Below are 72,089 nucleotides of genomic sequence, written 5' to 3'. Positions count from 1 at the left end.
TCTGAAACCCCCCCCCCTCCCTCCGTCTGATCCACCTTTTCCAGCTGTGGAAACTCTCTCAACTCTCCTCTTGTCCGGCCAACGTAAGCGTGCTCAACGTAAGCTCTTAAGGCATGATTCGCTGCTCCCCGATCAGGAGGCGGGAGAATCAGTGCCTCTTTTGCATATGAAAGTGTTCGCTTGTTAACTCCGCCTTAACTTTTAAAAGGCGAACAATTCCTTAGGCAAAAGAGGCTCCGAGTTCTCTCGCCTCCTCCCATAGTTAACACTGAGAGCAGACACCAAGCCACTGTGACTTTGAATCTGGTAGCAACTACCCTGGCTTTAATTATTTTAAAAAAAATATTTAAAATTCTTTGTTTTCCTCAGGAGACTGGTGAGGCCCCGCCTCCCCTGCCTCTAGTGACTGCACATCCCTGGGAAGAGGGAATGTATTTTTATGTAAATATGGAACCTGGTTTGCTTGAATCCCACCCTGAAAATCCATTAGAGTAAAGATAAAAATAAATACAACAATGGAAGGAGGGAGAAAGAAGAGGGGGAAAAAAGGGAAAAGGAGAGGAAGTAAGGGGGAAAAGTAAGAGTAGGAGAGGGTAGGAAGGGGAAGACGAGAGGAGGAGTGTGGGAGAGGGAGGGGAAGAAGAAAAGAAAAAGGAGAGAAGGAAAGAAGAAGATAAAGAAGGGAGGTTGGGATGATTGGAGAAGAACTTGTAAAATAAAATGGATGTATGGGGTATCACAATGAATTGTGATAAATGTTAAAAGACAACATATAAATATTAACAGTACTTATATGAGAAATTAAACCAAAATTGATATTGAATGCCCTATAAAAATATATTGCTAAACACAAAGTTGGGTCAACCTTTATATATTCACTTTGGAGAATACTCATTTTGTTGAAAAATATAGCACTTTACAAAATACAACAAAAATATAGCAATGTATGGTAGTATTACAAGTATAATCATGTTTTAAGTAAAGGTTGAACAGTATAACCTTCAAGGCTCATGTGTTCCTAGCACCAGTTTGACAAGTCTAACCATACTATTCCATGTATTTAGCAATTCTTTCTCTGAAGTAATCAATGAAATGTTACTTCTGAACAACATGTACTACCCCCATTAATACTCTAGCCCATTGAAATGATAAAAAACGATAACAATGAAGACCTTATGGCATAATCAAACTACTGAACCATTCACTTGCAGCCTTCAGAACCCTACATTTTTTGAAATGACACCTTTCAATCACAACATTTTCCCCCCATGAACAATTCTGTAGAGAAGCAACAATGGATTTTTATACCATATAACTGATATCACCGGAAACAACATACCTGTGGCATCTTGAAGAGGGAAAGGATGTTAGTCATGTTTAGATAGATATCAGAGGAAGGTCCTCCAATGACTGCTATTGGTCTGTTTTGAGCATCACAGTTGTAGTGCGCCCGTTGGAGGACGACGAGACGAAGAGAGGCGGGGACGTAAAGCTTAGCCCCAATCCACGGTAAATCGTCCCTCATCGTGCATTCACCCTGATGCTGCTGGAACCAGTCATCCAGGGGAAGGGCCCGTTTGAGGTCAGAAAGGAAATCTTGAGGCACTTCAACTTTCGAGCGCGCCTGTTGCCGAGTGACAACCGGAGCAGCAAGGCTGGATGCGGGGATTACAGGTTGAACAATACTCAGCTTAGAGCAGTTGTACTGAGGGAGTCTGGACAAAGCATCAGCCATGAAATTCTTCCCTCCCGGGATGTATTTGTTTGTGAAATTGAAACGATTGAAATGCTGAGCCCAGCGCATCTGCTTAGGAGAGAGGCGTCTTGGAGTCCTCAAAGTCTCTAAGTTTTTATGGTCAGTCCACACCTCAAACGGGTGCTTAGCGCCCTCTAGAAAATGGCGCCACGTGGCCAAGGCCCAGCGTACTGCAAATGCTTCTTTCTCCCAGATTGCCCAACGCCCTTCTGTGTCCGTGAGCTTACGGGAGGTGTAAGCGCATGGTTGCAGATTACCTTGGTCGTTGGTCTGAAGCAAGACGGCCCCAACAGCTACGTCGCTGGCATCAGCTTGGACGACGAAAGGCTTGTCCATGTCCGGATGCTTCAGAACTGGTTCCGCCGCAAAGAGGCGTTTCAACTTCTCAAAAGCAGCCTGACACTCCATGGTCCAATCCAGTGGCTTGCTAGGCTTAGGTTTAGGCCCACCTTTGGACTTCAACAAGTTAGTGATAGGAAGCGCAATTTTGGCAAAAGAAGGGATGAACTGGCGGTAGAAATTGGCAAAACCCAAAAATTTCTGCAACTGTCTGCATGTACGGGGCGCCTCCCACTCAGTGACTGCGTTCACCTTAGCGGGGTCCATCTCAATACCAGCGGGGGAGATACGATACCCCAGGTAGTCAATCTTCTCCTTGTGAAATTCACACTTGGACAACTTGGCGTACAGTTCAGCGGCCCGGAGCTTTTTCAAGACAGTGCGGACCAACATGACGTGTTCGTCATAAGTCTGAGTGTAAATAAGGATATCATCCAAATATACGATAACGCCTTTGTAAAGATGGTCATGCAAGATCTCATTAATTAATTGCATGAAAACTGCAGGCGCCCCCTGCAGGCCAAAGGGCATCACTCGGAACTGGAAGCAACCGAGGGGGCAGTTGAAAGCAGTCTTCCACTCATCCCCCTCCTTTATGCGGACTCTTTATGCGGACTCTTCTCTGAGGTCCAATTTAGTGAAAATGCGGCCCTTTCCCAATTGGGCTAACATGTCCTTCATCAGTGGTAACGGGTACAGGTTTTGAGCAGAGATACAGTTCAGGTTTTTGAAATTAACACATAATCTCAGGGAGCCATCTTTCTTCTCTCTGAACAATACGGGTGCAGCTACCTTGGGTCGTGCTGGCTCGATGAAACCCCTTTCCAAGTTTTTATCAATGAATGTTCTCATTTCCTCCATCTCTCTAGGGGACATTGAATATATTTGGGGCTTTGGAAGCTTAACCCCGGGCAAAATATCGATGGAGCAATCAGTAGGTCTGTGGGGCGGAAGCTTATCTGAAGATTTTTCACTAAAAACTCCTCGTAGGTCCCAATACACTTTTGGAATCTTTTCTTCCCCCTCAATTCTCTCCTGGCCCCTGGCGGCCAAAGCGGGGCTGCAGCCAGCAGGCTCTGGGGAAACGCCCTCCCCGTCTGGAGCTGTGCTTGTGCAAATGCGCAGCCATCCCTCCCTCCAATTAATGCGAGGGTTCCATTTACGAAGCCAGGGGAGGCCCAAAATCAGGGGTCTGTCCATTCCAGGAGCCACAATAAAAGAGATCAATTCTACGTGGGTGCCCATTTTCATCTCTAGAGGTTCAGTATAGAAATGGGCCGGGCCACCCCCTGCAATGGACCCATCGATTTGGCAAAACACAATAGGGGTTTTCAAAGTCCTTAATTTGAGGCCTAGTTTCTCCACCATTGCAGGGTTGATCATACATCTGGAACAGCCCGAGTCAAGGAGGGCGGGGAGCTGTTCTGACACCCCATCGGGCGGTACCCTTAATTCTATTGGGATCAACATGGGGCCTTTATTTGAACTCACCCAGCGAGGCGAGGCGTCATCATCGGAGTCATCAGAGGAGCTGGCGGTGGCATCAGCTTCTTCCCCCACCTCCTGCCTGAAGCGCGGGGGGGGGGGGGTGATATTAGCAGCGAAAGCAGCCTCTTTCTTCTTCTTCTCTGGGGCCTTGCCCATCTTCCCTTCCCTCTTGGCAGGGGGCGGGGTGGTTGTGGGAAGTTTAGTGCGGCAATCTGGGGCGCGGTGGCCTCCCCTCCCGCAACGGAAGCATTTGAGCAGCTTGCCCTTGCTGGTGGAGCTTCCCTTTCCTTCACTCCTGATTCGGAAAGGGGGCTTCTGAGTTGGGGGGGTGATTTTCCTGCTTTCTCTTCCCTCGCACGTTGAAGTCTAATCAAATCGAGCTCAACGTCTGCTGCATTTTCATACCAAGCTGTAACGCGCTTGGGAAGGTGTCTGTTAACACATTGTTGATAAATGTCCTCATTTAATCCTAATGCAAACTGTTAAAACGAACAGAACTGGAAGAGGAAATTAAGAGAAAAGAGCTGGAGTTAACAATGAACCCAGACGATACAAAGGTTAAGGAAGCTATTAACATATTAAAATCTCAATTTGACATGTTGATCTCTGACCAGGTGGCTACTAATCTATTATATGCAAAACACAATACTTTTTGTAATGCAAACAAACCTGGCAGATGGTTAGCTTATCAGATTAGGAAAAAAAGGAAAACTCGAAATATATCTAAACTGATTTATAGAGGGAAGGAGGTGTTTCAACAGGAAGAGATTCAAAAGGCTTTCTGGGAATTTTTTACAGAACTGTATAAAGGGGATAAAATTAATGGTTTAGACATAGACAAATATTTAGACAAAGAGAAAATACCTTCAGTTAGAGAAGAACACAGGCAAAAATTGAATCAACCAATAACCTCGGGGGAAATCCTGCAGGTAATTAAGCAATTAAAGTCAGGGAAAGCACCAGGTACAGATGGCTTGACAGCGGTTTACTATAAAAACTTACAGTTAGAAATGGTAGAACCTCTTAGAGAATTATTTAATATGATTCAAACGGAAGGTAAAGTCCCTCCATCTTGGAAGACAGCGTTTATATCTTTGATACCCAAAGAAGATCAAGATACTACTCAACCCAAAAATTATAGACCTATTTCATTACTGAATGTAGATTATAAAATTTTTACTAAAATATTAGCAAACAGGTTAATGTTGGTCATTCAACAATTGATACATACGGACCAAACAGGTTTTATACAAGGGAGACAGATGAAAAGTAATGTTAGATTAATTATTAATGCATTAGAATATTTGGGAAAGAACAACCAGATCCCTGCTGCGTTTATATTTTTGGATGCTGAGAAGGCCTTTGATCGAGTTAACTGGCAATTTCTGTTGATGATACTCCAAAAAATGCAGATAGGAGATAATTTTTTACAGTCAATTAAAGCAATATACCAACAGCAAACAGCACAAATCATAGTCAATGGAAGTCTAACAGACTCTTTTCAAATTGGAAAAGGTACAAGACAGGGCTGTCCTTTGTCCCCATTATTGTTTATTATAACTTTGGAAGTATTGTTGAATAAAATACGGGGCTTGGATGGTTTAAAAGGGATCAAGATTAGGCAGCAAGAATATAGAGTCCGCGCTTTTGCAGATGATTTGGTTATAATATTGGAACAACCGCAGGAATCCAGTATGGTTTTAATGAATATGATTAATCAATATGGTCAAGTGTCGGGCTTTAAAATAAACTTAGGAAAAACCAAAATATTAGCTATAAATATGAATATTAAACAAAAGGAAGAATTAGGAGTGATGCTAGGATGTGAGGTAGTTAAAAAAGTCAAATATCTTGGAGTTAACATTTTAACTTCAAATGGGAAATTATATAAGCATAATTATGAACCACTTTGGCATAGCATACAGACAGAGATGAAAAAATGGGAGAAATTGCACCTATCTTTGCTGGGTAGGATAGCGGCAGTGAAAATGAACATTCTACCAAAATTTTTATTTCTCTTCCAAATGTTACCTATACTAAAAAAAGATGCGAACCTTTTAGAATGGCAGAAGGGTATTAACAAATTTGTGTGGGCAGGAAAGAAGCCGAGGGTAAAGATGAAAATAATGCAAGATGCACGTGAGAGAGGAGGATTGAAACTACCTAATTTAAAACTATATTATGATGCAGTGGCATTATCTGTAATTAGTGATTGGATTCACTTAACCAATGATAGAATATTGAACATAGAGGGACACGATCTGCTATTTGGTTGGCATGCTTACCTGTTATTCAACAAAAAATTGGATAAGAACTTTAAAAGTCATATTTTAAGAAATGCTTTATTGCGGGTCTGGAAGAAATACCAATATAAATTAAATGACAAGATACCCATGTGGGCAATTCCTAGACACGCAATTGAAAATATGAATACAGCACAAAAACAGGACAGAATTACTTACAGACAGCTTCTTACCTCGGAAAGGGGGGTATTACAATTAAAATCTTTAGAGGTATTAAAGAGGACAAGGTAGTTCAAACATGGTTCCAGTATGGGCAATTACAGGCTAGGTGGAAAATAGATCAAAAAATTGGTTTTATTCAAGTTGAGGATAATCTGTTTAAACAAATAAGAGATCAAAGCTTAATGCATATAAAGAGGATATATAATGTATTAATACAGATGGATTCAGAAACAGAATTAGTTAAAGATTGTATGATAAAATGGGCTCAAAATATTGAGGAACCAATAATGTTGGATACATGGGAAAGAATCTGGGTAAGAAATGTGAAATTTACACAAGCTCAAAATCTGAGAGAAAATTTTTACAAGATGTTCTATAGATGGCATTTAGATCCTAAAAAGTTGGCTTCTATGTATCCGAATGTACAGCCTAAATGTTGGAGGTGTGGTTCTCTCGATGCTACATATTATCATATATGGTGGACTTGCCAAAAGGTTAAGGCATTTTGGATAAAAATATGGTGGGTCATGCAAAATGTTTTTAAAAGAAGGATAAAGTTTAGTCCTTAGTTATTTTTACTAGGTATATGTACTGACTTTACAGTGGTAGAGACCAATTTGACTTTGCACCTGATAACTGCAGCAAGACTGTTGGTGGCGCAATATTGGAAGAAGGAAGACTTGCTTACAATCCAAGAATGGACATTGAAAGTAACAAACTTAGCGGAAATGGCTAAAATATCGGCATATCTCAAAGATCATTCAAATGAGAGATATAAACGAGACTGGAAAAAATGGATTGACTATATACAAAATAAATACGGGACTAAGAAATTCCAGTTAGCCTATGCTTAAGATCAGAAATGATTTAAACTGTTAAAAGTTAGTTCAGTAAGAAGAAGCTAAGGTCAATCTAGAATGTCATTAATTTCTTTATTTCTTTTTTCTCAATAGATTTTAGACTGTGTTAGTTAAAAATCCATACCGGGTACGGGTTCTGGGAAGTCGGGGGGGGGGGGGGAAGGAGGAGGGGGGGTGGGGGGGTGGAGGGAGGGAGGGGTACACACAACAACAAAAAAATTGTACTTCAATGTTTTAATGATTGACAAATGACATATTTGTGTTTTTTTTTTCAAAGAAAAAAATAAAAAAGTTCTGTTCAAAAAAAAATCCTAATGCAAACTGGTTCAAAAGGGCATCCTGAGACCAGCCTTTCATATAACAAGAAAGTTGTTGAAACTCTTGAATATACTGAGTCACCGGTCTATCTCCCTGCCTGAGGGTCATAAATTTCAACTTTCCCCGTTTCTCAATTAGAGGGTCATCAAATCTTCTTTTAAACGCAGTCATAAAAGCGTCAAAATTCCTCAGGAGGGGGGAATTGCTTTGGTGCAGGCTGATCATCCATTCGGCCGCCTCTTCCTCCAAAGCAAGTAACACCATTCACACTTTCATTTCATCTGATTCTAAATCGGGCCCACAAATTTCCATATAGTTATAAATTTGTATAACGAAGTGACCCAGTTTTTTGGGATTCCCGTCATATTTTACAGTTAAGGGAGGGACTTTTGCCATTCTGCGTCTTCTGGGGGGCCCCCATGCTCTGGCAACTGACCTGGCTGGGGGGGGGGGAGAAGCTGTTTCTGGGTTAGTTTGCTCCCATCCTCCCTCGGCCTCTTCACCCTCCCTAAATTTTTGCATAGAGTACCTTTGTTCAAAGTCTTCCGTTTGGTCTCTTTCTCGGGGGTTTCGTTCGGGCAAGATTTCTTCCAATTCGGCTGGCTTCGCCCTTTGTTTTCTCCTAGTAACTCCAGCATCCCAACTTTTGCTGTCCTCTTTTTGCCCCACATTTAGGGACCATCGAGGGGGAATTGCAGGGTCCGCTATTCCTAGTCCAGCCATTCTTCCAGGTAATGATGGGTCTGCGGTTTCCCTTTCAATCTCTTCATCGCTTGCTCGCAAAGACATCTCCCTCGTTTCTTCTTGTAAGTACACCCCCCACGGAAGGTTGAAATCTCCTGGTGGGGTGTGAGTGAGACTTCGCTTACTGTCAGATCCTCTCCATTGGATAATTAGGAAAGAAGACCACAAGACTCCATGAATAGAAATCAAGTGTACTTTTACTAATTAATAATGATTAAAGGCATAGCGAAGCGAAATCTGATTATTTAGGCGCGAAAGCGATTGATATATAGAATAGCCCATTCCCCACCCCTTGGCATCACAGTTACAGTCCAATCATAATTCTCCCAAGTGTCAGGTGTGAGATAACTTCAAAAGGCATCACGAAGATGGAATGTCGGTGCCGTTAGTCCTGGCGGGAATCTCCTACGCACGCGTAGTCCGACAGGCAGCTGAACTCCAGAACCTTCCTCCAGCACAATGAGTAACCCCTCCCAAATATCATGCCCTCCCTCCCGGTTTCATGGCAGTCGAAGCAACAGCAAAGCAGAGGCTGACAGGTATGAATTGGCCCTTTGTAAAGAAGAGCTCCAACGAGACACGGTATGTCCAACTTGGATCAAAATAGCTATTATAAATATGGAAGCCCAAGGTATGGTTTGGTAAAATAGAGGGATCTCTATTGATCTCCATGATGGCAAATTCTAAAGCCAGGATGTGTTGATAAGTTGGAGTCATGACTCTAAAATAAGCATTATATATCTTGTTGGTATACACTCTGCTGAAACTTTGATGTATAGTATATATCAATTCAGTCTAATGTTCTCCACAATTGTCTGCATTTTTCTCTGTCTGTCTTTCTATCTATCTATCTCTATCTGTCTGTCTACAGTATCTATCTATCTATCTATCTATCTATCTGAGAGAGACAGACAGACAGTTTGATACAACTGTAGATAGAAAGATAAAGATTAGATTATTACTGCATTTTACATTTGCCCGCATATAAATAATACTTTTTGATATGTCAATCAATTCACCCATCCAACAATCAAATTATTTTGAAAACTAATATTATTGCCTTTTGAAAACTACTATGAGAATATTTTCACTACAATGACAATTTTTACCTCCAAATTATATTTAAAGAAATGTACTTTCCCTTCAAAAAACATATATTAATGTATTCATTATTGGTCTCCAAATAAACATAAAAGTTTCTTTGAGATAAAACATGTATTCCAGTGGTGGGTTGCAGGGAATATGCACCGGTAAAGGCATACTGGATCCTGCCCGGAGCACCGGATACCATTCTGGTACGGTGCTCCGAAGGGCCCACCCACCCATCCAGGCTCCTTACCATTCCTTTATGCTGTTGGCACTTCTGCGCACACCCATGGTGCGTACTGCGTTTGTGCAACACTCTGTGGAGCAGCTGGAGTGTCACAGAGGCTTGCAAAAGTGTCATTTGATGCTAGCATGCATGTGTGTGCTGTGCGCATATGCGCACACACCACATGTGTGCATGTGGGTAACTCCGGGGCCGTTCCAACCGGCCGTTCCGGAATCCGGAACCCACCACTGATGTATTCTCTTTCTTTAAAAATAATCTCTGTATTACATTATGAACATAAAAATAATTCATAAGTAAAGGAACTACTCTATTCTTTCTTTTTCTCTTTATCTCCCTGTCTTATTGTATTATAAATTTATCCCTGTGAATTTACAGACATTTCTTTGACAGCAATAGCGCTTAGACTTAGATGCCACTTTACAGTGCTCTACAGCCCCCTCTAAGCAGGTTACAGATTCAGTATATTAGCTCTAACAATCTGGGTCCTCATTTTACTGACCTCAGAAGGGTGGCAGGTTGAGTCATCCTTGAGCCTGTTAAGTGAGTTAACTCTGCAGTACTGTGTTCTAACCATTGCACCACCAAATCTCTTTTTTGGTGCTGAAATAAACTAGGCATTTGTCTTATTGATTGGACTATGTTTATTTTTCTTAATGAAAGGAAGAAAAATACCTTAACTATAACAAAATTAAATGATAGAAATATGTTAAGCATTTTTCCCCCTAGAAATAGTGACCACTTCCTTGTCATTGCTTCAACTTCCTTGAAGTTCTTTGCCATTGCTTGCTTCTTAGAACTGAGACAGAGGGATTGGATCAAGATCACCCAACTGTCTTCATGTTTAATATGCAACTAGGCAACATGGTCTCAACCTTTCCAGCCTGAACATTACACAAAACTGCCTCTGTTATAAAATATTAACCCTATGATATTTCAGGGCTACTGATTGGTTGTAATTTAAGCATTCTCTACTATAAACTTTTGTTGCTTATATTACTTATCTCTTGTCCCTTACTATATTTTTATATTCTTTAAATGTCTGTTATATCACTAATATTTCTTTTCTTGAAAATATAATGAGGAGGAAGGAAGGAGGGAAGGAGGGAAGGAGGGAAGGAAGGAAGGAAGGAAGGAAGGAAGGAAGGAAGGAAGGAAGGAAGGAAGGATGGAAGATCATAGAAGGTCAAAGAACAAGAGATAAAGAAAAGAAAAAAAGCCCTCATCAAAGAACAAAATAAACACAGTTAAAATAAAGACTTTCTTTCTCTTTCTCTCTTTTTATATATATTTAAAAAAACCTTATGCAATTTCCTCAAAGAGTTATTTAGAAGGAAGTTTTCTGAAGTCTATCATTGTATAGAAGATGTAAATCAGAGAGACAATGTCCACAACAACGAAGTCTCCTGACTGATATTGCTTATGAACAAAAGGCAAAGGGTCACCAGTCCGACATTTAGCACTGGGAATCATGTTAATCATTTCAGGCAAAAGCACTAAGACCAAGGCTGCAAATATCACCATCATGAATAAAGTGTTTTATCTGTGAGCCAATGTATGTTTCCCAAAGCTGTGCCTCATTAAGGGCATTTCTGCTTGCCCTGGTATGCAAACAATCCCTTGGCCACTAAGAAATGAAATTGAAAACAATGACATGGGGGATTGCTAAAAACAATGGAAAGATCAACAATTAGGCAACAATTAAAGCATTAGGAAACCATGAAGAGTAAACATGTTTTTTTGTTCTCAGTAAACATCAGTGCTCCTTTAGTGGGATGGTAAGAGATCCAATTGTCTATAATTCCTGAGGGTAATGAGGATTTAAGAAAGAAAAATAACCTTGCTGCTATTGTGCAAAGATAGGAAAAAGCTAGTTGGTTTTCAAAGCAAAATGGTTTATGTTAATTCACAGGATATCACTAATTTCTTGGTTTGACATCCCACCATGTCTCAAAGCTGTTGTGAATGCACAAAATAGGAAAAAAATAAAATTTAAAAATGTAAAAACTATAAAATATACATATATATATATATATATATATATATATATATATATATATATATATATATATATATATGTGTGTGTGTGTGTGTGTGTGTTTTTTTAATTTGTGCTGATAAATAAATAAAGGGAGACTAGTATAGATCTATTTCAAGCTATTTAGCTCTCATCAGCTAGCCATACCCTTACTGGGATTTGAACCTGGGCTATATGGCATACTAGGCACACTAGGCAGAGATCTTAGCCATTAGGCCACAGGCTCTTATCCATTATCAGCGAAGCCAGGGTGAAAGGTATCTATTAGATTTTTATCTAATGGAAGCAGTTAGCTTCCTCCCATAATTGGGGCTTACCAGGGGTTGTAAAAATCTTATATATATATATATATATATATATATATATATATATATATATATATATATATATATATATGTAGATGTATATGTATATGTATATGTATATGTATATGTATATGTATATGTATATGTATATGTATATGTATATGTATATGTATATGTATATGTATATGTATATGTATATGTATATGTATATGTATATGTATATGTATATGTATATGTATATGTATATATTTTATAGTATATTTATATACTATAAATATATATATATATATATATATATATATATATATTATGATATAGTATATATATTTATCAGCACAAATACAACATGTGTGTGTGTGTGTGTGTGTGTGTTTGTGTATGTGTGTGTTGTATTTGTGCTGATAAATAGATAAAGGGAGACAAGTATAGATCTATTTCAAGCTATTTAGCTCTCATCAGCTAGCCATACCCTTACTGGGATTCGACCTGGGCTGTATTACATATTAGGCAGATGTGTTAACCACTAAGCCACAGGCTCTCCTCCATTATCCGCTGAGCCAGGGAGAAAGGTATATATTTAAAGTCACAACCCCTGGTATGCCCAAATATGGGAGGAAGTTTGGATTTGGATTTGGATTTTATTCAATTTGTAGGCCGCCCTATTCCCCGAAGGGACTAAGGGTGGCTGAACAAAGCCAAGGGAGGGGAAATTACAAAAAGGAAGACAAAGACAATCAGACAATACAAACAGTTTAAAAGCACAACAGACACAGCAAATTGGAGTGGGGGGGGGGGACTCAACCTCAGGCTTGCTGGGACAGCCAGGTCTTCACGGCCGTCCGGAAGGCCTGAAGGGTGGAGAGGGTCCGAATCTCCATGGGGAGCTCGTTCCAAAGGGCCGGGGCAGCCACAGAGAAGGCCCTCCTCCGAGTAGTCGCCAGCCGACATTGGCTGGCAGATGGGATACAGAGGAGGCCTAATCTGTGGGATCGAATGGGTCTGTGGGAGGTAATTGACAGAAGGCGGTCTCTCAAGTACCCAGGTCCAATACCATGTAGGGCTTTATAAGTAATAACTAGCACCCTGAAGCGTATCCGGAGACCAATAGGTAGCCAGTGCAGCTCGCGGAGGATAGGTGTAACCTGTGTGTACCAGGGTGCACCCACAATCGCTCGCGCGGCTGCATTCTGGACCAGCTGGAGTCTCCGAACACTCTTCAAGGGCTGCCCCATGTAGAGCTCATTGCAGTAGTCCAGTCTTGAGGTCACGAGGGCATGAGTGACTGTTGTAAAATCCTCCCGGTTCAGGTAGGGACACAATTGGTGCACCAGGCGGACCTGGGCAAACGCCCCCCTGGTCACAGCCGACAAATGGTGATCTAAAGTCAGCTGTGGGTCCAGGAGGACTCCCAAATTGCGAACCCTGTCTGAGGGGCGTATAATTTCACCCCCAGCCTGAGAGATGGAATACTAAGCCAATTTGTGGGAGGAAAAAACACAAGCCACTCAGTCTTGTCAGGATTGAGAGCCAGTCTGTTCACCCCCATCCAGACCCTCACATCCTCCAGGCACTGGCACATCACGTCAACTGCTTCACTGAGTTGGCACGGGGCGGACAGATACAATTGAGTATCGTCCGCATATTGGTGGTATCCTATCCCGTGCCGTCGGATGATCTCTCCCAGCGGCTTCATGTAAATGTTGAACAGGAGGGGGGACAGGACTGACCCCTGCAGCACCCCATAATTAAGGGGCCTAGGGGTCGACCTCTGTCCTCCAACCAACACCAACTGCGACCTGCCCGAGAGGTAGGAGGAGAACCACCGAAATACGGTGCCTCCCACCCCCACCTCTCGCAACCGCCGCAGCAGGATACCATGGTCGATGGTATCGAAGGCTGCTGAGAGGTCCAGGAGAACCAGAACGGAGGCACGGCCCCCATCTCTGGCTCTCCAGAGATCATTGGTCAGTGCGACCAAAGCAGTTTCCGTGCTGTAGCCAGGCCTGAAACCAGATTGGAAGGCATCTAGATAATCGGTTTCCTCCAAGGACCGACGGAGCTGAGAGGCCACCACTTTCTCAACAACCTTCCCAACAAAGGGGAGGTTGGAGACTGGACGATAGTCATTTAAAACGGCTGGATCCAGGGACGGTCTCTTCAGTAGGGGCCTCACCACCGCCTCCTTTAAAGGGGGGGGGAAGACCCTTCCCGGAGAGATGCGGTCACAATCGCCTGGATCCAGCCCCGTGTCACCTCCCTGCTGTTTGCGACCAGCCAGGGGGGACACGGGTCCAGTACACAAGTGGAGGCACTCACTGCTCCGATGGCCTTGTCCACTTCCTCAGGGGTAACAGACTGAAAATCAATCCAACGATGGTGCTCAAGACCCTCCCTCGGTACCTCGGCTGGCTCTGCACAATTGGAGTCCAGGTTTGCCCGAAGCCGAGCCACTTTATCCACGAGGAATTGACTGAACTCCTCAGCCTTACCTTGCAAGGGAGTGCCCGTATCCCTCCCTTTAAGGAGTGAACGGGCTATCCCAAACAAGGCGGCTGGGCGTGACTCAGCGGAAGCTATCAGAGCAGCAATATGGGTTCTTTTTGATGTCCGGATAGCCCGGAGGTAGGCTCTGTTGCAAGATTTTAATGACGCTCAGTCTGACACGGACTTACTGGCTCTCCAGCGGCGCTCTAGGTGTCTCTTTTGGCGCTTCACCTCCCGGAGTTCCTCAGTAAACCAAGGAGCCCTCCTGGATCCACTGCCGCGGATCGGCCATAGAGGCGCAATCCGGTTAAGGGCCCCTGCCGCCGCCGATTTCCAAGCAGCGACAAGAGTCCCAACTGAATCGCGGGCGACAGTATCAGGTATAACACCAAGCGCCGTCTGAAAGCCCATAGGGTCCATAAGGCGCCTGGGGTGGAACCACTTAATCGGTTTCTCCTCCCTACAGTGGGGGATTGGCCTCCGAAAGTCGAGCCTCAGTAGGCAGTGGTCCGACCACGACAGGGGCAGGATCTCAATGCCCCTCAGACCAAGATCACAACTCCACTGCTCCGAGAGGAATACGAGGTCAAGTGTGTGACCCGCTGAGTGGGTCGGGTCCCGAATTACTTGGGTCAAGCCCATGGCTGTCATGGTAGCCATGAACTCCTGCGCCCCATCAGAGTGCTCACCAAGTGAAGGCAAGTTGAAATCCCCCAGCACCATAAACCTGGGAAACTCAACTGCCAGCTCGGCTACTGACTCAAGGATCGAGGGGAGGGCTGCTGCAATGCTGTTGGGAGGCAGGTACGTTAGCAGCATGCCCACTTGACCCCCAGGATCCAACCTCACCAGCAAGGACTCGCACCCAACAAGCTCTGGAGCAGGGGTCCTACAAGGAACTAACGACTCTCGGATAACAACAGCCACTCCCCCACCCCTTTTCCTGGGGTCACGGCTGGTGAAGCACCTGAAAACCCTCTGGGCACATTTCGGTGAGGGGGACTCCTCCCTCCGGGCCCAGCCAGGTTTCAGTAATACATGCCAGGTCTGCCCCCTCATCTAAAATTAAGTCCCGGACGAGGGGAGCCTTGTGAACCACAGACCTGGCATTTAGCAACAGCACCCTGAGACCAGGGCCCTGACTACTCGCGCCATCTGGCCTTGGAGTGGGACTAATAGGGCCGGAAGGAAGGATCTCTGTAACATAGCGAACCCTCCTTCCCCGGTAATGGCTCGCCCTAAAGTCCCCGTCATATCTGCCCCTCCCAGTTAGGACCGGAATGCTCCGGGCCACTCCCGTGTCCATAAGGCCCCCACCCTCCCCTTCAGCGATCGACATCCCTGGCAAGTCCTTCGAACCAAACATTCTAAGGCTGGGAGTTGAACCAGGCCCCCTAACACTTCTGCAGAGCACTCAGTGTAGGAGGTACCCGGTTATGGTCCCAGCCCTCTCAGACGTGCACAATCTTACAACAGACACTCCCCCCCAAAAAATTAAAAAACACAAAAAGAACTATATAATAAAAAGTGGGCACATACATACAACACAGTCATACCCCAAGCACTCACCATACATTAAAAATGTACGGAGCACTGCGCAAGTGCGTTAGCAAGCAATAATATAAAAAAGGAGAGAGAACTGCTCCCTTCCTCTCTCTCCTCTATGTCCCAGAGAGATGTCCTCGGCCACCAGATCAAAAGTCAGTGGTGTATAAGGCTGCCGTACGTAGGCAAGGATAAGATGTAAAAGTCTAGTGTTCATAAGCGGCAACCGTTCAGTCTCACCCTTCCAAAGAAGGTCAGCGGGCCGTGTGCATAAAAGTCTCCTTCCTGGGGCTGAGTAAGGCCCCCAATCTGGGGGGCCAAAGTCTGAAACTGGCCTGACCCACTCTAGTAGAGGAGGAGAGCACTGATGTTTTCGAAACCCAGTCCTCGACACTGCGGCCACCATCCTCTATCGCTCCTACTCCCAACCCAACCCCAACCTTACTCCTAACCTAATCACTAATCTAAGCTAATCTAACTCTAACCTTCACCCTACACCCTAATAACCCTAATAACCCAACACCAACCTAATCTAATCCTACATTAGCCCAGCCCTAGCCCAGCCCTAACTCCACCTCAAGCCCCGACCCTAGCCCTACTTCCTGCCACTATCAATCTCTTCCGCACCCCTGGGTGCAAACCAACCACTGCCCTCGTAACTATTTCTAAATATCTAACTAAAACTACTTATTCCTATAACTAACTATATCTAACTATAGCTATCTTACCTAAATCTATAACTAACCAGAGCAACGGCAGGCAGCAGACAGGAGGGGGAGAGCAGATGTTACAGGCAGGACATCAGGCCCAGGACAAGGCAGAGGGGAGTCAAAGCGGCCAGGGAGATGGCAAAGGCTTCCTAATGGCTGGGGTGGGAGGCAAGGAGCAATGTCCGGAGGAGGCTACAATAACACAGGCCTCGGAATCTGGGGCGCAGGCTTATACTGCTCAGGGCGCCATCCTCTTCCTCGCCCGAGCAACCACACCAGTCAGCTAAAAATGGCCAGGTCTTTTCCCAGGGGCCACAGGAGCAAGGCAACAGATAGCAAGGCGAGCAGAAATAGAACCGAGGGGGGGGGCATCTGGGGCGGCTATGGCGGCGGCAGACACAGCCAGCCGTCCGGTCCGCCGCCCACGATCTCAGTACTGCTGCTGACGACCCCCTTCTTCAAGGTTGAAATTAAGTCCCTCAGGGCTCACCAGTCATTCGGCTCAGTCAAGCTGGCCAGAGGGGAGGAGGCATTCAAGATGTAAAAAGACGCTGCGAATCAGAGTTGAAATTCAATCCCTCAGGGCTCACCAGTCATTCGGCTCGGTCAAGCTGGCCAGAGGGGAGGAGGCATTCAAGATGTAAAAAGATGCTGCGAATCAGAGTTGAAATTCAATCCCTCAGGGCTCACCAGTCATTCGGCTCAGTCAAGCTGGCCAGAGGGGAGGAGGCATTCAAGATGTAAAAAGACGCTGCGAATCAGAGTTGAAATTCAATCCCTCAGGGCTCACCAGTCATTCGGCTCGGTCAAGCTGGCCAGGGGGGAGGAGGCATTCAAGATGTAAAAAGATGCTGCGAATCAGAGTTGAAATTCAATCCCTCAGGGCTCACCATTCATTCGGCTCGGTCAAGCTGGCCAGGGGGGAGGAGGCATTCAAGATGTAAAAAGACGCTGCGAATCAGAGTTGAAATTCAATCCCTCAGGACTCACCACTCATTCGGCTCAGTCAAGCTGGCCAGGGGAGAGGAGGCGCTCAGGATGTAAAAACGCTGAGAATCAGCTGTGCGGCACCGCCATCTTTCCCTCCACGCCGCAGTTGCCGATTTCAAGCCGCTGCCGTTCCGCTGCTCGGGAGACGACCGCCGGGAGCCAACAGATGAAAACCAGATCTTGCCCGAATCCTGGAATAAAGCTCCACCGGGGAGAATTGCAATAGGTGTAAAAGGACACTGGAGGCACTCAGGGTGTTCTATCTTTGGCACTGGCTTCTTTAGAGTGAGAAGCCAGGCAGCCATCCGAGTCCGCACATGTGCAGGTTCACTGCTTCCATTCTCTGTCCATCGGCTTGTCACAAGAGACCATTCAGACAGAAACCCAATATTTTTACTGTCTGGGACCAAAAAGGCGCTCTTTTGGCCAGGAAGGAGTCAGCTTTGGATGTGGAACCATGGAGTCTTTTCAAGTGCTTAAGCTGAGCAAAAGGAATGGCCCTTCCCCAAAATGGTCTCACCCACTTTAGACCAACTTGTGTAAGGCAAGACCGGCAGGCAGGCGGGAGCGTGATTCAGCCCAGGAAAATGTAGAAGTTTTGGAGCTTCCCAACCCACCTGCCTCAGCTGACCAAGATCGGCAGAATATGCCTGAGGGTGCTTCACTTCACTGTGATACAAGAAATGTTGTTGCTTTTGTTTTGTTTTTTCATCTCATTCTAAAATGATAGAGACAATCCATGTTAAATATCGCATAGTACTTCATCTACTATTTTTATTTTGTACTGCAAAAATTGTTTTAAGTATCAAGATGTGTAGAAAATGCAGATGCCCCTTATTTAATATAACAACAATAGGCACTTTTCTCAAAGTGTGACCTAACAGAATAAAAGAGGTGGAAGGGACCTTGGAGGACTTCCAGTGTTGGAGGATCCACAACCTCTGGAGGAAAGTTGTTTTATTGATAAATCGTTATAATTATTAGGAAATTTCTCCTAAATTCAAGTTGCTTTTCAACCAAACTTGTATACAGATTACTTACTCTCTAGAAACAAATACTGTGGGAGTAAGACACTCGTAACACCCCTTGGGGTTTATGTTCTGTTAAGATACAGTCTGTTGTGCCTTAAAATGCCTTCTACTGTACTGTCATGAAATGGCTTCTACTGTACAGTGAAAGGGAATTGCCATGGTAATGTTGTCACTGTACTCCACAAGGGGCTCCCTCTGGTAAAGGGGAAAATCCAACATTAGAGATTACTTTTGGTCCGGAAATTTCCCCCTATAAATAAATACCCTGGCAACACTGGGTTTTCAGCTACTACTTGAATAAAAGTGTGAATGTATGAAACTAGAATTGTGCAGAGCTTCAGATTCAAAGGTAAAAAGGTATTTTGGAGCATATGGGATACCTGTTGGCAACTCCTTAAGCCTAACACTTCTCTAACTGCGATATGAGTATTATTGAGGAGAAGAGCTATATGATCTAGGAAAAAGAGAGAAATGATTTAAGGAACTGCAGGAAGGGACTCCATTCCAACCCCTAAATTTCACAAAGCATTGCTTGACCTTTGCACTCTAAGGCCCATGCACCCTGATGTATACATCCTGTTGCTGTTGAACCAAAATTTCAAACTGTCAGTTGTAGAGATTAGTGGAAGGTGTAATTCTGAGAATTATACATTCGTATAAATACCTTAAACAGAAGTCTCTCTGATCATTAAAGATATTTGAATGGCTGCATTTTCTAAGGTGATCGCTTTCACCCTAACATTTGTTACATTATTATCTTGTTTAAGACACATCCAAACGATTATTTCAGGATCTACTATTTCAGGATCTTCTTTAACAAACTAAAATGGTGTTTATGGAATTAAGAGTCAAGTTAATCTTTGAAAGTTGAGATGATTATTTCTCCAATAGTAGTGGTGCAATCACCTGTTTCATTAATTATGCCTTTTTAGTGAATTGTGGGAGAAAGTGTTAAGCATGATTTATGTACATGTTACGCTTTTCTCTACAGATAAGATATTTGTGCAATGAAAAGTAAACAATATCTGTTTCCACTTAAATAAATTAATTGTAAATGAACTGCAAGAAATTCTCTTCTTTTCTATTATGAATAGTATAACACCAGAGACCATTTCATGATTTAACTATATCTGCATAGAATTGTGGCCTAGCAAGTTTTTTTAATCAGGCCATCATATTTTATATTAATATGTTGTTTTGCTTTTTAAAAATTCCTTGTTGTTCAGATCAGGTCTCCGCACAATGATGTAGCATTTGGGAGAAAAGATACAAAGCAGTAATCCAGCACTGGAAGCTATAATGGAGAAGATTTCCACAGCAACCATGTATTTTCCATTTGAACTCAGGTATGCTGGAATAAAAGACAACCAAACACTGCAGAAGACCAACATACTGAAGGTGATAAATTTGGCTTCATTGAAAGCATCAGGCAATTTCCTTGCTAGGAAAGCCAGTGTGAAACTGACAACAGCAAGGAAGCCCATATAACCCAAGACAGCATAGAACATGAAGGAAGATCCTTTGTTACATTCCAGAATGATTTCTTCTGCTACTGACTTAATATCAGCATCTGGGAATGGAGGAGAGATGATCACCCATATAATGCATATATTAATTTGAATAAAAGAGCTGAAGGATACTATAAACATGACTTTTTCCCATGCACTTGGTCATCTTGGACCCTGGCTTGGTAGCCATGAAAGCCAGAACCACAATAATGGTTTTGGCCAAAACACAAGATATGGCCACTGAGAAGATGATGCCAAAGGCAATTTGGTGAAGGATACATGTCACCTTGTGAGGTTTTCCAAGGAATAGCAAGATACAAAGAAATGATAACAAGAGAGCAACAAGGAGTACATATGTGAGGTTCCGGTTGTTGGCTTTGACAATGGGAGAGTCCTGATGCTTAATAAAGATCCAAAGGACTCCAACTGTGACCAAAGAAAAGAAAAGAGCAGAAGTGGCCAAAACAGCTCCCAAAGTTTCTTTGTACTTCAAAAATGTTATAACTTTGGGGAGACAGAAATTGTTCTTCTCATTGGGATAGTGATCTTCTGGGCACTGAAAGCATTCATCCATATCTACAAAAGAAAGCATTAAAGTTGCAGTTGCAGTGAAGGATTAAAAACCAATTGTACAATTTTCAAAACAAGGACTGCCACTTAATATTTCAAAAGTATATGCATTAGGATAGGTAAAGGTAAAGGTTCCCCTCACACTTCCTGTATGTGCTAGTCATTCCCAATTCTAGGAGGCAGTGCTCATCTCTGTTTCAAAGCCTAAGAGCCAGCATTGTCTGAAAATGTCTCCATGGTCATGTGGCCGGCATGACTAAATGCCGAAGGCACACAGAACACTGTTACCTTCCCACCAAAGGTTGTTCCTATTTTTTCTACTTGCATTTTTCCAAGCTTTCAAACTGCTCGGTTGTCAGAACCTGAGACAAGCTCACTCCGTTACATGACACTAGGGATTCAAACCTCTGAACTACCAACCTTTCTGATTGATAAGCTCAGTGTCTTAGCCACCGAATCATTAGGATAGTTGCTGTCAATTTACTTTCCATAAATCTTTGCTCTGAAATGTATTACCTGCTAAATACAATGGACATTATGTAATTCAGTACCTTAAAACTATTTTGTCTAATCTGTTTGCTACATTTTCTATGATATCCTTGTCTCTCAGATTCAATGAGTGCTATTTTAAGTGAGGTAGATTTACAAGGTCTCTTACCCTCCCTGTTAGAAATCTTCTCTTCCGGACACCGAAGACAGTCATAGCAGCAAAATAGTTTTCCTTCTATCTTGATCTTACTGTAGCCTGAATGGCACTTTCCATTACATAAAGAAAATGGCTTGCTCTGTCCATGAATAAATAAATGTTGAAGAGATTGATCTTGGAGAAATATTCATCTTACTGTTTTGAAATGTTTTTAGAAGCATCCTTCCATCTTACATTCAAGTTTGGCATAACAATATGAATCAGTGAAGGGTGATTCGGGGTACATAAAAGCTCAATAGCTTTTTCAATAAGAAAATGAATATAGCCTCCCATTACTTAATCTGTCACCAGGAAATGGTCCACTTGACTCTGGGAATAATTTAACAAGTCCTTGGCCCATTTTTCCTTGTGAATCTCTATAAGACTCTTCATGAATGTTAATATTTCTTCATTCATTTAATAACAGTTTAACAGAGTTGGATGGGATCTTGTAGGTCCGTGATGGCGAACCTATGGCACGCATGCCACAGCTGGCACATGGAGCCCTCTCTGCAGGCACACAAGCCATTGCTCAGTACCCCCACTTCTCACCAACCAGCTGATTTTTGGGTTCACCCTCCAGGCGGGAGATGCACATACACAGATACCTTTGTGAGGCTTTTCCCCCACTCTCAGTGCTGTTTTGAGAAGGGAGGCTTCTCAAAACAGCACTGAGAGGGGAAAAAGGCCTCCCAAAATAGCGCTGAGATGAGGAAAAGCCTCCCTTTCCCCCCTCTCAGCACTGTTTTGCAAAGGGAGGATTTTCTGCCTCTCAGAAGCCTCCCTTCTCAAAACAGTAGGAAGAATTCTTGGCCCTCACTGGCTCAGCTGATCCACGGGCCACGGTTAAGGGGCAGAGTAGAGATGATCATGCTGGCTGCCTCTGGCACCAAAAAAATCATAAGATCTCCCTGAAAATAAGCCCAAGGATTTATTTTCAAGTCAAAAATAAAATAAGCCCCTGGGAAACATGATAGTAAAACATAAAAAAATGCAGATGTCCAGATTTTTCTGTGGACCACCAAAGTTTTCTTGCAGACAACCGTGCTCCACGGACCACCAGTTAATGACTGCTGATCTAGTCCAACCCCATGCCCAAGCTGGAGACCCTACACAATTTCTGACAGATGGCAGTCCAGTCTCTTCTTGAAAGCTTCCAGTGATGAAGCTCCCACAACTTCTGAAGGGAACTTTTGTTCCAAGGGTTGATTGCTCTCACTGTCAGAATTTTACAACAGGTGAACTTTCTTTCCTGCCTGCTCATTTCTTGCCATTTACCCTCCTATACTAGAGGGGTATCTAAGATGTCATCAGTGATGACCAGTTAGAGAGGCTTCAGAGAGAAAATATACATTGAGTTCTGTTTCTGCAAGCTCTAAGAAGGAGTGAAACCAGGCCTAAACACAATCCTAAATGTAACAGGATCATACCTGGTTGAACCTTCTTGGCCATACAATACCATCCTCACCAGTGGTGATCATTTTTTCTTGGGAAAAATCAATACTTCCAATTCGGACTTTTTTAAAAGAGAAGTTTGAAAATGTGATCCAATTAATAATATCAAATCCAGTCTCTAACTCTCCATTCTCATTAAATGAATTTTTTTGCCCGGCACTATTATTGAATGAAACTTTTCGCATGAATTGGTTGAGCTAAATGAGGGGAAGAGAAGCAAAATACAGAGATATATATCAGGATGTGCAACAATACACCTTCTCTCTTTTAAGATGTTTAGATAAGAAGTTCTTTCAGAAGTCTGATAAGCAGAAAAAGCAATAATAATAATAATAATAATAATAATAATAATAATAATAATAATTTATCAAAGTCTTAATATGAATGGTGACACCAAAAGTGAAAAACCAGAAAAGCGGGCCACAGTTGAATTCTGGAAAGAATTGTGGGAAAATGCAAAGGACTACAATAAGGAAGCAAAGTGGATACATGACTTTGAGAAAAGCATTGGCAACAAACAAATGCAAATGTTAGAAATAACAACTGAGATGGTCAGAAATCGAGTAAAAAAGGTAAAGAATTGGACATCACCTGGAAAGGACCAATTACATGGTTTCTGGCTCAAATATCAGACCAGTTTACATGCAATATTGCCCAGGCAACTGAATGAAATTTTACAAAAGGGCCAAATTGATGAATGGTTGACAACTGGAAAAACATACTTGATTCAGAAAGATGCAACTAAAGGAACAACACCTGAAAACTACAGACCAATAACATGCTTGCCAACAACCTTCAAATTACTCACAGGCATTATTGCAGATAACATGATGGATTATTTGGAAACAAACAACATCTTGCCAGTAGAGCAAAAAGGCAACAAAAGAAGGAGCAGGGGCACAAAAGATCAGATCCTAATTGATAAAATGAGATTAGAAAATTGTAAGAACAGAAAAACGAACTTGAATATGGTCTGGATTGATTACAAAAAGGCATTCAACTCACTGCCACAAAGTTGGATCATAAAATGCCTAGAAACAACTGGCATTAGCAAAAATATTATCGGTCATCGCGTGGGTTAACAAGGGCCGCAGCGGATGTTGAGGTCCGTTGACAAGTGGGAGACAAGTGGACCAGCCAACAAAATGACAAAAATATAGTGCAGATGAAAATCATGCCATAATGGCCTGTTATTACAACTCACAGCCAGAAAAAGGAGGCTATTTAAAGCGAATGTATGAATTATGGAAACAACAGTATCCAGATTCAAATGTTAGTGAACAACGACTAGCAGATCAAAGGTGATTTATTATACGGAATAAAGTGTTTAGTGAAGTTGAACTTGAGGAAATTCAGGCAATTTGCAAAAATAAAAAAACAACATCACAAGCGGAGAAACCAATACTCAAGACACAACTAAAGACATTGTAGTAGAACTAGAAGAAGATGTCGGGGAGGAAATAACAACACTACCACCAGAACCAGATATCATTGAACCAACTGATGAACTAACTCAAAAACAAAAAGAATTGAAGGACAAGATCATGGAGCATTTTCTGTCTAATGAGGAAAGGCAACGTTTACCATCATTAAAAACTGTGCCTAAGAAAATTTTGTCCCCTATTATGAAAATGGTTAATGCAGTGCTTTCAACAATCAAACTGGGATCCATCTTGGAAATGAATCAGTTAATGTACAGTGCAGCTGTACTAGTCACTAAAGAACTAGGCCTTAAAATCAAAGCACCTAGTCACAAAATGGAAAAAGCATCAAAGCCAAATTGGAAAATCCGATTAGAACAAAAAGTCAAATATTAAGGGCAGATGCTAGCAACTTAAAGAACATGCATGAGCAACGGCTTAAAAACAGCAAAATCATAGATCACCTTTTCAGAAGATATAGATTGGATACAAGAAACATCAATGAAGCTGTAGAGATTGTAAAACAGCAGATAACAGCAACAGCTAGAAAAATTGAAAGATATGAGGCACAAATCATCCAATATAAACAAAATCAGCAATTTCGATCAGACCAACGGCATTTTTATCAAAGTCTTAATGTGAATGGTGACACCAAAAGTGAAAAACCAGAAAAGCAGGCCACAGTTGAATTCTGGAAAGAACTGTGGGAAAATGCAAAGGACTGCAATAAGGAAGCAAAGTGGATACATGACTTTGAGAAAAGCATTGGCAACAAGCAAATGCAAGTATTAGAAATAACATCTGAGATGGTCAAAAATCGAGTAAACAAAGTAAAGAATTGGACATCACCCTGGAAATGACCAATTGCATGGTTTCTGGCTCAAATATCTGACCGGTTTACATGCAATATTGCCCAGGCAACTGAATGAAATTTTACAAAATGGTCAAATTGATGAATGATTGACAACTGGAAAAACATACTTGATTCAGAAGGATGCAACTAAAGGAACAATACCTGAAAACTACAGACCAATAACATGCTTGCCAACAACCTTCAAATTACTCACAGGCATTATTGCAGATAACATTATGGATTATTTGGAAACAAATAACATCTTGCCAGAAGAGCAAAAAGGCAACAAAAGAAGGAGCAGGGGCACAAAAGATCAGCTTCTAATTGATAAAATGAGATTAGAAAATTGTAAGAACAGAAAAACGAACTTGAATATGGTCTGGATTGATTACAAAAAGGCATTCAACTCACTGCCACAAAGTTGGATCATAAAATGCTTAGAAACAACTGGCACTTGCAAAAATATTACATCCTTTACTGAAAAGGCAATGAAACAGTGGAGAACTGAGTTGGAAGTAGGGAATGAGAACTACGGAATGGTTAATATCAAGCGAGGAATTTTCCAGGGTGATTCACTTTCACCTCTTCTCTTCATCATCGCAATGATCCCACTATCAGTAATCTTAAAAAAAATGAAATTAGGCTACCAAACAGCCAAAGAAGCTGAAAAATTTCTCATTTATTATATATGGATGATTTGAAACTCTATGGAAAGTCAGAAATAGAAATCCAATCACTGACAAATACAGTCAGAGTATTCAGCACCGATATTTCAATGCAGTTTGGCATGGAAAAATGTGCCACTGTATCCATAAAAAGAGGCAAAATCATTGCATGTGAGGGAATTGAAATGCCCAATGGCCAACTAATTAAATGCAATGAAAATGAAGCCTACAAATATTTAGGCATTCTGCAGTTGGATAACATCAAGCATGGAGAAGTAAAAACTATTGTCAGGGGAGAGTACACCAACAGATTTAGGAAAATTTAGAAATCTAAACTGAATGGTGGAAATACAATCAAGGCCATAAATACCTGGGCAATACCAGTTATAAGATACAAAGCTGGTATAGTTAACTGGACACAAGCTGATGTGGACATTTTGGACCGAAAAACCAGGAAACTAATGATAATGCACTACAGTTTACATCCACATGGTGATACTGATAGCTATACCTGCCACGAAAATCAGGTGGCAGAAGATTATTACAAGTGAAGCAAACAGTTGAAGAAGAAAAACATGGCTGATTAGTTAAAAGAAAGTCAAGAACATCTATTAATCGAAGTAAAGAACAAAAATCTATTGAAGGTCCAATAGACGAAACAAGAATACAGAAAAGATGTGATAAAATCAAGAATGGAGAGTTGGCAGAACAAAGCATTGCATGGCCAATTTCTGGAAAAAATAAAAGATAAAGTGGACAGTGAAAAAACTTGGTTATGGTTAACAGCAGGTACATTAAAGACAGAAACAGAGTCACTAATCCTGACTGCGCAAGAACAAGCTATCCACACAAATGCTATTAAGGCCAAAATCGAAAAATCCTCTGATGATGCCAAATGCAGACTTTGCAAAGAAGCTGACGAAACTGTTGATCACATACTCAGCTGCTGTAAAAAAATCGTGCAGACTGATCATAAATTGCAGCACAATTCAGTAGCACAAATGATCCATTGGAATTTGTGCAAAAATTATATTAAAACAGCAACAAACTGGTGGGAACATAAGCCTGAAAAAGCCACCGAAAATCAGATGGTCAAGATCTTGTGGGATTTTCGCATACAAACGGACAAAATACTGGCTCATAATACACCAGACATCACACTGGTTGAGAAAAATAAGGTTACAATCATAGACATCACAATACCAGGTGATAGCAGGGTCAACGAGAAGGAACATGAAAAAATCACGAAATACCAGGACTTAAAAATCAAAATCCAATTATTATGGCACAAACCAGCAGTGGTAATTCCAGTGGTAATTGGCACACTGGGTGCTATTCCAAAAGCAGTGGAATTACATTTAAAACAGTTAAAAATTGACAAAATCACCATCAGTCAAATGCAAAAAGCCGCACTGCTTGGATCTGCAAGCATATTACAAAAATAGGTTACGACGTCCTAGGCCCCTGGGTGGGGCCTGACTAGTAACCAATGCCAAATCCGGTGAAACAACTGGCTGCTGTGATACAATTGTATAATAATAATAATAATAATAATAATAATAATAATAATAATAATAATAAGGATCTGCACGCATATTAAGAAAATACGTTACGACGTCCTAGGCCCCTGGGTGGGGCCCGACTAGTAACCAATGCCAAATCCGGTGAAACAACTGGCCGCTGTGATACAATTGTATAATAATAATAATAATAATAGGATTAATAAATACTTAAGATTACTAATTATCATGATGATTAAACAATCTTTATAGCCCAAAAATAAAGAAAAATGAAATGAAATAACATATATGTCAGGCCTGAAAGCCAGCTTTCGCATTGGGACTTCAGTTCTCTTGGAAAATGGGAAGGAGGGGGGTTACATGGAGTATGGGATGTATATAATCTAACTAAAATTCCTTTCTCATAGAGTCAAGGACACCTTATCCTGCACATGGATAGTCCTGCACATCCTGCACATAGTCTCCTGCAATGGAGACAATCTGGAATGAGTTTGACCCTGTGACCCCTGAGGGCAAGGACAGGATTATGGGGAGACTCAGTGCTGCCACTTGTGTGCTGGACCCATGTCCCTCTTGGTTAGTTTCAGCTTCCTGGGAGGTGACACAAGGCTGGCTCCAAGCAATTACCAATGCTTCATTGAGAGAGGGGTTCTTTCCCACCGACTTGAAGGAGGCGGTGGTGAGGCCCCTCCTTAAGAAGCCTTCTCTAGATCCAACCTCTTTAGCCAACTATCGTCCGGTCTCCAAACTTCAGTTTGTAGCGAAGGTTGTCAAGAGTGTGGTAGCACGTCAGCTTCCCCAGTACCTGGATGAAGCTGCCTATCTGGATCCCTTTCAGTCGGGTTTCAGGCCTGGGTACAGCACAGAGACGGCATTGGTCACGTTGGTTGATTATTGCTGGCGGGCCTGGGACAGGTTTTCATATTTGGGTTTTCCCAGAAGTGCCAATATGACATCTCTAATAAAATGGAACTTTAAGGAAACTCAAGCCTCAGAGTCTTAGTTATTAGGAATGTTACTTGGAACCCTGATAATATCTAAGTATTAAGAATAAAATATTATTTCTAATGGATTTGGGGGAAAAACAAAATAAGAGAGACGTAACACAGAGAGAGATAATAAATTCGTGATATCCTTATGTACAGTATATTAAAAAACAATGCGTGGGAATGAATATTGCAGAAGGTTTTATAATTTAAGAAACTTTTTTGAAATATCAATGGGTATTGGACACATTTTAATGTATCCAATATAGAAATTTAAAAAAATGGTCTCAGTCTTTCAATTAAATTGAATTTGGAGTATCTCTTTGGATTTCAGAAATTTCATATTTATGTAGTGTTACATATGTATGTATTAATGGTATGGTGTATTTTATAGCTTGTGGATGATAAATTAATTAATTGATAAATTTATGTTTATCAAAAGTACAGGATTTCATCTACATTGTAAAAATCAATTCTTCAAAAATCTAGGAGGAGGATACAGGGACTCTGTAATTTGTCTTCTTGGGATCTTACCTTCCATAGATGTTGAATAAAAGCTTTCCCCTTGATTTCAAGATTTCCTACTCTGTAATTCATTATAGATGAATGAAAGTCATGTAAAGCATGGGCCACCACATAGATGGCATTGTACATACTGTAGCTGAAGTCAGTCATGTCCATTTCAAATACAGAGGTAGGAATATCTGCCAGTTTCTCCTCTCCAGTACAAGTGGCCCCATTTTCCTCTTCTACTGCGGAGTTGGAGAAGGAATATTCAAATGCAGTTTCCCAGAAGATCTTGATAAAACTCTCTTTCTTTTCCAAGATAGGGTTTTTTGATTGAGCAAATTGCTGGAATCCCAACACCCTCTCTGAGTGAATTGCAAATGATAATGCACCATGCAGGAAAACCAGGTCACCATATCTTTGAAAGGGAAGTGAAGTGAAACCCATCTGGAGTGTCATGATCCAGACTTTACCTTTTATCCATAGTGAAAAATCATTGTATTTCAAACTAGTAGAAAGATATCTAAGAGTTATCATGTTCCCAAATTCACCATGAATTACCACTGCAGTAGCATTGCTCCTCATAACCACTTTATACATCTTCAGACCTGTTTCTATCATTTCTATAATGCTATTTGTATAAACAGAGATGGGAAATCTTTTAACAAAGTCAAAGCAGATACCACTCTGGGTAGCCATGGGAACCAATGTGCGTTGAAACATTTCACCACTGTCATTATCTACTAACATCATCCCAACCCATGTCCATGTGAAATATAACAGCAATTTAGAAATGCCCTGGTACTGGGTGTCCATATTTGGCAACATCTGTTGGTAAAAAGCAGCTTGTTCTTTTCTGCGAGATTCAGGAGCAGAACCATATATTACCTAGAAACAAACAATAAAAGGAATAAAAGGTGTGTAATCATTCTTTTCCTGTTTTGCTACCAATTCTATTTACCTATATAGAAAAGTGTGTGTGTGTGTGTGTGTGTGCGCGCGCGCGCACGTGCGCACTCTAGCTTAACTCTGGTAAGCTTTGAGAAATTTCAACCAAACTTAGTACACAGATGACTTACACTCTGGAAAAAAAACACTGTGGTGGTAAGACACCCCTAACACCCCTCAGGCTGTGTGTTCTGTTAAGATACAGCCTGTTGTGCCTTAAAATGGCTTCTACTGTACTGCTGTAAAATGGCTTCTACTGTAAAGCGGTAGTGGGGTTGCTGTAGTAATGGCTTCACAGTAATCCACAAGAGGGCTCCATCTGTTAAAGGGAAAAAAATCTAACATCAGAAATTATGTTTCGTCCAGACATTTGCCCCCTATATATAAATACCGAGGAAATGCCTGGTTATCAGCTAGAACTAAACTAAAATCCAATTCCATGTATATTTTGCATTTGTATTCAAGGTGAGCTAAGGTTCAGCTTTTCTTAGGATTTAGGAAAATTAGTTCAATTGGCAGATCTCCATCTGTACATGGAGATTGTTATTCCATCTTTTCCACAGCTGAGATGCAAGAGAAAAAATGGGTCCATGATTCAGCATTGCATTTGATTTTGCAAGCAGTTACACTAATTCATAATTCACAGAGAAGAGGCATATCCTTCATGTTACTACAGGAAAAACCTATACAATAATCAAGGATTTCCAATATCATATCTTGAGAAACAAATTTTCTTTGTGTACAAACTATATCACTTAAATTAAATATTAATTTTATTAACTAAATTTTGCAATATATTATTTCACTGGTAAGAAAACTCCACCCATTCCTTTAGCTACTATTAATACAATATTATAAGAGCTGAGTCAGCACAGTGATTAGATTGCAGTAATGCAGGCTACTTCAGCGACTGCTAGCTGTAGTTTGGCAGATCGAATCTCCCCAGGTTCAAGGTTGACTCAGCCTTCCATCCTTCCAAGATGGGTAAAATGAGGACCCAGATTGTTGGGGGAAATATGCTGATTCTGTAAAACTGCTTACAGAGGCCTTTAATAGCACTATGAAGCGATAATAAGTGTAAGTGCTTTTGCTATGTTGCGTGAGATGTCCATCTCACCTCAAGGTGAATATTAGCAACTGAGAGAGAAACTAAAGCAAAATTAATACTGAATGGCCTATAAAAATATATTGCTAAACACAAAGTTTGGTCAAGCTTTATATATTCACTTTAGAGAATACTCTTTTTGTTGAAAAATATAGCACTTTATAGTACCCCCATACTCTAATACTCTAGCCCATTGAAATGATAAAAATGATAACAATAAAGACCCTATGGCATAATCAAACTACTTGACAATTCACTTGCAGCCTTCAGAACCCTACATTTTTTGAAACGACACAACATTTCAATCACAACATTTTCCCCCCATGAACAATTCTGTAGAGAAGCAAGAAATGGATTTTTATACCATATAACTGATATCACCGGAAACAACATACCTGTGGCATCTTGAAGAGGGAAAGGATATCAGCCATGTTTAGATAGATATCAGAGGAAGGTCCTCCAATGACTGCTATTGGTCTGTTTTGAGCATCACAGTTGTAGTTAGGTATGAATTGGCCCTTTGTAAAGAAGAGCTCCAATGAGGCACGGTATGTCCAACTTGGATCAATTATAAATATGGAAGCCCAAGGTATGGTTTGGTAAAATAGAGGGATCTCTATTGATCTCCATGATGGCAAATTCTAAAGCCAGGATGTGTTGATAAGTTGGAGTCATGACTCTAAAATGAACATTATATATCTTGTCATTATACACTCTGCTGAAACTGTAATGTATGGTACCGTGTTCTCCCAAAAATATGACCTGTCCTGAAACTAAAGCCTTGCAACATTTTTTTGCGTGGGCAAAAATATAAGCCCACCCCTGAAAATAAGCTCCCTGGACAATCCCCCCATCCAGCTAGGAAGAGTACTGCTCGCAAGCCTAGCGGTATTCTGAAGGTGCCAAGCTGAGGGAACGAGGTGGGGGCAAAGGCGCTTGGGTTGCTTGATGCTTTCGGGATACCGTTAGGTCGGTCAGCGGTGCTGTACCTGGCTGGAAAGAGGGGTTTCTGGGCAGCTGCTCGTGAGTGTGGTCACCTCATGGCTACTGTGTTGGTGCTGCGACAGCGCAACACATCCATTCGACCCTGAGGCTGTGCCTGGCTCTTCGGGAGCCCGGTCGCAACAGAGCAGCCGCCCGGCAACCCAAAAACAATAAGCCATCCCCTTTAATAAGCCCAAGGCCATATTTCGTGGGTCAAAAAAATATAAGACCCTGTCATATTTTTCTATCTATCTATCTATCTATCTATCTATCTATCTATCTATCTATCTATCTATCTATCTATCTATCTATCTATCATCTATCGTCTATCACAGACAACAGACAGACAGAACTGTGATAGACATAGATTATCTATCTATCTATCCATCCATCCATCCATCCATCCATCTATCCATCCATCCATCCATCATCTTTCATATATCTATCATCTAATGGACTAGCACTGTATTGTATATAAAATATACACTCTGGTGAAACTGTGATGTATGGTATATATCAATTCAGTCTTATGGTTTTCACAATTGTCTGTCTCTATCTATCTATCACTCGACCTTCTTCTCCGTCTGTCTGTCTTTGTATCTTTTCTGTCTGTCTACAGTGTCTGTCTGTCTGTCTCTCCACCCACCCACCCACCTACCAACTCATCCATCCATCCATCCATCCATCCATCAGCTTTCATCTATCTTTTAATGGACTATCACTGCATTGTACATTTGCCCATCTATAAATAATACTTTTTAGTATGTCAATCAATTTATCTATCCAATAATCAAAGTATTTTGAAAACTAATATTATTGCCTTGAAAACTACTATGAAAATATTTTCACTCCAATGAGTTTTTTTACCCTGAAATTATATTTAAAGAAATGCACTTTCCCTTCAAAAAATGATATCTGAATGCATTCCCTACCAGTCTCCAAATAAGCATAACTATTTCTTTGAGAGAAAATATATATTCCCTTTCTTTAAAAAAATCTCTATATTAGAGTATGAACATAAAAATAATTCATAAGTAAAGGAACTATTCTACTCTTTCTTTTTCTGTTTATTTCCCTGTATCTCATTGTAAATATGTTGGAAATTTATCCCTGTGAATTCACAGACATTTCTTTGATAGCAATAGCACTTAGACTTATATGCCACTTCACAGTGCTTTGCAGCCGTCCCTAAGAGGTTTACAGAGTCAGCATATTGTCCCCCAATAATCTGAGTCCTCATTTTACTGACCTGAGAAGGATAGAAGGCTGAGTCAACCTTGAGCCAGAATCGAGTGAGCAGTGAATTAACCCTGTTGAAATAAACCAGGCATTTGTCTTATCAATTGGACTAAGTTTATGTTTCCTAATGAAGAGGAAAAATGCCTTAACTATAACAAAATAAAATGTTAGAAATATGTTAAGCATTTTTTCCATAGGGATACTGACTTGCAAATAATATAAAAATTTGTGGCAAAGTTTTTGGAAGTGGCCTGCCATTGCTTGCTTCTTAGAACTGAGACAGAGGGATTGGATCAAGATCACCTAGCTGTCTTCATATTTAATATGCAACTAGGCAACATGGTCTCAACCTTTCCAGCCTGAACATTACACAAAACTGCCTCTGTTATAAAATATTAATCCTATGATATTTCAAGACTACTAGTTAGTTTTAATTTAAGCATTCTCCACTATACTCTTCTGTTACTTATATTGCTTCTCTCTTGTCCCTTACTATATTTTTATATTCTTTAAACTAAAGATTTGTTGTATCAATACTATTTTTTTTCTTGAAAATATAATGAGAAGGAAGGGAGGAAGGGAGGGAGAAGGAAGGAAGGAAGGAGGGAGGAAGGGAAAAAGAAAGAAAGAAAGAGTAGGGAGTGAAGGAAGGGAGGGAGGGAGGGAGGGAGGGAGGGAGAAGGAAGGAAGGAAGGAAGGAAGATCATAGAAGGTCAAAGAAAAAGAGATACACATGAAAAAACCACTCATTAAAGAACAAATTAAACACAGTTAAAATGAAGATTCTCTCTTTCTTTGTAAAAAAACCCCAAAAACCTTACACAATGTCCTCAAAGAGTTCTTTAGAAGGATGTTTTCTGAAGTCTATCATTGTATAGAAGATGTAAATCTGAGAGACAATGTCCACAACAATGAAGTCTCCTGACTGATATTGCTTGTGAACAAAAGGCAAAGGAACACTAGTCCTACATTTAGCACTGGGAATCATGTTCATCACTTCAGGCAAAAGCACTAAGACCAAGGCTGCAAATATCACCATCATGAATAAAGTGTTTTATCTGTGAGCCAATGTATGTTTCCCAAAGCTGTGCCTCATTAAGGGCATTTCTGCTTGCCCTGGTATGCAAACAATCCCTTGGCCACTAAGAAATGAAATTGAAAACAATGACACGGGGGATTGCTAAAAACAATGAAAAGATCAACAATTAGGCAACAATTAAAGCATTAGGAAACCATGAAGAGTAAACATGTTTTTTTGTTCTCAGTAAACATCAGTGCTCCTTTAGTGGGATGGTAAGAGATCCAATTGTCTATAATTCCTGAGGGTAATGAGGATTTAAGAAAGAAAAATAACCTTGCTGCTATTGTGCAAAGATAGGAAAAAGCTAGTTGGTTTTCAAAGCAAAATGGTTTATGTTAATTCACAGGATATCACTAATTTCTTGGTTTGACATCCCACCATGTCTCAAAGCTGTTGTGAATGCACAAAATAGGAAAAAAATAAAATGTAAAAATGTAAAAACTATAAAATATACACATATCATATATATATATATATATATATATATATATATATATATATATATATATATATATATATATATATATATATATGTGGTTTTTTTTAATTTGTGCTGATAAATAAATAAAGGGAGACTAGTATAGATCTATTTCAAGCTATTTAGCTCTCATCAGCTAGCCATACCCTTACTGGGATTTGAACCTGGGCTATATGGCATACTAGGCACACTAGGCAGAGATCTTAGCCATTAGGCCACAGGCTCTTATCCATTATCAGCGAAGCCAGGGTGAAAGGTATCTATTAGATTTTTATCTAATGGAAGCAGTTAGCTTCCTCCCATAATTGGGGCTTACCAGGGGTTGTAAAAATCTTATATATATATAAGGAACACTAGTCCTACATTTAGCACTGGGAATCATGTTCATCACTTCAGGCAAAAGCACTGAGACCAAGGCTGCAAATATCACCATCATGAATAAATGTGTTTCATCTGTGGGCCAATGTATGTTTCCCAAAGCTGTGCTTCTTTAAGAGTACTTCAATAAGAGTACTTCTGCAGGCCCTGGTCCCTTTGCCAGTAAGAGATGAAGTTGAAAACAATGATATGGGGGATTGCTAATAACAATGGAAAGCTCAACAATTAGGAATTAAAGCTTTAGGAAGCCATAAACAGTAAACATGTTTTTTGTTCTCAGCAAACATCAGTTCTTTTTCAGTGGGATGGCAAGAGATCCAGCAGTCTGATTCCTAAGAGCAATCAGGATTTAAGAAGGAAAAAGAACTTTTCTGCTTTTGTGCAAAGATAGGAAAAACTAGTTGGTTTTCAAAGGAAAATAAATGTATGGGAATTCACAGGAGATTGCTAATTTCTTGGTTTGACATCATACTGTGTCTCAAAGCTGTTGAGAATATACAAAATAGGACAAAATTATATATATAATATATATATATATATATATATATATATATATATATATATATATATATATATATATATATATATATATATAAAATTATATATATATATATATATATATATATATATATATATATATATATATATAAAATTATATATATATATATATATATATATATATATATATATATATATATATATAAAATTAATAATATTAATTTTAATTAATTAATAATATATACAAAATTATATATAATATATATATATATATGTGCGTGTGTGTGTGTATGTGTGTATGTGTGTATGTGTATGTGTATGTATATGTATATGTATGTTTATACAATACATACATACATACATACATACATACATACATATATGCCTTAAAATGGCTTTTACCGTATTGCCTTAAAATTGCTTCTACTGTACAGCGCTTTCGAGTTGCCATGGTAACAGCTTCACGTACTCCACAAGGGGGCTCCCTCTGGAAAGGGGGAAAATCCAACATTAGACAGTGTGGCGACATTCATGGAAAGAGAGTTGGGATAATTAAATACCTGGGCAGTGCCACGTTATCAGCTACTTTATAATAAAATAAACAAAATGCAATAAATAAAATTTAATTAAGATACATATAAGCAAATACAGAATGCTGTTACCTTCCCACCAATAGTGTTCCCTATTTTTCTACTTGCATTTTTACGTGCTTTCAAACTGCTAGGTTGGCAGAAGCTGGGACAAGTAATGGGAGCTCACTCCGCTATGTAGTGCTAGGGATTTGAACCACTGACCTTTCTGTTTGACAAGTTCAACATCTTGAGCCATGGTGTTCCTGAATAATATAATGAGGATTACTTAAATTTTATAAATGGGATAGAGATTACTAATACTATTATTATGATTTGGACTAATATGAATGATACTCAGAACCAACTCTGTTCACATACAATACAGATGTATATTATTAAAAAATAAATAAAATATACTTTTTTAAAAAATAAAAGAAAGAATAGAATGGTTTGCTTTGGAGAAGTTTGTATCTGGTACCAATATATTAGGAATTGTCTATCCAGTCTGTTTCCCTTATTTTTTTCAATATTAGGTGATGGAGAAAGATGCTATTATCAAAAAGTGATTTCAGTGACCCCAACTACCTCTTCAATAAACTCAGGCTTTTAATGCAAAATAATGTAATTATCATGAGGGAAAAAGTAGAATTTCATTTGTAACTGTAGTAAAAAATCTAACATCACACAAACACACACACACACACACACATTTTTTTTTACATTTTTTAAACTTTTCACTTCACATTAGTCTTTTGCTTTTCTCTAACTCCATCTTTATATTGTTTTATCTTTTATTTCTGAATATTTAAAAAAAATATAGATTTTTTAAAAAAAAATAATTCTGATTTCCATCTATGTCTTTGAGAGGTTAGTCCTTTTTCTATTCAGTGCAAACTGGTTGAACTTTTTTTTTTTCTTCCTTCTTTGGTATTTTCTGTGAAAATCCCTTTTTGGACAGTTAGTTCCACTATAGATTTGACAAACTTTTTTTAATAGGACAGCGCTTGGAAAAGTGGAGCAATAGGTAGGAAAAAGAAGAAAAAAACTAGAAATTTTGATGAATATTTGCAGGGGTAAGATGAATGTTTTTGTCTCAAATGGTAGATAGATCAAATTATTAATATCCTTCCCCAAAGATTACTTCAGATGAAATCTGATTGGCCAAGGGTTCATTGACACATCTTTCCGTTTGCATGTTGATGTAGCTTTCTTCATTTGAAACATTTCCCCTTCATTTTGAGTTCTGAGTCAACAAAAAGATGTTTTTTCCTCATATAATTTATTAATTCTAGTATACCCCCATTGGATCTCTAATGCAGGGGTCACCAACTGGTGGTCCCTGGGCACTGGTGGTCCATGAGAAAATTTTGATGGTCCGTAGTGGCTCTCTCCCAGTGGAACATCATTTCTATAAAGATAAGATTGGCCCCTATTTTGACACTATTTTTCAAGGCTCTGAAGACATCAGGAGTAGACTGCTATGGGTTCGCCCAGGTTCGGGAGAACCTATAGCTAACATTATGAGTGGTTTAGAGAACCTCCAAATCCCACCCCTGGCTAGCCCCACCCACCCTCCCAGCCCCTCCCAGGAGTCTCCTCATAGTCCATTTTTGACATGGAGGCTTGGGGAAGGGGAAAAATGGGCCTCCTGGAAGTTGTGAAAGGCCGGCCTCTGGAGGCTTCCAGAGCCTGGAAAAGGCAAAAATGCACCCTCTATCATGGTGCAGGAGGCCAACTAGGCCATGGCCACCATGGCCACATCCACCCAGCAACAGGGCAGACCACGTGTTGCTGAAATTTTTGAAGCCAATGGACCTGGGGATCTCATAGTGATGTGGAGCCCATCAAGTGGATTGTCTGATGTGGTCTCCAGGGGGATGAAAATACAGTAGGTGGTTTTGTATAGTTTTATTTTTGTAATTTACCTGGAGTCACTGAGAGTGAGTTGAGTGATCATCTACATTTTCTTAATAAAGAAATAAACATTTTCCTGTTGGAATCCCAAGAAAGTAATATAGGTGATGTAGCTATTATCCACTCACAAAATACTTCACTTCTGTTCTACCCGGTTTCTTTCATTTAATAGCAACTTCACTGAGGTTTTTTTACGTTCATATCAGACAATTTTTCATAATAGGGGCTACAGTGGGATAGAGGGTTGGTAAGTTTTATAATTACAGACTGATTTTGAAATTGTTGCAGAAACTCAGATCAGCTGTTAGAGTAGTGCAGATTAATTACACTGTTCTATACACTATTCTTCTGTAAAGTAATATTTGAATATGTGGCATGAGCCACGTTGCTTAAATTTTACCGGAAGGGTTTATTTTTGGCTAGACTGTATATTGATGCCTACACAAATCTGTATAAATGTTTATCTGAATACAAGATTAAGGAAGAGGAACGGGAGAGTCTACAGGAGGTTGGGGTAAATAACAAAGAAGTAAGAGACGAGAATAAAATATAGATAGAATGACTTATACTATTTAAGCATAGATAAAGATGGGGGGCTGAGCTCAACACAAAGAGTTTTTTTTTTCCTTTTTTTTTTCCCCTTTTCTTTTTTCTCTTTTCTCTTTTCTTTTCTCTCTTTTTTTTTTCTTTCCTTTAATATATTACTTTTATTTTTAATCCATATGTACACAAGATACTTTAGACAGAAGGCAGTGCCAGGTGTGGGCCCTGGGAAGTCGGGGGGGTTTAGGGATGGGGATTTATGGGGGGTGGGTGGGTGGGTGTTAACATAGTCTCAATAAGAACAAGAATGTACTTATATACGGTTGTTTTTCTTTTTTCTTTTTTTTTTGTTTTTTTTCTTTTTCTTTTCTTTCTTTATATTTTTTTTCCTTGGTTTATCAGATTAAACAACACTTGAATAAAGGCATACACCAAGGAGGGAGGTAGAGGGAAAGAAGAGGGAGGAGTAAGGAAGGAGTAAGGGGAATGAAAGGAGGGCGTGTTGGGAGTAAGGGGAGAAGGAAGGTCTGAGGGGAAAGGGAAGTAGGAGGGGAGTGTTAGAGGGAGAAAGGAAAGTTGGAGGGGGTAGATGGGGTGTATGGAGGATGGAAGTGTCAGATGGGGTTGTGAATGATGAGTTGTGTTTTCTTTTTTATTGTGTTTTCTTTTCTTACCCTGTATATAAGTGATTGCAAAATGGAATGTGAAAATGAATAAAATATATATTTTACATATTTTCATAAATGAAAAAACTCTACTATAAAGGTTTTTCCAATTAAAAGATATCATTTTTCTCAGAAATGTAATTTCTGCTTTTCTACTTTGTTTTTCAAGTGCATTTCATTTATTTGATGGTCTTTTTGAGTTTCCTTTATTGCTGGAGGTGCAACATTTGAAACTGCTAGTTTTTAACACACACGTAAACAAATTTAACATACTGGAAGACAATAAACTGGAGGTCCTTCTGCATTCATAATTGCTGTTCAAGGAACTGGTAGCAGTTGTGTCCAAGAAGTCATTTTTACAATTGTGAGTTGTGCACTGGTTATGTCTTTTTCTGGACCAATGACCTCTGCTCATAGTTACCTGTGCCATAGATACATGCCATCTTGACTATTGCAATTTTGAGTACATGGGATTGCCTTTGGAATGTATCCAGAAGTTTCAACTGGTTTAAAGTATAAAATGGCCTGCATGGTTTTGTTGAAGCCTAGATTTCATATGTGTCACGTCTGCTGCAGAAGCTGCATTGGCTGCTGATGTGGTTTTGGGTCCAATTCAAGGTAGTGGTTGTCACCTAAAAAGCCCTGTATGGTTTGGGACCATGTTTTTTTAAAGCATTGTATTTTTCCAGTCATATCTACATGATCCACCAGGGAGGGTGGTGAGGCAGGGAATGATATGGTTCCCTCTACTGAGGAAATCCAATTTGTGGGATCAAGAAAAAGGGACTTCCACGTAGTGGCTCCCTCCCAGTGGAACAATATCTCTATAAAGATAAGATTGGCCCCTATTTTGACACTATTTTTCAAGGCTCTGAAGACATCAGGAGTGGACTGCTATGGGTTTGCCCAGGTTCGGGAAAACCTATAGCTAACATTATCAGTGGTTTAGAGAACCTCCAAATCTCACCCCTGGCTAGCCTCACCCACCCTCCCAGCCCCTCCCAGGAGTCTCCTCATGGTCCATTTTTGATGTGAGGTAAGTGTAGGGCCCACATGGAGGCTTGGGGAAGGGGAAAAATGGGCCTCCTGGAAGATGTGAAAAGCCGGCCTCTGGAGGGCCTCCAGAGCCTGGGAAAAGTTCAGTTCAGTTCAGTTCACTTTATTTGTATGCCGCCCTTTTCCCTGGGGGGACTCAGGGCGGCTCACAAAAGCAAAAGCGCACCCACCATCATGGTGCAGAAGGCCAACTAGGCCATGGCCACCCTGGCCACACCCACCCAGCAACAGGGCAGACCACTTGTTGCTGAAATTTTTGAAGCCAATGGACCTGGGGATCTCATAGTGATGTGGAGCCCATCAAGTGGATTGTCTGATGCGGTCTCCAGGGGGATGAAGGTACAGTAGGTGGTTTTGTATAGTTTTATTTTTGTAATTTGCCTGGAGTCACTGAGAGTGAGTTGAGTGATCATCTACATTTTCTCAATAAAGAAATAAACATTTTCCTGTTGGAATCCCAAGAAAGTAATATAGGTGATGGAGCTATTCTCCACTTACAAAATACTTCACTTCTGTTCTACCAGGTTTCTTTCATTTAATGTGAACTTCACTGAGTTTTGCTATGAAGTTCTGTTCATATCGGACAATTTTTCATAATATGAGCTACAGTGGGTTAGAGGGTTGGTAAGTTTTATAATTACAGATTGATTTTGAAATCAAATTATTGTTGCAAAAACTCAGATCAGCTGTTAGAGTAGTGCAGATTAATTACATTGTTCATATTTTTTCATTAGCATAAACATTGTTCATTGGTCCATATTTTCATAAATGAAAAAACTCTACTATAAAGATTTTTCCAATTAAAAGATATCATTTTTCTCAGAAATGTAATTTCTGCTTTTCTACTTTGTTTTTCAAGTGCATTTCATTTATTTGATGGTATTTTTGAGTTTCCTTTATTGCTGGAGGTGCAACATTTGAAACTGTGAGTTTTTAACACACACGTAAACAAATTTAAGATACTGGAAGACAATCGTTTCTACTACCATCTCTTTCATTTTTTCATTTGTTACATTATTAGATTTGGTTAAAAAACCTTCAAAGAATTATTTCAAGATCTTCTTGGTTTCCCTAACAGCTATTCTTAATATCCTTTAAAAAATTGAAAAGATCAAAATTAAAATATCAATATAGTTTTTGAATGTTGAGATAATTATTTCTCCATCACATATTTCAGTGATGATGCTTTTTACCTCAGTGAACAGAAAGTATTAAACACAATTTATATTTTAAGTTTTATCCATAGATAGTGAAAGTAATCAAGACTATGCCCTACTGATTCCAATTAAATATATTAATTGTAAATGAACTGCAATATTTTTTTAAAAAAATACTATATTGAATAGTAAGTATATCCTTAAGAACTTACATTAAATACAAAGGACTAGAATTTTGGCCTACAAAGATTCTATTTTCTTGGCATCACCCCATTTTATACTATGTTGTCTTATTTTTTAAAACTCCTTTGTTGTTCAGATCAGGCTTTAGAATTATAATATAGCATTTGGGAGAAAAGATACAAATTAATAACCCCCCACTAGAGGCTATAATGGAGAAGATCTCCACAGCAACCATATATTTCCCTTTTGTGCTCAGATACGTTGGAATAAAGGACAACCAGACACTGCAGAAGACAAACATGCTGAAGGTGATAAACATGGCTTCATTGAAAGTATCAGGCAATTTCCTTGCTAGGAAAGCCACCATGAAGCTGATAATGGCAAGGAAGCCCATAAAGCCCAAGACACAGTAGAACATGAAGGCAGATCCTTCGTTACATTCTAAGATTATTTCTTCTAACATGGAATTTTTGTCAACATCTGGGAAAGGAGGGGAGATTATAAGCCATAGAATACAAATATTACTTTGAATGAAGGAGCAGCAAAATATTATAGACATAGCTAGTTTTTTCCCTACCCACTTGGTGATCTTGGTACCAGGCTTGGTGGCCATGAAGGCCAGAACTACAATGGTGGCTTTGGCCAAAACACAAGAAATGGCAACTGAATAGATGATGCCAAAGGCAGTTTGACGAAGGAGACAAACCCCACCTTGTTGGGTTTCCCAATGAATAGCAAAGTACAAAGAAAAGACAAAAGAAGCGAAACAAGGAGAACATATGTGACATTCCGGTTGTTGGCTTTGACAATGGCAGTTTCCTGATGCTTAATAAAAATCCATAAGACTCCAAGTGTGACTAAAGAAAAGAAAGAGCAGAACTGGCTAAAACCATCCCTAAAGATTCTTCATACTTCAAGAATGTTATAACTTTGGGGAGACACATATCCCTCTTCTTATTAGGGTACTCATCATCTGGACATTGAAAACAGTCATCCATGTCTAGAAAACAAAAGAGAATATAAGAAATCAGTTAGTTCAAAATTGTTTTTAAAATAAGTAAGTTGGAACATATAATGCTTAGTATATAGCTTGCTAGCTCAAAACTGAAAAGAAACCAAATTTATACAGTACTTCTTAACTATATTTCTAAAATTCTGTGATCAAAAATGGCTCGCATTTGTAGCAAATGAAGATCGTACATGATCACTCCTTTTTTCTACATTATGTATCAATTTCACCTTTTCCTTAGTTTCTTAATTTCTTGGGTTTTCATAATTTTAGATTTGTCTAAAACATTGGTCAATGATTACTAACCCTAAACATTTTTCCTGGACCTACCTACATATCATTTGGGGGGGGGGAGTTATCCTTTGAAGTGCAAGCACAAATGCAAACACAAATAGTAGAACAAAGTCAAACTAGAGTCTTGGACTTTAAGAGAGCTAATTTCAATAAACTTAGAGAGAACTTGGGAAAAATTCCATGGATGACAATCCTCAAGGGGAAAACAACTCAAGAAGCTTGGGAAATTTTGTAAAATGAGATTACAAAAGCCCAATCTAGAACAATACCAATGAAGAAGAAAAATAACAGCTAACAAAAGAAACCAGTATGACTGCATAAAGAACTCTCTGACAAATTGAAAGACAAAAAAGATAAGTATAAAAAGTGTAAAGAGGGGGGACATAACTAAGGCAGAATATCAGCAAATAGCCCGAGACTGTGTAGATGAAGTAAGGAAAGCTAAGGCTCACAATGAAGAAAGGCTTGCCACAAAAGTAAAAAAAAAATAACAAAAAAAGCTTCTTCCAACATGTTAAAAACAAGAAAAAAGTTAAGGAAACAATTGGTCCATTGCTGGGAGAAAGTGGCAAGAAGGTGACAAGCAACAGGGAGAAAGCAGAACTACTTAACTCATTTTTGGAATCTGTCTTTACACAAAGGGATAAAACAGTCCAACCTATCAAAAACAACACCACAAAAATCAGATTAGGAACACAAGTTGAAATAAGGAAGAAAATGGTAAGCGAGCACCTGTCTACCCTAGACGAGTTCAAGTCACCAGGACCGGATGGATTACACCCCAAGGTTCTGAAGGAACTGGCAGACGAGATCTAGAACCACTGAACTATATCTTTCAGAGATCCTGGATCACCGGGGAACTACCAGAGGACTGGAAAAGAGCTGATGTGGTTCCCATCGACAAAAAAGGAAAAAAATAGGTCCAGGAAACTATAGACCTATACGCCTGACCTCAATACCATGAAAGATTCTGGAAAAAATAATCAAGCAACGAATTAGCAAATACCTAGAAGCAAACAAAGTAATAGCCAAACACCAACATGGGTTTGTCAAAAACAGATCATGCCAGACTAATCTTATTGCATTCTTTGATAATGTGACAAAATTAGTGGATCAGAGGAATGCTGTCAATATAGTTTACTTGGACTTCAGAAAGGAATTTGATAAGGTAGACCATAACCTACTACTAGATAAAGTAGAAGAATGTGGGTTAGACAGCATCACCACCAGATGGATTTGTAACTGGCTGACCAACCGCACTCAACGGGTAGTCCTCAATGGAACTGCATCTACATGGAGTGCAGTGGAGTATCCCAAGGCTCTGTTTTGGGCCCAGTACTCTTCAACTTCTTCATCAATGATTTGGATGAGCGACTAAATGGGGAATTCATCAAATTTGCAGATGACATCAAGCTGTCAGGAATAGCCAACACTCCAGAAGGTAGGCTTAAGATACAGAACGATCTTGACAAACTTGAACATTGGGCACTATCTAATAAAATGAAATTCAATGGTGAAAAGAGTAAGGTTCTACATTTAGGCAACAAAAACGAAATGTACAGGTACAGTATAGGTGGTACCTTGCTCAACAGTAATAATTGTGAAAGGGATCTTGGAGTCCTAGTGGACAACCATTTAAATATGAGCCAGCAGTGTGCAGCAGCTGCCAAAAAAAGCCAACACAGTTCTAGGCTGAATAAACAGAGTGATAGAATCAAGATCACGTGAAGTGTTAATACCACTTTATAATGCCTTGGTAAGGCCACACTTGGAATACTGCATTCAGTTTTGGTCGCCACGATGTAAAAAAGATGTGGAGACTCTAGAAAGAGTGCAGAGAAGAGCAACAAAGATGATTAGGAGACCGGAGGGTAAAACATAGGAAGAATGGTTGCAGGAACTGGGTATGTCTAGTTTAATGAAATGAAGGACTAGGGGAGACATGAAAGCAGTCTTCCTGTACCTCAGGGGCTGCCACAAAGAAGAGGGAGTCAAACTGTTCTCCAAGGCACCTGAGAGTAGAACAAAAAGCAATGGGTGGAAACTAATCAAGGACAGAAGCAACTTAGAACTGAGGATAAATTTCCTGACAGAACAATTAATCAGTGGAACAGCTTGGCTCCAGAAGTTGTGAATGCCCCAACACTGGAAGTCTTTAAGAAGATGTTGGATAGCCATTTGTCTGAAATGGTAGAGGGTTTCCTGACACAGACTTCAGTGGATAGTTAGAAATGCAGAAAAAGCAATTGCTATGAACCTGCCTTCCACTGAGGAACTGTATTCTGCACAAGTCAAAAAGTGGGTTGTGAAAATATCTACAGACCCCTCACATCCTGGACATAAATTGTTTCAACTTCTGTCCTCAAAGTGATGCTATAGGGCACTGCACACCAGAAGAACTAGACACAAGGACAGTTTTTCTCCAAACCTCATCACTCTACTAAACAACCCTATTCTGACAAAACTGTCAAACTATTTACTAACTCTACATTGCTATTACTATTAATTTTCTCATCATACCTATCACCTATCTCCTCCCACTTATAACTGTATGACTGTAAATGTTGCTTGTATCCTTACAATTTATATTGACTGTTTCTTAGTATGATTTGATTGCTTATTTGTACCCTATGACTATCACTAAGTTTTGTACCTTATGATTTGTGAGGAATGTGTCTTTTGTTTTATGTACACTGAGAGCATATGCACCAAAGACAAATTCCTTGTGTGTCCAATCACACTTAGCCGGTAAAGAACTATTATTCTATTCTATTCTATTCTATTCTATTCTATTCTATTCTATTCTCAAAGATTTAGTCAGATGTCCTTTAATTAAGTATGTCTACAAAATATGTTATTAGAGTTTAAAATAAATAATTCAAACAAACAGAAATGGAGGAAATGGACATGCAAATGCGAAAGTTAAAAAGAGAATGGAAGTTGACATTGACGTCCATTATGATTGGTGACATGGATCCTTAAATCAAAATTAAGTCAGTTATAGGCACAATTCTTACCTTGGTGATTTGCAATCTTCCCTTCTGGACATCGAAGGCAATCATAGCAGCAAAATGGCTTCCCTTCTAACTTGCTCTTACTGTAGCCCAAAGGGCATTGGTTATTACTGTCAGCTCCTCTCCATTAGTTAATTAGGAAAGAAAGACCATGAGACTCCATGCATAGAAATCAAATGTACTTCTACTAATTAAAAATGGTTAAAAGGCAATGCATAGCAAAGTCTGATTAATTAGGCGCGAAAGCAGTTGATATATAGAATAGCCCATTCCCCACCCCTTGGCATCACAGTCCCAGCCCAATCATAAGTCTTCCAAATGTCAGGTGCAAGATAACTTCAAAAGGCATCACGAAGATAGAATGTCAGTGCCGCTAGACCTGGCGGGAAACACCCATGCATGCGCAGTCCGATCAGTCGGTGAACTCCAGAACCTTCCACCAGCACAACGAGTAACCCCTCCCAAATACCATGCCCTCCCTCCCCGTTTCATGGCAGCTGAAGCGATAGCAAAGCAGAAGCTGACATCTACACTGTGAAAGTGGCTGGGTCTGCTCAAAAATGAATGAAAAAAATGTTTCTGACAATATCGTGCCTCAATATTTATCAAACATGTATTATTAGATTATATTTTGATTATTTTATATCTCAAGGTGGCCTATATAATACTCCTACTTTCTAATTTTCTCAATAGCAACACCATGAGTTGGGTTGGGCTTAGATAGATTGACTGGTTCAAAGACACTGAGATAACTTTCATGCATAAAGGAGGACTAAAATTCACTGTCACCCAGTTTCTAGGTCAGCACCTTAAGTACTTGAGAAAATTGGACCTTTAGATTTTTAACATTATTTTTCTATTTTCCTGGATGGTCTGCCTAAAGCAGTGATGGCGAACCTATGACATGCGTACCACAGATGGTATGTAGAGCCCTCTCTGTGGGCACATGAACCGTAAGCCCAGCTCAGCTCCACTGTGCATGTGAGTGCACCTCCTGCCGGCCAGCTGATTTTCAGGTCTCTACCACACATGCATGGGGGGGGGGGGGAATTGGAGGATCACATGCACATTCACTGGGGTGAAGGGGAGGGCATGAGCATGTAGCGCACCCCTCCCCATGGCCTGTTTTTGGTCCCAGCAGGCTGCAGGGAGGCTTACTAGGCTCAAAACAGAGAGCAGGGCATCATGTACACATGGACAGGGGGCAGGGTACATGTGTGTGTGTGTGTGTGTGTGCGTGTCTCTCTGTGTGTGAGACACATGCATTGCATTATGGGTGCAGGTGGGCAAGGGCACTTTCAGCATGCAACAACAAAAAGGTTAGTCATCACTGCCCTAATGTCCCTTGGGCTGGGGAAAATATTTGCCAAATTAGATGTGTCACAGGCTTGCAAGCAATTGCCAGTAAATGGTGCTGCAGTGGAGGCCCAAACCATTGTGACACATAGTTTGTCATTCAAATGCACTAGATTGCAATTTGTTGTCAGCATAGCCCCCAGACTGTTCCAAAATAGGAAGAAGTTAGCCAATGATTTCGTATTTGTAAAAAGGGAATTTTGTTTTCTGTAAGGGTTAAGTTGAGAGGTTTCATTCATGGAATCATTATCTACTATCCTTTGGAATTTATTTAGATCTTACCTGGTTAAATATGCTTGGCCACACAATAGATTTCTCAGAAGAGGAGAACATTTCTTTTTGGGGATTCATGGGGTCTATCATTCCAACTTTGACCCTCCGGAAAGACTGGTTTGGGAAAGTGATCCAGTTTATAATATTAAATCCAGTCTCCAACTCTCCATTTTGGTTGAAGGAAACTTTTCCCCCTGCACTTTTGTTGAATGAAATCCTTCTCATAAAGTGGTTGAGCTGAATGGAAAAATAAGTTGAAAGAAAAATTCATGACAAGAAATTTATCCAGTTGTAGAAAATCCTGTTTGAAATATATAGAGAATGAGCCTTTGAAATTCTTTGATATGGCCAAAAGTTGATAAAATATTAGTATTATTACTTAATACTGAATTATGTGAATTATGTGGTTATCTTTCATGTCTAAAGGGAAATGTTGAAAACTAAACATAGAAATTAAAGGATACTAAATAGATTCAATAAAAAAGCCCTGTTTTACACTGCACTTGAAAAATATTACAATAATTAAATGGAAAAAAGAATTGTACAGAATCGCCCCTTTCTAACTTCTGCATCTTGTATGAGTCAAAATTAGCTTTAAAGGCTAAAACAGGGATCAGCAACCCACGAACTCTGGAGCTGCATGTGGTGCTTTCATCCCTCTGCTGTGGCTCCCTGTCGCCAGCCGTCACCCACAATTTTGAGAGAAGTTTCCAGTTGGGAGGGGGGAAAGCACAGAGAGCCAGGAGGAGACTCTATGGCAAAGGGCAGGTTTTCTGATTAGCTCCACATGTCAGCATCCCTCCATTATATAATTAGGAAAGAATGACCAAGAGATTCCATGTGTTGGAAATCAAAAGTACTTTTACTAATTACAAATGGTTAGCGAGCAGTTGCGAAGCGAAGTCTGTTTAATTAGGCGCGAAAGCAATTGATATATAGAATAGTCCATTCCCCACCCCTTGGGATCATAGCCTCAGGCCAATCATAAGTCCTTCAAGTGTCAGGTGTGAGATAACTTCAAAAGGCATCACGAAGATGGAATGTCGGGGCCGTTGGTCCAGGCGGGAAGCCCCCACGCATGCGTACTCCAACCATCCAGTAAATACTAGAACATTCCTCCAGCACATTGAATAACCCCTCCCAAATACCAAACCCTCCCTCCCCGTTTCATGGCAGCTGAAGCAGTAGCAAAGCAGAAGCTGACATCCGGGCGTCCTCCGGAAAAAGGCTGTCAGGCCTATAAAAAAAAACAACGAACAGACAAACAACAAAACAGAAAAAGAAGAAGGGAGGGGGTGAGAGAAAGTTAAGGCTTGTCAGGGTATGCAGCATAAAACTTCCGAAGCAGTCTGGGAGCACGAACATGGGATTTATCAACCCATTCCGTGTGGGAGGGAGGAAAATGCTTCCAAGCCACCAGGTATTGGATGCGATTACGGCGCTTGCGGGAGTCAAGAATTTCACGAACTTCAAAGTGACGTTCCCCATCGACGAGCAAAGGAGCAGGCGGAGGGTCATCAGGGGGACGCAAGTGGGAAACACGAACATGTTTTATGAGGTTAATGTGGAACACTGGGTGGACCCGGTTGAGGTGTTTGGGCAATTGTAAACGAACAGAAACAGGATTGATGACCTTTACGATGGGGAACGGCCCCACATATTTGGGTCCCAACTTCTTTGACCTCTGCGTTGTGTGTAGGAACTTTGTCGACAAATAAACCAAATCACCAGTCCGGTATTCATAGGGCTGAGAGCGTTTCTTATCCGCCTGTTTCTTATGGGCCCGATGCGCAGCGTCCAAAGTGGAGAGGGTCAATGGCCAAACACGACTGAGACGCTCACTCCAGTCCGCGACTGATGGAACTTGCGGCTGGTCCTGAGGCAATTCAGGAATAGGAACAAAATCTTGACCATAAACGACCCGGAAAGGGGTGAAACCCGTGCTGGAATGGACAGAGTTGTTGTAGGCCACCTCAGCGTGTGGTAACAAGTCTACCCAATCATCCTGTTGATAATTGATGAAACAACGTAAATATTGTTCAAGAACAGAATTAGTCCGTTCACAGCCGCCATTAGTCTGAGGATGGTAGGCGGAGCTAAGGCCCTGGGCGGAGCCAATACGTTTGAGAAATTCTTTCCAGAAAACTGATGTGAATTGGACACCTCGATCGGAGATGATACGATCGGGCACTCCATGCAAGCGGTAAATGTGGGAAATGAAGAGTTTAGCCAGCGCCTTTTGATAGGGCTTTTGGTTAGGACAGGTAGAGGAAAAAGGATGCTGCGCTAGGAGGAGACTATGGTGGGGAAAACCAGACTTCCAGTTGGCTCCAGAATTGAATGGGGGGGCTTCCAGTTAGGACCTTTGTGGCTCTTTGAGTGTTTAAGGTTGCCAATCCCTGGGTTAAAACATAAAAAGAACAGTGCTTGAAATTGGTTATTTCTAGTTTAATGAAAAGAAGGAAGAGGGGTGACATGATAGCAGTGTCCCAATATCTCAGGGGCTGCCACAAAGAACAGGGAGTCAAGCTATTCTCCAAAGCACCCCAGGGCAGGACAAAAAGCAATTGTTGAAAACTAATCAAGGAGAGAAGCAGCCTAGAATTAAAGAGATTTCCTGACAGAACAATCAATCAGTGGAACAATTTACAGTACCTCCAGAAGTTGTGAATGCTCCAACACAGGAAGTTTTTAAGAAGAGATTGAATACCATATTTTTCAGAGTATAAGACGCACAGGAGTATAAGATGCACCAAGGTTTTGAAAAGGAAAATTAAAAAAAAGTAGATAGATAGGTAGAGGGATAGAGAAGGAGAGAAAGAAAGAGAAATACAGTAGGTAGGTAGGGAGAGAGAGTAGTTACGTAGGTAGGTAGGTAGGTAGGTAGGTAGGTAGGTAGGTAGGGAGAGAGAGAGAGAGAGAGAGAGAGAGAGAGAGAGAAATACAGTAGGTAGGTAGAGAGAGCGAGAGAGTAGATAGGTAGGTAGGTAGATGTTTCCAGGTGTATTTATCCATGTGCTGGAGAAGGAAATTGCTGACAACCTACAGCACCTAAGACTTGTTTCTGCTGGCACAGCACTTGAGCACTTAAACTCATCAATCAGTTTTTTCCTTTCCAAAAGGAAAAAAAAGTTTTTGCATTCTGCAAACCTCCCAAAAAACGGCCCATTTTTTCCAAAAACGTATCCGTTTTTTCCAAATAAAAGGCATGAATAGCTTTGGGCGGGGGGGGGGGGGGGGGCTTGCAGAGTGCAAATGAAGAGTTGGGGGCCAAGAAAGAGCAAAAAATAGCCTGTTTTTAGTGAAAACGAGCTGGTTTTTTGTCAAAAAATTACAAAATTGCATGCATAGCCTTATGGAGGCTTATAGAGTGCTGCCAGGGCGGGGGAATGGCCCATTTTTTGCTCATTTCTGCCCTCCCCAGCCCCCAGGAGCTCTCTGAAAGCCTCCATAAGGGTATGCACAGCCATTTTGGTGAAGGGGCGTGGCTTCAGGAGGCAAAAAAATGCTGTATTCGATTTATAAGATGCACCCAGATTTTCAACCTCTTTTTTGAGGAAAAAAGGTCCGTCTTATACTCCGCAAAATATGGGTAATCATTTCAAATGGTATAAGGTTTCCTTCCTAAGCAGGAGGTTGGACTAGAAGACCTTCAAGGTCCCTTCCAACTGTTATTCTATTCTATTCTAACTAGGAAACTCTTGAGGATGAATTTGCTTTTTATTACAGAGATTTATACCTAAAGGTGATGAATGATTACATGATGTAGTAAGAACGATGGAGTAAGAAGAGAAACCTTAGTGGCATGTTCTTCCTTACTTAAGTGGTAAGCTGCAGAGAGTATCTATCCTATGTGAAGAACTGACTTGATTTCTTATAGAAGAATTTGAAGAAAATGTCCCATGAATTACTCCCATAGCTCTTATAAAATGCCCAGGACATTTTGAGGGGAACTATGAATACATAGTTGGTTTTTCTTTACCTTGTGTTGAAAAGCTAAAGGTCTTTCCCGCAAGGTTCTTAGGGAAAATATATAGCACTATTTAGTGTGAAAAACTTAAATATGACAATTATACAAAGTAATTCTACATATATTATAAAGCAAATTACGTAAATCTATGATCTAATCCACCTATGTTCCAAGGAGCAATAAACATTACAGAATAATAATAAGGATATATTATGGGTAGCTCATTTATTGTAGATATTTTGGAGAATCTATATAGCTTACTGAGAGGTAAATAATGATAATTAAAGGGGGCAAAATTAATGTTGTGATATAGGTTTTCAATTAGAAGAATATATTGGGTGTAAAGACATCATTATTCCACATCATTGGAGACTTTCAAGTAGAGACTAGACAGCCATTTTCCTGAAATGATATAGGGTCTTTTGCTCAATGGATTGGGAATAGGACTGGAAGGCCTCCGGGGTCTCTTCCAACTCTTTTATTCTATTCCGTTCCATTCTGTTCTGTTCTGTTCCATTCTGTTTTATTCTATTCCATTCCTTTCCCTTCTATTCTGTTCTATTCCATTGATCTACAACCAACCTAATTAATAACTTTTTCACTTTCTAATCACCTTTTGGAATTAATCCTAAACAGAAGAATTTTTTATTTATAAGCTTAATAATTTAAAGAATTTGAAATAAATAACAAAAGGCTAAATAAGATTTTGATCTTCAAAAATATCAAATGGATTTCAGGTCCAGATAAAATTTCAATATCACAATAAGATTTTGGAAGTAATAATAAACAGATTCATGAGGGAAATAGATGTTGTTTTGGATTTTACAAGACATTACAAAGATAAGCAATTTCATGATTTCAAAAACTAGACTCTAAAGAGGACTTAAGGTTTTAGGTAGATGAAAGATATAGAAGCTTGAAAAATGGTTATGACAACAGAAATACTGAAGAATGGAATCAGAAAACAGTAGCCACAATATCAATAGTGACAGGAATGAAATCTTTTTATGTGGATATCTCAAATGTGTTTTTTCTCCAAAAGGCAACTGGATTTTCACATTTTTTTTCCTTTAACAATATTTTGTTTCTTATCCAGGAAGCTTCTTCAGAACTGAAAGTCCAAACCCAAGAAAGTTCAGTTTCTTTAGCATCTTTGAGACACCCGTGACCTGGATGATTGAGATTCTCCATAGATGCTTATATGGATACTCTATGTCCAAAAGAAGCTATTGAAGAAATGTCAAATGTAGAATAAACATTAATTATCAACACAGAAATGGTGTCAAAACTGGATTTATAGCAGACAGTCTGAAATAATGGTTTAGAAAATGATGTCTTACTGGTTGTGCAAGAGCAATTGGCTGAGGTTTTAAAATTTAAAAAGGACATATAAAGAGAGTGACCTGGATTTTTATTTTCCTATCGGATGCACAAAAGAGGCTTGTTAAAACTATGAAGAACTCTATATGATGGGTTAAGACAATAAAGAGAAATCAAATCCTGTGACAATATTTGATAAAAAGAAGATTAGAATGGCTAGAGATAAAAGGAAGCAATAGAAAATTGATTTATTTGATCAAGCCTAAAATAAAATATATAGTTACTTCTAGATGCCTTTTTTGAATATTTTAATGACACCAGGACTGAAAAGATTATGTTATAATGTATTTATAGATAAGAGATGAGATGTGGGATGAAGATATAAATGTTTGTAATGTTAAAGAGGGTAAAGAGTTACTAAATTTGTTTATATTTATTGTGATGAAGGTTGGAAGTCACATTTTCATATACCTTTTTTCTCTTTATTATGTGATTACTTTTTCTTCTTCTTTTTTCTTTCTTCTCCCAGAACTTTTACTTTTTTTCCACTAAAATATCTGCCATTGTTTTTTTAGCAGAGCAAAACCTTCACACCTTCAAAGTTAAGCAGGACTATTAAGAAAATCATGGAACCTCTTTGCACAAATATCCGCAATGAACATGTGGAATTATTCTTCAATAGGGTTATGTATGGAATTATTTCCTGAGTGATGTCTTAGGATGGTATATTTGACTTTCCTTGGGAAGAAAGTCTAGAGAATAATTTGATATTTGTAAATAGTTTGCCCTTTAGATGCTAACCACAGTTGACAGAATGAGTTGCGTCTACAGTAATTTTTTTTCTGCCAAAGTGGCAAACTCCATGCATTTTAAGTTGTTACAACCATTACCTGCCACAGCTTTTGCTTCAATTCGGTTACAGGCTCTCCTGCTCTGTAATTCAGTACAGGTGAAAAGAGATCACCCAAAGCATGTGCCACCACGTAAACTGCATTGTAGATATTGTAACTCTGACTGGTCATATGCATTTCAAATATAGATGTAGGAAGAGTCTCCAGTTTCTCTTCTCCAGTACAGGTGACCCTGTCTTCCCCGGCTGTGGTGGAATTAGGAAACGAGCATTCAAATGCATTTTCCCAGAAGACCTTAATAAAGCTATCATTTTTTGCCAGGGTGGGGTTTTTCATCTGAAGAAATTCCTGAAATCCCAAGACTTCCTCTGTGTGAATTGCAAAAGATAAAGCACCATGCAGGAAGTCAATTTTTACAGTCTTCAACAAAGGAAGTGATGTGAATTCCATCTGGGCTGTTAAAACCCATACTATGTTTTTTTTCCATACTGGCATTTTTTCCAATTGGGATATAAATGGAAAAAATCTCAAAAGAATCATATCATCCATTTCACCATGAACTATCACTACATTAGCTGTGCTGGTCATAACCACTTTATATGTTTCAACAGCTTCTCCTATCAATTCATCAAAGCTGTTTGAATAAGTCATTCCAGGGAACTTTGCAGTAAATGCAAAGCATATCCCTGTCAAGGAAAACATAGGCACGACATCATGTATAAACTTTTCACCATTCTCATTATGTGTATACAGTGCCCCTATCCATGTCCACTTGAAATGCTGTAGTAATTGGAGAATCCCATCGTATTGGTAGTCCACATTTGGAAACATCTTTTGTGTGAGACCCTGATGAGACTCTGAAATTATCTCTGGAGCTGAACCATAAGTAAGCTTATCAAAGAAAGACAGAAATAAGGGAATGGGGAAAATGTCATTTACAAATATTTGCTTGTAGTGCCTGATTTTCCAGAATAATCTCCTATTCCCATTTCCAATTTATATGTAGCTATGTTCAGGAAACGTTAATGGAGAATTCTTCCGTTCTAGTTTGTGTTCTGACCTAGACTTCCCCAAAAAGCATAAAGCAGAATCCTGGTCCTGACAAAACCTCTTTTATTAAACGAATGTGAATTCCTCTCATTCACATTCAGAAAGGCCTGGCAAAGTCTCTCAAAGGAGTAATTATGACTACAGACCTTATCTATCATGAAAAGCTGCCATATAAATATTTCCAAATGAGGTGCTGTGCAAGGAAAGACTGGGCACAGTGTCTCTGAGATTCACGGATGGATTTTCACACTCCTGAAATGAACCTAACGACCGAATAATCAAATTATTTCCTAAAAAAGCCCACTCCCCTTTCACTCCTCTTTTATTTCCTAAGAGAGGGGCCAATCACCTTCCACCTGTGACTTTACTCCCAAGTTGACCCTGATTTCTGAGTTGTTCTTTTCTTCTGGCAGCTCTGTACATACGCACACTGTGAACAGGCCCTGGCTGTTCCTCTGTCTCACTGCTGTCTAGCTCCATAGGCACTTTATCACTGCCAGACGGCCTTGGCCCTGTCTCTGCCTCTGACGCAGACACCTCGTCTGAGCCTTTCCCAGCCTCCAGGACTGGCCCACTCAGCGTTCAACTATTGTGGCCCATGCTCCTCCCCAACCTCCTCACTGTCCAACTCTGCCGCGAGATCCACTGGCTGCTGGTGGGCCACAACAGTTTGAATGTTGTGAAATTCAACAAAAATAGGAGTTAGGGTATGATATAAATAAAATGTATACTTCTGAAATTATCCACCCTACCACAGGAAATTCTGGGTCAACAAGCATGTTTCATCGGTACAATACTTTCTTCAATATCTAAAGCTCTTGTATCTTTTTTATCTTTCATGAGAATACCTTGATATCGGGGATAGCATCTTTCTATAGCATCTTTCTAAAACAATGTTGCACATGGAGACAGCCAGGTACAATACAGAGTCTGAAATAGAAAAAATGCATCTGCTCTTCCATACATGTCTATTCAGAGATGGTGAACCTGATCCCAAATCACTTGTTATGACAAATCTTATCATGGGTCAATTTGCAACATCTGTTGACATGGGCATATTCACCAATAAAAAGATTTTCAATCTGATGACTTTTTATATGTCTGATACATATGCACAAACACACAATCACAGATACATGATTGCTTACTTTATGTATTCTAATATTTATTTCTAATTCATGTAAATTAAAACATGGTGAATTTTAAATATAAGCTTTGTACCTGTGGTACTTTATAAAGGGACAGAATATTAGCTATGTGTAGGCAGACTTCAAAGGTTGGGCCTCCAATAACTGCTATTTTTCTGTTCTGGATGTCACAGTCATAATTAGGAATAAATTGGTTCTGTGAAGAAAACAGTTCCAGTGAGGCATGATAGGTCCAACTTGCAGTAAAATAACTGTTATAGATGTGAAAACCCAAGGTGAGGTTGGGTAAAATCTGAGGATCTTCATTGATCTCCTTGATTGTAAATTCCAAAGCCAGGAAATGCTGATAGATAGGAGTCATGACTCTGAAAAGGGAATCAGATTATCTTTCACAGAGCATTCACTGCAAATGTGAGATGCATTACATTTCAGTGCAATATATGGCTCAGTGGCTAAGACACTGAGCTTGTCAAACAGAAGGTCAGCAGTTCAGCGGTTTGAATCCCTAGCGCCATGTAATGGACTGAGCTCCCATCTCTTGTCCCAGCTTCTGCCAACCTAGCAGTTCGAAAGCCTGTAAAAATGCAAGTGGAAAAAACAGGGACGACTTTTGGTGGGAAGTTAACAGCGTTCTGTGCACCTTTGGCATTTAGTCATGCCTGCCACATGACCATGGAGATGTCTTCAGATAGTTCTGGCTCTTTAGCTTTGATATGGAGATGAGCACTGCCCCTAGAGTTGTGTAGGACTAGCACATATGTGAGAGGGGAACCTTTATTATTATATGAGGAAAATTTCCCATCTGAGGAGGATACAGAGCTGACCTGGAAGCTTTTACTTTTACCTTAAAATATATTACAAAGGATTCATTCTGGAGACATGACTATGAAAATATATTGTATACATATATACAACTGGAAAACATGATTTATTATCAATCATAGGAAAGGTAAACATTCACCTTTGTGAATTGTTAAAAGGTTATTCAGTTCCTCATTATATCAAAAGAGGATACATTGTCATTGTAACCACATTTTCAGTGGACTAAAATTTACACCAGTTAATTTTAGGTCTTATTATAAAAAACATTGTATGTAAATACTGTAGATGAACACGAGTTGAGCTTAATTTCAGATGACTGTATCTACGCAGTTGTTGGTTGGTTAATCCCCCCCCCCCCAACTTTATATAAAATATTCTACAGAGGAATTATTGAGTCTGTCATCTGTACCTCCACAACTGTCTGGTTTGGCACTGCAACCATACAAGACAAACACAGACTTCAACAGATAATAGGGATCTGCAGAAAAAACAATTGCTACCAATCTTCCTTGCATTGAGGACCTGTATACTGCACGAGTCAAAAAGACGGCTGTGAAAATATCTACAGACCCTTCACATCCTGGACATAAATTGTTTTAACTTCTGCACTCAAAATGACCCTATAGGGCACTGCATACCAGAACAACTAGACACCAGAACTGTTTTTCCCCGAATGCCATCACTCTGCTAAATAACTAATTCCCACAACACTGTCAAATAATTTACTAATTATTTCTTCTCTTTCTTCCTAGTATCTATCTCTTCCCACTTATGACTATAACCATGTTACTTGTATCTTTCAATTTATATTGTTTTATTTGTTTTACTAGTATGATTTGATGGCTTGACTATCACTAAGTGTTGTATCTTTTTACTATTGATTAATGTATTTTATTCTCCTTATGTACACTGAGAGTATATGCCTCAAAAACAAATTCCTTGTGTGTCCAATCACACTTGGCCAATAAAGAGTTATATTCTTTTTTATTCTATTCTGTTCTGTTCTGTTCCATTCCATTCTAAAAAATCATCATTACTGCTTTCTTCTGAGCCCTATTTTAACCACAATAGCACCCTTTTCTGCTTGGTTATCTATCTTGGAATTTCCAGGTAAACCAAATCCAATATTAACCAGGATTTCCAAGATCAGTCAAATAGATTTATGGTTTTTATCTGCTAAAACATTGTAAGTGCATTAAAAACTTACAGAATTTCATCAAAGAGATCGCTAGATGGTGCTTTCCTGAAGTCCATCATATCATACAATATGTAGATCTTAGACAGAATGCCTACAATGATGAGGTCCCCTGGTTGGTATTGTTTGTGAAGTAGAGGCAGAGGTTTACTGATGCTGCATTTAGCACTGGAAATCTTACCCACAACTTTGGGGAAAAGGACCAAAACCAGTGCTTCAAAGACTATCATACTGAATGAAGCTTTTCCTTATTTAAGCCATTTTACCTCTCTCATTGACTTTTCTTAAGTTGGACAGTCTGATATAAGGAACCAGAGAGCTGTTTTTATTGAATAGAAACAGTGGTCAGATATTACCATTCTGAGGTGATTATAACAGCTCTGCATTTTTCCAAATTCTTATTATTTTGCTTTCACTGAAAGGAGGATTGTGCAATTCCTTTGAGAATTAATGATTCACAAGTTGCCTTCGCTAAACAGATATTTACTGGTGAAATTAAATTCTTTTTTTAAAAAAAGCTTATTATTTCAGAATGGAAAAATTATTTAATTATATTTTTGAAATAGTCAGAAATGCGAATGATTATTAAATTTGATGAATTAGGAGATGAAGTTGAAATAAACACAATTAAACAGTTAATTATAGGGAAGAAATTATTCACTTTGAATTAGAGGTTCAAGGAAATGCTGTAGAAAAAAAGATATTGCTTAGTATATGTAGCATGGGTGAGGTGGGAATAAAAGGAGGGTTTGGAAGGAAAGGGAGGGGACAGAGGGAGCACAACAGGAGGAGCCTCTCCCCAAACCTGAGGGAGAGAAGGGAAAAGAATAGCAGAGGCTTCTGTAGGCCAAGCCTGTGAGAGAAAAGGGAATAAAATAGCAGAGGCTTCTTTGGCGAAGCCTGAGAGAGAAGGGAATAGGATAGCAGAGGCTTCTGTGGGCCAATCCTGAGAGAGAAAAGGGAATAAAATAGCAGAGGCTTCTGTGGGCCAAGCCTGAGGGAGAATTTGAATTTGAATTTGAATTTGAATTTGAAAGTTTATTTATAGGCCGCCCTTTTCCCTGGGGGGACTCAGGGCGGCTTACAACTCATGGGGGAAGGGGATACAAACCATGACACATAAGAACAATACATAATTAAAAAGAACACAACATTCATACCATTCGGGTGGGGGTGGGTTACAATCTTTAGCCTCAGGCCTGACGGGATAGCCAGATTTTAAGGGCTGTGCGGAAGGTCTGGAGGGTGGTGAGGGTACGAATCTCCACGGGGAGATCGTTCCAAAGGGTCGGAGCTACTACCGAGAAGGCTCTCCTCCGCGTGGTTGCCAGTCGACACTGACTGGCAGATGGAACTCGGAGTAGGCCTAATCTATGTGATCTAATTGGTCGCGAGGAGGTAATTGGCAGGAGGTGGTCTCTCAAGTATCCAGATCCACTACCATGAAGGGCTTTATGGGTGGCAAGTAGCACCTTGAAGCGCACCCGGAGATCGACAGGTAGCCAGCGCAGCTCGCGGAGGATAGGTGTTATGTGGGTGAACCGAGGTGCACCCACAATCGCTCGCGCGGCCGCATTCTGGACTAGCTGAAGTCGCCGGATGCTCTTCAAGGGCAGCCCCATGTAGAGCACGTTGCAGTACTCCAGACTAGAGGTCACAAGGGCACGAGTGACTGTTGTGAGGGCCTCCCGGTTCAGGTAGGGTCGCAACTGGTGCACCAGGCGGACCTGGGCAAATGCCCCCCTGGTCACAGCTGACAAATGGTGGTCAAAGGTCAGCTGTGGGTCCAGGAGGACTCCCAAGTTGCGAACCCTGTCTGAGGGGTGTAGTGTTTGACCCCCCAGCCTGAGAGATGGAACACTTGCCAAATTAGTGGGAGGGAAACACAACAGCCACTCGGTCTTATCCGGGTTGAGCACAAGCTTGTTAGCCCTCATCCAGTCCCTAACAGCTTCAAGGCCCCGGTTCATTACGTCCACCGCTTCATTGAGTTGGCACGGGGCGGACAGATACAACTGGGTATCGTCCGCATATTGATGGTATCTTATCCCGTGCCGCCGAATGATCTCGCCCAGCGGTTTCATGTAGATGTTGAAAAGTAGGGGGGATAAGACCGAACCCTGCGGCACCCCATATGTTAGGGGCCTAGGGGTCGATCTCTGCCCTCCAACTAACACCGACTGCGACCTGTCCGAGAGGTAAGAGGAGAACCACTGCAAAACAGTGCCTCCCACCCCCACCTCCCGCAGTCGTCGCAGAAGGATACCATGGTCAATGGTATCGAAAGCCGCTGAGAGGTCAAGGAGAACCAGGATGGAGGCGTGGCCTCCGTCCCTGGCTCTCCAGAGGTCATCAGTCAATGCGACCAAAGCGGTTTCTGTGCTGTAACCAGGCCTGAAGCCGGACTGGAATGGGTCGAGATAACTAGCTTCCTCCAAGGACCGCTGGAGCTGGAAGGCCACCACCTTCTCAACAACCTTCCCCACAAAGGGGAGGTTGGAGACTGGACGATAATTGTTAAGAACGGCTGGATCCAAGGATGGTTTCTTCAGGAGGGGTCTCACCACCGCCTCTTTAAGTGCGGAGGGAAAGACCCCCCTCCCGAAGGGAGGCGGTAACAATCACCTGGATCCAGCCCCGTGTCACCTCCCTGCTGTTAACAACCAGCCAGGAGGGGCACGGGTCCAGTACACAAGTGGAGGCACTCACAGCTCTCATGGCCTTGTCCACATCCCCAGGGGCAACATCCTGAAACTCAACCCAGCGATGGTCTATCAGATTATCCCCTTGTGCCTCGGCTGGATCTGCAGAATCGGAGTCCAAGTCCGACCGAAACCAAGCAACTTTGTCCGCCAAGAACTGGACGTAATCCTCAGCCCTACCCTGCAGGGGGTCCCCTGTATCCCTCCTATTTAGGAGGGAGCAGGTTATCCTGAACAGGGCGGCTGGGCGCGACTCAGCGGATGCAATCAAGGTGGCAATATAAGATCTTTTCGCCGTCCTAATTGCCCTGATGTACTCCTTGATGCAAGATGTTAAAAGTGCTCGGTTCGATTCGGATTTGTTGGACCTCCATAAGTGCTCTAGGCGTCTCTTCCGGCGCTTCCTCTCCCGGAGCTCCTCGGTGAACCAAGGTGGCCTCCGGAATCCACTGCCTCGGAGCGGCCGTAGTGGCGCAATCCGGTCAAGAGACTCCGTCGCTGCTGAGTTCCAAGCAGCAACCAGAGTCTCCACCGGACTGTGGGCGAGGGTATCAGGAATAACCCCAAGCTCCGTCTGGAACCTCAAGGGGTCCATAAGTCGCCTGGGGCAGAACCACCTGGTCGGTTCCTCCTCCCTACAGTGGGGGTTTGGTCTCCGAAAGTCAAGCCTCAGTAGGCAGTGGTCTGACCACGACAGGGGTATGATCTCATTACCCCTCAGACCAAGATCACAATTCCACTGCTCCGAGAGGAATACGAGGTCGAGCATGTGACCCGCTGAGTGGGTTGGGCCCCGAATTACTTGGGTCATGGAAGCCATGAACTCCTGCGCCCCATCAGAGTGTTCACCGAGCGAAGGCAAATTGAAATCCCCCAGGACCATAAGCCTGGGGAACTCAATTGCTAGCTCGGCTACTGACTCGAGGAGCGAGGGGAGGGCTGCTGCAACGCTGTTGGGAGGCAGGTACGTTAACAGCAAACCCACTTGACCCTTGAGGTCCAACTTCACCAGCAGGGACTCACACCCGACAAGCTCCGGAGCAGGGATCCTACGAGGTGCTAGAGAAAAGGGAATAGGATAGCAGAGGCTTCTGTGGGCCAAGCCTGAGGGAGAAGGGAATAGTAGAAGCTTCTTTGGCCAAGCCTGAGAGAGAAGGGAATAGTAGAGGCTTCTTTGGCCAAGCCTGAGGGAGAGAAGGGAATAGTATAGCAGAGGCTTCTTTGGGCCAAGCCTGAGGGAGAAAAGGGAATAGGATAGCAGAGGCTTCTGTGGGTTAAACCTGAGAGAGAAAAGGGAATAAAATAGCAGAGGCTTCTTTGGCCAAGCCTGAGAGAGAAGGGAATATTAGAGGCTTTTTGGCCAAGCCTGAGAGAGAAGGGAATAGGATAGCAGAGTCTTATGTGGGCGAAGCCTGAGGGAGAGAAGGGAATGGAATAGCAAAGGCTTTTATGGTAAGGTGACCAACTTTTTTACAATGAAAAGGGGGACAAATAAATTGAAAAAAAATATCGTAAATACAAGAAATATTTTATTCATTGCAACAATAATACACTATAATATGATATATGCATAATAAAACATTTGTAACATTTTATATTGTAATTATGCTTACATGCTTGTTAATTATTATTTAAGTCAGTACTTTTCCATTGAATTAATATTTTTTATCAATGTATCATCTTCTAACAATATTTTGGAAATATCTGAACAAGAAATATCCTTCATATTGAATTTTAGGGGAAGTGCTGCAGCTAGTAGTATCAACATTCAATCTCGATTTCTCACTTGTCCAAAAATCATTGGCAATTGAATTGCATTATTTCCAGGGCAGCACAATGTAAATTGAACAAGTATAAATAAATTTTCACATGCAATATGTTCATTTTTGAAATGGCTGAAAATATCCACCCATCTTTTATCAATTTCAACGTGTTGATTTTCCCATTATATTAATTTTTCAGAATTTAAAAATACATTCAGTCTTCTAATTTCTTTAAAGAGACAATTGTCATCTATTTTAATGTCTGGCATTTCTTTAGATAAAAACTCAACACAAGATTCAATATCTGTCCAATATACTTGCGATGAAGTCAACAAACAACATTGAAAACTGTTATTCCTATGATGTTTGTTTCAGACCATTCTTCGATCTACTGAAAACATGTTTGGTGAAAACACTGCACTCCTTCGATAAACTTTTCCGTTATGCCCGGATTTGATTCCTCTAAGTCTGACAATTTTCTTTTTATAATTCAAGGAAGAAATTTATCTTCAAATTGAGATTTATATTGAAGGATAAAGTCATTCAAAATAAGACTCACTTCTGTAGCTGAAATGTGTTCACCTTCAATCTTTTGAATTGTTTTGTGAACAAATAGATGCTTGATTATGTACAAAATACATTAATATCTCAGATATTTCATTATTGAAAAACGATTCCAGGATTTTAGGACATTTGTCTAAACTTTAAAAATATGAACGGAGAGGCTCAAATAATTGTGGAACGCGCTCTACAGCAGGTGTTAGAGTAAGCCATCTAACTTTTGAATATCCTAAAAGTTTTTTGCATTCAACATTCGCTTCTTCACAAAATTATTTTAGCCATACAAACGGTAAAATGACTAAAATACAAATAAATTGTAGTTATTATTTCTTCTACATCAATTGGTATGGCAATGATTCCGTGTTGATTGCATTTGACAAAATATGTGCATTACAACTTATTCCTAGTATTTTCTTTTGGAGTAAATCTTGTAATTTTACATACACATTATTCACCCCTTTGTGTCTTTGCCCACCAAAATTTGTGTTTGTATTATCAGCTGTTAGTGTAACAACTTTGGATTTCAAATTATTTTCATTTATTACTCTGTATAGATGGTTCGACAAAATTTCAGCAGTTTCCCCCTCAATGGATTCTTAAATTTAAAATTTTTACTTGAATCCCCTTGGTATCCCGAAGTCCTACGGGATTGGGCGGCATATAAATTTTTTAAATTACGAATTACGAATTATTAAAATATCTTACTAGTATTGGATACAATTTGTTTTCATTATGATTTGATGCATCAGATATAACAGTTACAAATGCTGCAATTTTCATATGCATGCATTATTCTACCCCTGGAGACCACATCAGACAATCCACTTGATGGGATCCACATCACTATGAGATCCCCAGGTCCATTGGCTTCAAAAATTTCAGCAACAAGTGCTCTGCCCTGTTGCTGGGTGGATGTGGCCATGGTGGCCATGGCCTAGGTGGCCTCCTGTACCATGGTGGAGGGTGCGTTTTTTCTTTCCCAGGCTAAGGCACAGGTAACTATGAGCAGGGATCGTTGGTCCAGAAAAAGACATAACCAGTACACAACCCACAATTGTAAAAATGACTTATTTGACACAACTGCTACCTGTTCCTTGAACAGCAATTATGAATGCAGGAGGACCTCCAGTTTATGCACTGGGTCGGTCTGGGAGTAGTGCCACCTGACCCAAGACCAGAAATGACAATTCTCCATGGACCAAAGAGGTCGCAGCATCACTTAACTCAGTATCGATTGAGTTATACAACTGGGTGTCGTCAGTATACTAATAATTGCTGTTCAAGGAACAGGTAGCAGTTGTGTCCAAGAAGTCATTTTTACAATTGTGAGTTGTGCACTGGTTATGTCTTTTTCTGGACCAATGATCTCTGCTCATAGTTACTGTGCCTTAGATACATGCTGTCTTGACTATTGCAATTGTCTGTGCATGGGATTGCCTTTGGAATGTATCCAGAAGTTTCAACTGGTTTAAGTATAAAATGGCCTGCATGGTTTTGTTGAAGCCTAGATTTCATATGTGTCACATCTCCTGCAGAAGCTGCATTGGCTGCTGATGTGGTTTTGGGTCCAATTCAAGGTAGTGGTTGTCACCTTAAAAGCCTGGTATGGTTTGGGACCATGTTTTTTTAAAGCATTTTCTTTTTCCAGTCATATCTACATGATCCACCAGGATGGGGAGGCAGGGAATGATATGGTTCCCTCTACTGAGGAAAACCAATTTGTGGGATCAAGAAGAAGGGACTTCCACGTAGTGGCTCCCTCCCAGTGAAACATCATCTCTATAAAGATAAGACTGGCCACTATTTTGACACTTTTTTTCAAGGCTCTGAAGACATCAGGAGTGAACTGCTATGGGTTCACCCAGGTTCGGGAGAACCTATAGCTAACTTTATGAGTGGTTTAGAGAACCTCCAAATCCCACCCTTGGCTAGCCCCACCCACCCTCCCCGCCCCTTCCAGGAGTTTCCACGTGGTCCATTTTTGAGGTGAGGTAAGTGCAGGGCCCACGTGGAGGCTCAGGGAAGGGTAAAAATGGGCCTCCTGGAAGTTCTGGAAGGCCGGCCTCTGGAATGCCTCCAGAGCCTGGGGGGGGGGTGGTTTTCACCTTTTCAGAGGCTCAAGGAAAGCCTCCAGAGCTTGGGAAAGGAAAAACGCACCCTCCACCATGGTACAGGAGGCCAATTAGGCCATGGCCACCATGGCCACATCCACCCAGCAATAGGGCACAGCACTTGTTGCTGAAATTTTTGAAGCCAATGGATCTGGGGATCTCATCCCATCAAGTGGATTGTCTGATGTGGTACTCTATACAGAGTAATAAATGAAAATAATTTGAAATCCAAAGTTGTTACACTAACAGCTGATAATACAAGCACAAATTTTGGTGGGCAAAGACGCAAAGCGGTGAATAATGTGTATGTAAAATTACAAGATTTATTCCAAAACTAAATACTAGGAATAGGTTATAATACACATATTTTGTCAAATGCAATCAACACGGCATCATGTGCCATGCCAATTGATGTAGAAGTAATAATAAATGCAATTTATTTGTATTTTAGTTGTTTTACTATTCATGTGGCTACTTTAAAACAATTTTGTGAAGAAGCAAATGTTGAATACAAAAAACTATTTAGGATATTAGATGGCTTGCTCTAACACCTGCTGTAGAGCGCGTTCCACAATTATTTGAACCTCTCCATTTATATTTTTTAAGTTTAGACAAATATCCTAAAATCCTCGAATCGTTTTTCAATAATGAAATATTTGAGATATTAATGTATTTTGTACATAATCAAGCATCTATTTGTTCACAAAACGATTCAAAAGATTGAAGGTGAACACATTTCAGCTACAGAAGTTAGTCTTATTCTTCAATATAAATCTCGATTTGAAGATAAATTTCTTCCTTTAATTATAAAAAGAAAATTGTCAGACTTAGAGGAATCAAATCCGGGCATAACGGAAAAGTTTATCGAAGGAGTGCAGAATTTTTACCAAACATGTTTTCAGTAGATCGAAGAATGGTCTGAAACAAACATCACAGGAATAACAGTTTTCAATAGTGTTTGTTGACTTCATCGCAAGTATATTGGACAGATATTGAATCTTAGTTTAGTTTCAGTTTAGTTTTATTTGTCTTGTATGCCGCCCACTCCCGAAGGACTCCGGGCGGCTCACAATAGACAAGGGAAGGGGGAAGACTAGATAAAGACAACACTTTAAAAATAAAACCGGGACTTCCTGGGGGCGTGGCCTGTTGCCGAGGAGGGCTCAACCGAGCTCCTCTCAGAGATCTGGTCTGTATATCTAAATAAGATCATAGATATCACCCCTTTTTGGCTAAGAAAGGGGCAGGGAGTAGCTCTGTATGCTAGGGTCTATTCGTAATCCACAGCCTTTTTCTTTTTTTTGGCTGTGGACAGAGATTAGATCCAGCGGGAGCGGAGCTTTTATCTCCAGCCAGTTCTTCTCAGCTGCCTTTTTTTTTTTGGCAGCCCCAGACAGGCTAGCCCCCCCCCCAGGACAAAGCAAAGTTTTTTCAAGCTAGGAATGATACGGGCGGGTCCCACTCCTGTGAGATTTATGCTTTTATTACTATCTTAAATACCAGCACCATTTGTCTTAGAGACTTCTTTGTCTAAATGGACTTCAAAATGGCGATTTCTCTCCGTGGGTGATTGATAGCGGATGTACTTAGCCGGTTTTACCTTCCTGCAGACCGCTCCTTAACAAAATAAACCCTTTTTCTTTGGAAACAGAGGGGAGCAAAAGCGCTGCTTATTTGTTTATTTATTATGGCACCCAGGTCAAAGAAGCGTCTTGCTACAAATGTGTCTAAAGAATCTAAAGAATTTTTACTGGAACCACAGCCTTTGTCTCCTATGCCCTCTACTGGAGAATTTTTAACACAGGAATATTTCTTTAAAATGTTTAATGATTTTAAACAAGAAATTAAGGAATTTGTATTGGAACTATATGATGATTTAAAGTCTAAAATTAACCAAATGAAGGCGAATACATTCACAGCCGTGTCTGCCCTGTCAGATTATTCTGCTGAAATAGAGAATAAATTGGAAAGCTTGGAGAAGGCTAATTTTAATTTGACTACTAATATTCAAATATTACAACAAAAAATCAGAGACACTGAAGAACAGCTCGTGATGATAAATTTTAATAGGAAGGCATTTGCAATAAGAGTTAGAGGATTCCGTGAAAAGGAGCAAGAGAATCTGAAACAGACCTTTGCTGAAGCCTTCAGCCATGCAGTGGGAAGCCCGGGACTTAACTTTGATTGGCAGATTCGGAAAATCTATCGCCAGAATTCATTGGTAGCGGAACAGCGACAGCTCCCGAGGGACATAATTATATATTTCTCCACAAAAGAATCTAGAAACGCGATTGTGCAAAAGTTTCATAATAACAGTCTCCGAGTTGATGACCAGGACCTGATTGTCTTCAAAGATATACCTTTCCAGATGTTGAGAGAAAGAAGGGACTACGCCTTTTTAACTAAAGAGCTTAGGAGTCAACAGATTCGATACAGATGGGAGGCCCCTGCCGGCATTACGGTTACATTTGAGAATCAAAGATTTCGTCTTAACTCTGTTTCGGAGGCCCGAGATTTCTATTGTAGGACTTTGAAGGCGGGACTTCCTGACTCACTTGGAAGAGAGGAGAGACAAGCGGAAGGAGAAGGCAAGCGGCAGGCCGCGTGGCTGCAAGATGGAGGGGGTAGCCTTTCCTCCCTCGGAGAAGCAGAAAAACAGAGATCGAGAATTTAGACATTTCAAAATATTTGCCAAAGTTGTGGACCGAATGGGGGTTTGAGACCTCTCTCCGGTAGAAAAAGCGGATTAATTCTTATTAGAAGGGAAAGTTGGGTGAAATTACTTTGAGCTAGATCTTAAACTAATGTCAGCATAAATTTGATAGTGGTAAACATCAGACAAGCAAGGGATGAGGGTAAAATATATGCGGAATGATTTACGTTGTTTAAAGTTTATTAGAAGAGAAAGCCGGTTGGGATTATCTTAAGATAGATGTAAAATGAATGCGGAACGAATTATGTTGTTTAAATTTTGTTAGAAGGGACTACTTTAAAACAGAAGGTTAACTGACTTTTGTTGAAAGTATTATTTGAATATGTGGAATGACCCATGCTATTTAACTCTTATTAGAAGGGAAAGTTGGTTGAAATTACTTTGAGCTAGATCTTAAACAAATGTCTGCATAAATTTGATAGTGGTAAATATTAGACAAGCAAGGGATGAGGGTAAAATGCATGTGGAATGATTTACGTTATTTAAATCTTATTAGAAGAGAAAGTCGGTTGGGATTATCTTAAGACAGAAACTGATTTTTGTGTAAAGTAATACTTGATCCACGCTGCTTAAACTTTACTAAGAAGGGGAAGCTTGGTTAGATTATTTTCAATTATTGTTTGAAAAGGAGGTTAAGAAAGATTATTTACGCTGTTTAAATTTTATTAGAAGGGAAAGTTTGATTATTCTTCTGTAAAGTAATATTTGAATATGTGGCATGAACCACGTTGCTTAAATTTTATTGAAAGGGATCATTTTTGGTTAGATTGTATATTGATGCCTACACAAATTTGTATAAATGTTTATTTGAATATAAGGTTTAGGAAGAGGAACGGGAGAGTCTACAGAAGGTTGGGGTAAATAACAAAGAAGTAAGAGACGAGAATAAAATATAGATAGAATGACTTATACTATTTAAGCATAGATAAAGATGGGGGGCTGAGATCAACACAAAGAGTGGTTTCTTTTTTCCTTTTTTTTTTCTTTTCTCTTTTCTTTTCTTTCCTTTTTTTCTTGTTTTTCTTTCTTTTAACATATTACTTTTATTTTTAATCTATACGTATACAAGACACTTTAGACAGAAGGTAGTGCCAGGTGTGGGCCCTGGGAAGTCGGGAGGATTAGGGATGGGGATTTGTGGGGGGGGGGGGGTGTTAACATAGTCTCAATAAGAACAAGAATGTATTTATATACGGTGGTTCTTTTTTTTCTTTTCTTTCTTTTTTCTTTCTTTATATATTTTTTTTCTTTTTTTTTTCCTTGGTTTATTTTACTTTTATCAGATTAAACAACACTCGAATAAAGGCATACACCAAGGAGGATGGTAGAGGGAAAGAAGAGGGAGGAGTAAGGAAGGAGTAAGGGGAATGTAAGGAGGGCGTGTGGGGAGTAAGGGGAGAAGGAAGGTTTGAGGGGAAAGGGAAGTAGGAGGGGAGTGTCAGAGGGAGAAAGGAAAGTTGGAGGGGGTAGATGGGGTGTATGGAGGATGGAAGTGTCAGGTGGGGTTGTGAATGAGTTGTGTTTCCTTTTTATTTTGTTCGTTTTATTTCCCTTTTTTTTTTCTTTTCTTATAGCAAATACCCTGTATATAAGTGATTGCAAATGGAATGTGAAAATGAATAAAATATATTTAAAAAAAAAATAAAAATAAAATAAAACCGGAACATTCACAATTTCCGCGGGGTTGGATGTTTCACAGGCCCCCCGGCCTGCTGGAGCAGCCAGGACTTGGTGGCTTTGTGGAAAGCCGGGAGGGTCGTAAGGGGCCGGATCTCGACAGGGAGATCATTCTAGAGGGCTGGAGCTGCAACAGAGAAGGCTCTCCCCCGGGGTGTCGCCAGCCAACATTGGCTGGTGGATGGAATCCAGAGGAGACCTAACCTGTGAGATCTGATCGGTCTATGGGAGGTAATCGGCAGGAGGCAGTCTCTCAGGTGTGCTGAGATTTATCTAAAGAAATGCCAGACATTAAAATAGATGACAATTATCTCTTTAAAGAAATTAGAAGACTGAATGTATTTTTAAATTCTGAAAAATTAATACTATGGGGAAATCAACACGTTGAAATTGATAAAAGATGGGTGGCCATTTCAAAAATGAACATATTCCATGTGAAAATTTATTTATACTTGTTCAATTTACGTTGTGCTGCCCTGGAACTAATGCAGCAGTTGTAAGAGTTTTTTCAATTGTCAATGGTTTTTGGAGAAATGAAAAATTGAGATTGAATGTTGATACTCTAGCTGCAGCCCTTGCCGTAAAATTCAACATGAAGGATATTTCTTGTTCAGATATTTCCAATATATTATAGTGCATTATTGTTGCAATGAATACAATATTTCTTTTATTTACAATATTTTTTTTCAATTTATTTGTCCTCCTTTTCATTGTAAAAAAGTTGGTCACCTTACCATAAAAGCCTTTGCTATTCCATTCCATTCTCTCCCTCAGGCTTGGCCCACAGAAGCCTCTGATATCCTATTCCCTTTTCTCCCTCAGGATTGGCCCACACAAACCTCTGCTATCCTATTCCCTTCTCTTTCAGGCTTGGCCAAAGAATAAGGTGACCAGATGTCCCAATTTCAGCGGGATGGTCACGCTTTATAACAATTTGTCCCGTGTCCCGGTGTGTTTTAAAAAAAGTCCCGATTTTCTGGCTTCATGATGAAAGCCCAGTGGATTTGCTTAAGAAATCCTAACCGGGGCAAGACAAAAGACACCCTGTCTAACCTCTCTCTCTGTCTCAGTACTTTCATTGAAGATATTAAAACGTTAAAGCAACAAAACGGACCCCCCCCCACGCCACTTTTACTCACTTTTATTTAAAAAAATGACCAAGTACCATAGAGCTGCAGGAAACACTTTGCCTAGAGTAGTTAGCAACTGTTCCTTCCTGGATTTCCCTGATGGGAGGGGCACAGAGGTTGCAGGTCGGCTCGTGTGGGAAAAAATAGTGGCTGCTCATTTTTCTTTGAAAAATATTTCCCTGGGACTATTTCACCATTTTAATTTGCTCAGTTCTTTGTATTAACATCTACATCATTCTAGATTGACTTGGAGTCTGCCTGCTGGTAAGTGAGCTGGGTTTTTGTCTTTTATTTTTTTAATGCATTTTAAAATAAAATGTGCAGCTGCAGTTTTTTTATTCAAAACAATATGTGTAACACTATGATGTGCCATGGAAAAATCATTAAAAAAACCCTGAAAGAACAAAAGGGTTTTTTTAGGGTATTTTTCTGATCAAAACTATAATTGTTTCTGTATGACACCCTTAATCACAAATAGCCAACTACACTTCATTTTAAATAGTTTTATTTCCTTTATTGTATGTGATTACTCAAGTCCAAAAACTGAGTTAATTGGATAAACTCAGCTCCACAATTTACTAAATATACAGTTATAGGAAATTCATGCATGGTATGCTGTCTCTTAGGGTTTATTGAACATAGGAGAATAATATGAGAGGGATTTGATGTAAAATAAGCTCTTTTAATGAATTCAAAATCAACGCAGCAGACAAGACATGGGAGTGAACATAATACACACTTTAACAATATATTTTTTTTCTTTTAGCCATCAAATACTGCAGCAAGTGTGTCAGTAATAATAGCAAGACAGGCATAGGATTTTCCAGCCAGGTTAATTTTACTTTTTTATGATTTTGATGTTGTATTTAATTTTATCTGTATTAAAAACTTATGAAGGCTGTGCAACATTTTGAGGTGATATAGAGTATGTAAAGGCATGAATGCAGTAGAACCTCTGGTCACAACCATAATTCGTTCCATAACTTTGGTCGCAAACTGATTTGGTCATGAATCAAACCTAATATTGGAAATTTGGTGCTTACAAAAAAAATGGTGCAAAAGGGGAAATCAGCAGGGGGGGGGGATGTGAATATTTTGGTGAGAAGCGTTTGTGACCAGAGGTTCTACTGTATACCATCTTCACTTAAGACTTAAGATTCACTTAAGATATAACATCTTCACTTAAGAGTCACTTAAGAACTGTGGCAAGAAAGGTGGTATAGTGACCAAAGTTACAATGGCATTGAAAAAAGTGACTGATGACGATTTTTACACTTAGCGACCATTTTCACACTTAGTGACCGTTGCAGCATCCTCATGGTCACGTGATCAAAATTTTGATGTTTGGCAAGATATCCGTATTTATGATGGTTTCAGTGTCCTGGGGTCATATAATCATCTTTTGACAAAGTCAAATGGGGAAACCAGATTCACTTATGCTACTAACTTATCAGCTGCAGTTATTCACTTAAGACCTGTGGCAAGAAAGGTGGTATAATGGGCTTAGTGACCAAAGTTACAATGGCATTGAAAAAAAGTGACTGGTGACCATTTTTCACACTTAGTGACTGTTACAGCATCCTCATGGTCATGCGATCAAAATTTTGATGTTTGGCAACAGATTCGTATTTATGATGGTTTCAGTGTTCTGGGGTCATATAATCACCTTTTCACAAAGTCAAAAGCTTGTAACTGTACTGACAGAACATGTTTCCGGGATTGAAGATAGTTTAGAGGATCTTAATCAAGCTAATAT

The 72,089-nt window shown here is 40.2% G+C and overlaps 2 pseudogenes; both read right to left on the bottom strand.

Annotated features, from left to right (window-relative positions):
• Positions 1-19,587: 19,587 nt before the first annotated feature.
• Positions 19,588-33,888, bottom strand: LOC116523557 (annotated as a pseudogene).
• Positions 33,889-41,471: 7,583 nt separating this feature from the next.
• LOC116523556 lies at positions 41,472-57,906 on the bottom strand (annotated as a pseudogene).
• Positions 57,907-72,089: the final 14,183 nt, after the last annotated feature.

The sequence above is a fragment of the Thamnophis elegans genome, unplaced genomic scaffold (assembly GCF_009769535.1).
Source record: "Thamnophis elegans isolate rThaEle1 unplaced genomic scaffold, rThaEle1.pri scaffold_46_arrow_ctg1, whole genome shotgun sequence".
Classification (NCBI taxonomy): domain Eukaryota; kingdom Metazoa; phylum Chordata; class Lepidosauria; order Squamata; family Colubridae; genus Thamnophis; species Thamnophis elegans.
Note: the sequence above shows the minus strand (reverse complement) of the source record. Positions and strands in the feature narration are given on the sequence as shown.